At 31.2% G+C, this 56,015-nt stretch overlaps 3 protein-coding genes across 5 annotated transcripts; 2 read left to right on the forward strand and 1 right to left on the reverse strand.

Moving 5' to 3' along the window:
- Positions 1–7,802: 7,802 nt before the first annotated feature.
- LOC143062403 (uncharacterized) lies at positions 7,803–13,747 on the reverse strand. The gene is made up of 4 exons (XM_076234103.1): positions 13,632–13,747; positions 9,857–10,006; positions 8,719–8,886; positions 7,803–8,115 (listed from the first exon to the last, which is right to left on the reverse strand). Exons 1-4 carry the CDS (start codon positions 13,720–13,722, stop codon positions 7,943–7,945), a joined length of 582 nt encoding a protein of 193 aa, XP_076090218.1. The 5' UTR covers positions 13,723–13,747; the 3' UTR covers positions 7,803–7,942.
- A 9,376-nt stretch (positions 13,748–23,123) lies between these two features.
- Positions 23,124–43,253, forward strand: LOC143064424 (uncharacterized). 3 transcript variants are annotated; one of them, XM_076237240.1, is made up of 9 exons: positions 23,127–23,328; positions 28,774–28,803; positions 33,038–33,116; positions 34,923–34,976; positions 35,750–35,820; positions 36,340–36,398; positions 36,890–37,001; positions 39,034–39,090; positions 40,164–43,253. In XM_076237240.1, the coding sequence occupies exons 1-9, from the start codon at positions 23,224–23,226 to the stop codon at positions 40,305–40,307; spliced, it is 711 nt and encodes a 236-aa protein (XP_076093355.1). In that variant the 5' UTR covers positions 23,127–23,223; the 3' UTR covers positions 40,308–43,253. The 3 variants fall into 3 exon arrangements, with proteins under 3 accessions (XP_076093357.1, XP_076093355.1, XP_076093356.1); XM_076237242.1 differs by lacking the exon at positions 39,034–39,090 and having other exon boundaries at positions 23,124–23,328; XM_076237241.1 differs by lacking the exon at positions 28,774–28,803 and having other exon boundaries at positions 23,129–23,328.
- Positions 43,254–48,609: 5,356 nt separating this feature from the next.
- On the forward strand, positions 48,610–55,024 carry LOC143064425 (fascin-like). The gene is made up of 2 exons (XM_076237243.1): positions 48,610–49,544; positions 54,311–55,024. Exons 1-2 carry the CDS (start codon positions 48,663–48,665, stop codon positions 54,917–54,919), a joined length of 1,491 nt encoding a protein of 496 aa, XP_076093358.1. The 5' UTR covers positions 48,610–48,662; the 3' UTR covers positions 54,920–55,024.
- Positions 55,025–56,015: the final 991 nt, after the last annotated feature.

Raw genomic sequence — 56,015 nt, forward strand, 5'->3', positions numbered from 1 at the left:
ATGTATAGAAGGATCTGCTTACCCTTCCACAACATCAGAGATTACCCCCGGTTTTTGATGGTGTTCGTATGCTCAGTCTTTAGTTTTCCTATGTTCTGTTTTGTTTACAGTTGTTTGTATTGTGGTCTTTTTCTTTACTTGTTCAGTCAGGACTTACTAAATTGAATGCGCCTTTGGCATCTTCTGCCTATCTTATCCAACCCCTTCATGGAAAGTTTAGCCTAGTTAAAATTTGCTATTCTTTTAGGTTATTTTTGGTTGTAAAGCTCCTAATGTAGATTTGTCATTTTACATTAATGGCTTTTGAATTACGTATGAGCTTTCCTGATAAACGTAAATCCAAAGAGAAAAAAGACTATAAACGCATGATATTTATAAAATGATTCTTTTTTTTATATATATATACACATGTTCGGTTGTCATTTAAATTACTTTCACTGATTTTATGGCATTTCTGGTTGGTAATTTGTCCACCGAGGATATCAAACGTCAAGTAATCAATTTTGCTATTTGATAAACCTTTTTATTTTGAATGTTACTTGGGGTTCGGTATTTTTGTTGTTTCACTTTGTATTAGAATGTTCCATTACGTTCCAAAATGAAAATAATAAGATATATATTTAACAGTGCTAATAAAACAGCCATACGGAAAAGATTAAAGGGGTCGTAAACAGTTATTCAGAACCATACGACCTTCCACGATGAGTCAAACCCATGTATCATTGTAAATAAACTCATCATAGATACCAGGACTAAATTTTATATATACGCCAGACGCGCGTTTCGTCTACAAAAGACTCATCAGTGACGCTCGAATCCAAAAAAGTTACAAAAAGCCAAATAAAGTACGAAGTAAGCTATAATAGGTCACTGGAAACAGCGTGTGACACACTTTTCAAAGGAAGAAACAAATAGATTGATTACAGCTAGTAAAATTCAAACAAGAAAGAAAACAGACACTTTTTTTTTTTATAAATACCAAGATTCAAAGTAAAAATAACCGTGCGTCTTTGGCAATGCACGTTTTTGTCCATCCCTTTTGGTTATAAGGTTTCCGTTAAAAATTAGAATTAGGGTCCAACGCAGCAAATTGGTGTGTTACGCTTTGATTCATAATAAAAGTACATATTTACATATCAAATGTCAGATGTCAATATTTATCGCTGATCTGTTAAAACACATTATTTTTTTTGGAGCGAAAATTATCCACAACTATTTAGTTCAAGAGTTAACTGATGCAAATAAATAGTTTACAGTGAAATGAAAAAGGAGGAACCAAATTCTTAAGGTTTGATGTCACAGATTTGTACGCATTTATCGAAGTTAAGATTAGTTTTCATATTATTGAAAGAAAACGTTAAATTGGCATGTCATTGTTTTGGCCATTCAAAACTTTTCAATTCTTAAATCTTTGTTTAATGGGAGCTGTAATGCGTATAGTTTTTCTTTTTATTTTGATTTACTATGTAAGCAGTTCACCAAGTAAGTATTAATACCAAATCAAAAAATGTCGTATTGGATATAACTGTTAATATGAAAATATGAAAATAGCAATGAGTTTTGATAATAAAATTTTGGAAATGTAAGTTTTTAAGTTGTTAAGTGCTCAAGTTGCAATCGCATTCAAACTTCAATGCATGAACTCGAAAAAAAAACCAAGCAGTTTGACAAAATTGTTAGTATAAAAAGTGGCATACATTCAGACATTGGCTAATGGTATAGGGAGAGGGTTGAGATTTCACAAAATATGTTTAACCCCGCTGCATTTTTGCGCCTGTCCCAAGAAGCATTTGGCCGTTGTTAGTCTTGTATTTTTTTAAATTTTAGTTCATTAATATGTTTTGGAGTTTAGTGCCATTTTCACTGAACTAGTACACAATTGTATTGATGGGCCAGCTGAGAACCACCTTCGGGTGAGGGATTTTCTCGCTGGGTTGCAAAACCCATTTGTGGTCTTCGGCTGTTTATGAAACTGCATGTGTTTTATGACGGGAATACTAGTTAAAGAATTTTTGGCAGAAAATGCATGAGCAGAAAATATTCTCATAAATAAATATACACATGGAAAAAAGTATTGCAACACCAAATTGAAATTGAAATTAAAAAAACACTTTTCATTTTTTTGGGATACAATTTGGTAAAATAGAACTAGTTAAACATTATTTAAGTATCACCTGAGTTTAATAAAAAAAATATCGACTCGATAATTTTTTATCTGCACATGCAGCTACTGTACCCGTAAACAGCAAAACAGTTGTTTTTATCCTCATTGTTTTCAACCCTTTAAATAACCAAATTTTTAAAGTTATGTGATTGACATCTTATAATGGGTCCTGGACAACTCTTAACTGCAGCAAGATGGCAGATTATCAGCATAAGGGAAGCAGGGATGTCGCTGTAAAAACTGCACGTATTTTTGGTCATCACCATTTCTCTATAAGTCGTTTTGAGAATAAATCAGGCAATAAATGCTGTTAAAGACATTCCGAGATAATGAAGACCCCCTATACCATTTGCTAAGGAAAATCAAGCATAATGAAGGTTGGTCAGAAGGAAACCCATTGCATACAAGACAATCCTAAAAAGAGAGTGGTGGCCATACAGGAGCCTTTTAACAAAAACTGTTTGAGATCGACTCATCGCTACTGGTTATCGTTATATTTCGGAGACCTTTGCCAACGAACAGACACACAGTTTTCCGTATCCAATGTAGTGCAGAGCTCGCCAAAGTTGGACATTAGCATCGTGGAGGAAGATCCAATGTTCAAATGGAATTCGGTTCATCTTCCTTGGCACGATCGTAGCCCGGATTTCAACCATATCGAGCATATTTTGGACACTATTGGGCGGAAAGTGCGCAAAAGGACACCCCAGTTCAAACACATCATGAAATAAACAATGCCCGTCATCAGAAATGGTTGCTGCTACCTTAGCAACAAATTAGTCGATTTATGGCAGGAATCAGAAGACGTTTAGATGCGGTTATCCGTTTGAATGGTGGCTGCGCACAAAGTACTAATTCTTCGGTGTATAACGATCAACCATGATATGAACAGTCATCTAAGGATTAATTTTGAAATGTCTGACATTGTAAAGTTCGACCACAGTAAAAGTTGTAAAATGCATTTTTTTGCACAAAAAACACTCCATTTTGGTATTAAAATTGTGGTTATATAAATCATTTTTTTTTCAAACATTTTTTGTTCGTTTCAATGCCAATGTTATCATAAACTATGTTTCAATAATATTATACACATATTTTACTATATTTCATCCAAAAAAAGAGGCTGATTTTTCAAGTTTTAAAAAATCAAGGTGTTACAATACTTTTTTCCATGTGTATATAAGTTGTTATTGCATCACTTCCAAAAATATTTGTATTTATCAAATTAGTGTGTTAAATATATACCGCCACACAAAATTTGAAGAACATATCATCTGTTGTTTTGAATATACTGTTTGTCTTTTCATGCAAATTTTAATTGTATAAGAAGGGCGGGATTGTGGTTACGACGATTATACTTATATTTTCAATATTACTTTATTTTTCGAGCATCAAGTATTCGATATTAGTCATAATTTGATATAATACTAAATGAAATATTTGTTGCTTTATATGCATCTATGTAAATTTATAATTCCAGTTTACAAGAAAAGGATGTCGAGAGAAATGAAAGAAACTCACATCCTTCTTCAGCAGTTTTTTGGTGACAAACTTTGTCCCTCGGGACAGTATCCCCTACTTGGAAATATATGTTTAGAAGATAACAATTCAGATGAAATTGATTTAGGTAAGACAAATTATGTGCTGCAAAAGAATTAAAGACAAATTTCATTTTCATAAAGCTCACTTATCATTCAAACAATCTCCATTATAGTTTAAATGAACGTTAGATAGTATGATTCATAACAATTTTCGTGAAAAATTATTTGAACTTATGATTATAGCTTTTATGAAAAATACTCATATATACATTACATTTTGTTTGAATCGTTTGTTTGTATCAATGCAGTTTCTTCTTAATTTTTATATAAAACAATGTTTACCCTATTTCAAAATAAGGATAATCCAATGATTTGTTCTTATGCAAGAAATGAAGTAAGTAAATTCTAACAGATCTTTTAATTCCTGTATATATATAATTGGTAATTAAGTTTGATATGCCTTCATTATAGTGTAATATGTTTCACAGTAACTCTGAAACATGTTTTTATTTCTTGTATACATACATTAACACACACAATCACTTTGTCAACGCAACCAATATCATATTATAAACATGATATATTCCAAACGAAACCTTTTTTCTTTTACAGATAAATCCTTTTTACGTAGCAGCAGACTTCCACATGACCATCTACCAACCTTTGGACATTCTCAAGGACAAACTTGATTTATCTTGTGTTATGAATAATTTGCTGGAACACAACTCTGATCGGATGTAACATATGCGTTACTTTAAATATGTTTAAGCTCAATTTTTAAACACTGCCAATACACTAAGCTAATTTTTTTTCTACAAATAACAGGCCAGTTCAAAAAGCAAATCATTCAAAATATTTTTTTCAAACTAAAGTAGTATTCAAAAATAAATACCTTCACTATCTTGTTTTGAGTGTAACTGGAATAACTATAGAATGAATAAGTTTATAACATATCATGATGTTCTCAAAGCATAGCTTCACACTTTTATGGTAGTTCATATTTGCATGGTAGCTGATTCGGCCAATCAAAAAACTTAAAGGAAAAATGTGAACGTTTAGTTTAAATTGAATAATCTTAAAACAGGAAAGAGGCAAAGTTTTTAAGATCTCCTGGCCAACAGTTAAATACAATTTACACACACATACACAAATATTGTTCAAAGATATTGTAGATATCTCAATATCATCGAATATTTCAAGAGTGCTTCCACATAGTTAAAGATGGAAAACAAATGAACATCCTGACAAAAAAAATGACTATAAAATCCTTAATGTTATCTTTAATCTATTTTTTGGTGATGAGGTCATACATCTTGTACTGGGGTATAAGTCAGTTTGTACCGGCAGACAAATCAGCCAAAAATGTGGTGGTGGTAAAACGAAAATAGTCCGTGTGCTCTAGACACAAAGAGTCGTATAGTAAACAAACATATCTATATGTATTTGCTGCAACTCATTTAAAGGCTTCTTCTCTAATGAGAAAGGTAAATATCCTAGCTGGTATTTACTGAAGTTAGTTATCAAAGGTACCAGGAATATAATTTAATATGCGCGCGTTTCGACTGCATAAGAATCATCAGTGACGCTAAAACAAGTACAAAGTTGAAGGGCATTAAGGACCGAAAATTCCAAAAAGTTGTGCCAAATACGGCCAAGGTAATCTATGCTTGGGATGTGATTATCCTTAGTTTTCGAAAAATTAAAATTTTGTAAACAGGAAATTTATAAAAATGACCATATAATTGATATTAATATCAACACCGAAGTGCTGACTACTGGGCTGGTAATACCCTCGGGGACGAAACGTCCAACAGCAATGGCATCGACCCAGTGATGAAAATAGTTATCAAAGGTACCAGGGATATAATTTAATACGCAAGACTCGCGTTTCGTCTTCAAAAGACTCATCAGGTGTGATAAATTATTGAAGCTGTTTATTTTCTCCTTGATAATATCTATGTACGTTTCGGCAGAAAAGTTTATCGACAGTTTGTATGTATTCCTATAGGCACTAATTGCGGCCCTTTTATAGCAGACTTGTGTTTGTTCTGTTATGAATCTGAGTGTATGAAAAAACTCAGTAAAGACCCGTCTAAATTGCATTTAATTGATAAATTCAACAACACTTACCGTTATCTTGATGATTTTTTTTTCTAAATATACTGCCGAAATTTATCAAAAGGACCTTGCTTTAAATCAATCAAATGTAAACGGTAATAACGATAGATACTGTCCTTTTCTAGATTTAGATATTTAAGTTTTACACGGTAAACTCCACATTCAAATATACGACAAAAAAGACGATTTGTCGTTCATATTGTTAATTTTCGTTTTTTTTAATGGTGATGTTCCTTTTGCACCATAGTATGGTGATCTATGGTGTTTATATATAACCAAACTCGTTCCCTGTGCTCTTGTATGTTGTCACGTTTTGGATTTTAATGAAAGTAATCTATGTATTATTGATAAATTGTATCGTAATACAAACTACTTTAAACCGTTACTAAATTCTTCCATTGATATGAAGATTTGGTTTGAAGTTTTGTTGTCCCTGAATGTAGAAAACTATTTCAAACGGGATAGCACATCCTCATTTTTACAGAGATGTTGTTTATCGTATCCGGAAATTTAGAAACGATCCTGGTAAACTTATCAATCCTATAAATAACTTTTTCTAAAATGTTACCAATTCAACACTGTAATTAGATCTTTGAAAATTGTTTTTATTGGTATTAATATTGATTTTGTAAGAAAATTAAAAGCAAACGTAATATTATTTTTATATTCTTATGCACATTGATGAATCTGTATCTTAGCATTGTACAAGGTCATGTTTTTCTATGACTGTTTATGACGTTTCTACACTAAATTTATTGGATATTTAATGTGTAATGATTGCTAATTTAGTCTTAGATGCTGCACAAAGTCATGTTTTTCTATGACTGTTTATGACGTTTTAACACTAAATTCATTGGATGTTGAATGTGTAATGATTAATGATAAACTCATCCTAGATACCAGGACTAAATTTAGTATATACGCCAGACACGCGTTTCGTCTACAAAAGACTCATCAGTGACGCTCGAATCCAAAAAAGTTAAAAAGGCCAAATAATTTACGAAGTTCAAGAGCATTGAGGACTAAAATTCCTAAAAGTTTTGCCAAATACAATAATAATTTAGTCTTAGATGCATGACTTATCTTATAAGTTGTTATTGGCTTTAAGCTAGCTGTCAGTTGATGAGTTGAGCCTCTTTCGACAGGTTTTTATTGTTCATTCTTATGATATACTGTTACACCACTGTCCAAATTTAGGGAGAGGGTCAGGATCCCGCTTACATGGTTAACCTCGCCACATTCTTTATGTACTTGTCTGTCACCAGTCAGGAGCCGTACGGTGACCTATAGTTGTTAATTTCTGTGTCATTTAATCTTTTCTATATTTAAGACAAAGGTAGGATATCTTTTATTCAAATCGGTGGAAATATATGACAATTTATTGGTATGATGATTGGTTAGTTGGGTCTATTATATAAGAATGCAATGATCTTAATTTCAATCATACAAAAATGCAACTTATAATTCTAAAGTTGCGTATATATCGGAGTTTAAAACATGTATGCTATGTCAGGGTAGGTTCTCAAATATCTACATGCAGTTGTATATTTTTATTAAAATAATATATACTAGCAATTTTAATGGAAAAACAACTAAAATAATCTTAATATCAAACGAAAAACAACATATCGAACAACTAAAATATACTGGTATAACAGAAAGATCACATACAACTAAAATAATGGTATAACAGAAAGATCACATACAACTTAATACGGGTATAATAGAAATATCACATACAACTAAAATAGAAAAATATGTACACGTTAATATTATATATGGGAATTATTCTGATTGTCAATGATAAAATAAATACAAGAAGGTAAATTATTATTATTGGTGACTGTGGGTTTCCACTATGCTATCCTCCAGTAGATGATGATGCACATAATATATAATGTAAAAACAGTCATTATCGCCTTTTTTTTAAAAAGTATTTTGTTTGCAATCAAATGATTTGCTAGAGATATTCGTCAGATAGTTTAATTATTTCCGATGAGCATTTGTTTATATAAAATTTTACATTTTTTTTCTTACTTCACATTTAAATTATGAGATACATTAAATTCCATGATCATCAGCCTTCCGTTTTGAATCGGGGTTCAGTATTTTTGTGATTTTACTTTTTTCCATTGTGAAGACAGTCACAGGTGGAATATTTACCTTCACGTCCATATCTAATGCCACTTTTTTCACAGTTTTCACAACAAACTGGAACTCCATTGATATTTCCAACAACAGTTTTATCGCATGCTGAACATGCAAGTCCCTTCCAACAATCACCTTTTATTTCTAAAGAAAGAATAAAAATAAAGAAAATATTGTTTTGGCGTGCAAATGTTAAATCTGCTATCTATGATGGGATTTTTTCACAAGATTAGAATTTTTTTTTATTGATATTTGTTCAAATTTCTTTTTTTCTGTAACAATAGCAGCCATGTTTTAAGCGAATATGAGAATTAACCACAATTCTCAAAGATAACAATTGATATGTTGCAGCAATTTTAAAGCTATAAATATTTTTCTTTTTGTTAATATACACGTATGTTGTATTCTTTGTCATATAAGCAATGTTTTCAGAGATTCCTTGATTCTTATTGGTCCAGAAATTTCGAGATGAAAACATTTAAAACAAAATACGTCGGACGCCGGACCATAGATGAAAGAAGAAGAACACAAAGAGATGACAGAACCTCATACTGCCCTTTAGCTGAGCTGAGCTAAAACGGAAGAAAGGTAACTAGCATTTTAGAATGTCTCATTTGTTCATTCTTTTTATATCCCAAGTTAATACCAAGTTTGCCAAGAATTCGATTAAAATTTTGTAAATGCTTGCAAAGTGATAAGGTAAAGAGGACATAAAAGACTGAAGAATAACACCATGTGTAGTCTTACTGTCGTATATGCAGGCACAGTGTGGTATTGTCTTATCTCCATCCTCGTAATTTCCGGCAATGAAGTGCTCACTACAGCTCTTGCAACAGACTTTTTCATAGTTTTCTCCAACTAGAATATGTTTGAAATGATCACATCTATCACAAATATGTCCAATGCCACAATTTGCTGAAAATTAATATCATATGTATAAGTTTTTTTTCTATTTCTCTTAATTTTTCTCAAATCTTATAAATTCTAGTATTTGTATCAGTTGCATTTAAAATATTCATTCATAAGTACAATTGAATTAAGTAAGTTAATGTATGTGGTGTGAAATGCGAAAAATAGTGGCGCTTCATGCAACTGAGAATGTCACTTGTTTTCATTTCGTATACATTTTCATAAAAGAAGCATTCACTTCTATATTGACTGTATACAATTTTGGTCGTATTAAACCTTGTTGTTGTGACGGGGTTATCATAATGTGGTTCCATAGAATGTTGTCTATAACATAGTAAAAGAATGCAGGTTCGCGTAATATTGACGCCACCACAGGGACGGATAATTTTTAAAAGGGTTCCAATCCAAGAGAAAGAGGGTGTTCTAAATATATGTCCGATTCAAATCATCAAAAAGGGGATTCCAATCCCTGGCCCCTGGATCCGCCACTTTACCATTAATGATTTTCCCTAAACTGAATATTTTATTCAAACAGTTAATGAGTAGCATTATAACGAGAACAACCATTCAACAATATCGTCAAAGTCTCACATTCCACCTTTATCTAACAATTGTATTCAAATAAATGTTATATTTTAAGACAATATAAAATTATTACTCTATATATCCATTATATATCATAAAAAAAGATGAAAGCGATGTATAACCATGTACATTTTTTCTGAAATTTTTTAACATAAGAGCCATTTTCAAAAGGGCTTTCAATCTTTTATTAATCTCATAGGATCAAAGCTCCATTGTGTATCCAACAATATTTCATCTTATTTGCAAATATTTTTTTGGCAGAAAAGTTTAGCCCTAAATGGGATTTTGAATTGATGGGAATGTAAAAAACTCAGTGTTGAAGAATGTTTAAAATATAATAGGTAGGGTTAACTCTGAAATGCAACCGTATTTAAATAATGTCTATAATTACTTCTTTCATCTGATTCTTCATTAGTATCACCATTATCTTGTTTGTCCTTAGAATATTTGTTAGCAGCTTCAGAATATTGGTAATCCAGATAAGCTTTCCTCCAAGCAGAATCTTGGTAATCCCGATAAGCATAATAAGCTTTCCAATCAGCTGAGAAAGGTAAATGATAATACATGTTATAAACAGAAACAATAAATGGAATGGAAAGATATATATGCTGTTATATTTCCTTACAGGATATCACTAAAATGTCCACCATTTATCAAAGGTATGATGTAAGAGAGCAAATATTTCAAATCAGATCAAATGTTTTATCATACCCCACGCAACGAAGTTGCAAAGGGTATAATGTTTTTGACCCGGCCGTCCGTGTGTATGTCCGTCAGTCTGTCTTTCCTGTTCTCCTCTGAAACCACACAACAAAATTTCATGAAACTTTGTAGATATTAAGGACATACTATGTACATGTGCATAAGTGTTCCCCTCACGCTGTTTTGAAACAAACTTAATATGATCCTCATTAAATTCGATCCCAAAATAGGCACTTGTATATTCTAAAATACATTTTTTGACAGAAATTACAAAAAAACAATTATCCGGTTTCACTATGAAACACTGAATTCAGATTGACATTGTACACTATTTTTTAAATATAGAATTACAATCCTTTCAAAATCCAGCGTCCGCCCCTAAGGTAAGAGTATTTTTGAACTGTCCAGTACATCTGAGGTAGTTAATGCACACCTTTGCTGTACATTATCCAGATTATAGAACAGTAAGAACAAGGAGATATTACCATAGTCTTCGCGGAAATCATCATCATCGTCTTCGTTTAAATCCTCACCTTGGTCGTCGGGAAATAAATTACTTTATCCTGCAATTGGGTGTTCTACTATACAGATACAGCCCTACAGATATCGCTATGCTGTATGTATACTATACAGATATCGCTTAAAAGCTCCGCCCACTGCTGGACTGAGTATTGTATGAACCTGCGTGACCTCAGAATGTGTATTGCAATCGCATTCCAATGACGTATCAATTGCAAATTAACGATTACTTTTATGCGTTCTGTATGTTTTCTTTAGAGCAATAAGAGTCACACCAATTTTCTGATAACATACACACATGAACAGCAGTCTTTTCTAAGATGACAACTATCGATTTCAAAACTTGAATGTGTATGATTGTGTTACAAAAACAATCATGTCAATTTCAGCATGCATGTTTAGTGAATGCCAAGTCTGAAGCGTAGGACAACTCGTACACTCCTGTTTCAAATTGGACAATGTTTTGTTATTTGTTTTTACTGTTGAAATTAGTTGTTATGTTAAAATAGATAATTATTCACTTTGAGCGAGGTAGTATTGTTGACCATTCGAGATTCTTTTTTTGCGAACCCGTCTTCAGCTGAATATGTGATTACTGAATCGTAATACTACACGGGCCTCAAGGGATTTCAAAAATCGAAAATAAATGCAAAACATGTGGGTTTGTTTTGTCTTTTAAAACACAAATAGTATACAGAATTAATTGCAGGATAAAGACAATAACTGTTTAGTGTCTTTAAATATCAGCTGTATTTGTACTCGGCTCGAAACAGGTGTAATAGCTAGCTAAAAGCTCGCATACACCTTGTTTCCTAGCCTCGTACAAATACAGCTGATATTTAAAGACACTGAACAGTTATTGTCTATATATATGTGTCGTCCATGTTCGTATACTTTCCCTTTGTGTATTTCCAACTTTTATCTAATTAGGAAAATATTCTATATTTTATATCACATATTTGTAACAAAAACACTGGGTTTTTCATATGCAATAACCGCACATTTTCCATAACCATACATTGTAATTGTTAATGTCTGTGTCATTTTGGTCTCTTGTGGACAGTTGTCTCATTGGCAGTCATACCAAATTTTCTTTTTTATATTGTGTATTTCTACCGTGCCTTACAAAAATATTATGATCTATTAATATTGTATCATAATGTATTTTTTTCTATGAAGATCAGACATACTTGAGCAGGATTGCTACGGATGATTCCGACAACAAACGTAGTCGTATTATACACCATTGTGTAGATATTTAAAATCAATTTAGATTTTCGACATAACAAATTTTAGTGGGGTCGACAACCGATAAATCGGCATATAACGAAATTTTGCGACAGACTGGCATTTTTCAAAAATGCGAGTTAAGTACCTTGTGTTATATTAAGTTATATAGGGGGTGGGGGATACTGAGACAAGTGCCTGTGAATCAGGCCTCAGCATTCACAAAACTTGATAATCTGTTGGATAGAGTATCGTTCTACATTTGATACAAATATTTGATAAAGGAAAAAAGAAACAACTGAAGTTACTTCTAGCAGTCTACATATACATGTATATTGAATCATAAATGATTTATTTGCAAGCATTCAGATATTGAGGTCAACTGAGTTAACAGTACGTCAGTGCTTTGATTTAACATTGAAAGATAATTTATTTCCAAATTATTTTAGGTATTTGTCAATTGTAGCAATATAGATATTAGGTACATGGATACTTTAGTTTTGTAACAGTTATCAAGTTTTGATAATTAGGTTTTTCGGTTTAATAATTATAGCTTGACTTTAAGCTAACATATAACAAATGCAAGAACATTTATAATAAAATCACGATAATACTTCTGCTTATTTTTGAAGGCGGCATCTCTTAAACTGTGAAAAAGACAACAGCAAAAGTATTAATAATATACATAATAATGAAGATTGTAATAATAATAATAATAATAATAATAATAATTAAACTGTCAATTGTTCTTGAACAATTGAGAGGTCTTTCCTTTTGTAATGTAAAATACATGTTCAAATAGACGTAGAATGTATTGAAAAGCTTTAAAACACACTGAAAAACCTTTAAATAAGGTTAAAAACACCAAATTCGCTATATGGGACATGACCTTGACCTTTGACCTTTTGACCTTTGTCAAGGTCATTAGTCCCCAATGTCATTGCCGAAGACCCCATGGGTCTAGGACCTTTGGTTATATAGTAAAAGATGATTTTGTCTTTCCAGAAACCTAAAACAGGTGTTATGCCCCTTAAAAAAAGGTCAAATCTCTTCGGTCAAAATGTAACAAAGTTGTGCCGTAATGACCCAAACATTTTCCACTATTTAAAACTTCTGTAAGTATAATGGTTTTTGAGTTGTTCTGATAACAAGGTGTTAGGTCAAAGGTCAAGGTCAACATACACATTTGACCTTGAGGTATTTTTGAAAGTCTCATGAATTGTTGATGAATGGTGAAGATCCTAGGTCTCTACGATTTACGGTTTCTGAGTTTTGGTGGTCCACCGACACCGGTTAATTTTCAAAGGGGCATAACCCTACCAATGAGTCGTTGAATCTTTTCGAATCAAATGTAACGAAGAACCAGGGTCTGGTCCTGAACAAATTTCACCCTTCGTTTTTTTTCTATCTATTACGGTTACGGTGTTGGAACGATAACAAGGTTTTTTGGTTTCGGAGGGATTACTCCGAACCGACAAAATATTTCGACTAACAGGGTGAGTTCCGGATAGGTATTCATGACACCGATACAAAGTGAGAACATGAAAGCGACACGTCTTACGGTTTAGGCTGCTAACTTCGTCAAAGTTTGGCGGAAAAAGAATAATAATAAACAGAAGAAATACAGTAAGGTCTTTCCTTATAGAAAAAGGAAAGACCTTAATAATAATAAAAAACAAAAAACCAAAAAAAAACCAATATCATCAAAAATGAAGTACCTTCTGACCCTGACCACTTCTTATGTTCTCCAAGACTCACAGAAATTAATGACAATTGCACCATGAATACTATTGTGAAGGCTCGCATCATTTTCGTGCATGTGGTATAAGTTGTTATTTCAAAACTCAATAATACATATATAACTTCATATATGATTAGATTTACGCAACAACAGATCCGGCGGAAAGTCCATTAAATGTTATTTTAAAGAATGACTTATTCAAGTTATTGATATCAATAATCACTGTTCAATTGACATATGTTTTGTTATCTAATACTAATAGTAAAACGATTAATTACGCTTACGTGTAAATATTTAAGTTTAAATATATACTTGTATATGAAATTATAGAATTTTCCTAATATTAAGCACTGCATAACTTTATATTCTGACAAATTTTATATTTAAAAATATAAAATTATTTTGGTCCGCCTTTTTGTAGTGTGTCAGTTAATTTATACCTTTAGGGCGGTTTCTGGTATTGAAATGGGCGTTGTTTGTTGAAATTATAAAAAATATATCACAGAGTGTAGCGAGACTAAAAACAATATTGACGATTTTATGTTTAAACACGATACTAACTATCCAAGGGTGAACGACTTATTCGCTTTCCTATCGGCCGAATCCGCCATCCGCCTTAATATTACTACAAAGTTGAACTTTGTACAAACATCGTAGTTTCAATTTTTTTTTTATCTCAGCTGGGGCATAAAATATTTCATCATATTTTAGGTTCAACGTAAATCTTAAATCAGTGTTTTAAAGTCAGAAACATAGTTGAAACAATTTTTTGTAATTTTTGCCAAAAAAGATCTATTTAAGAATATCCCAATAACAGAAATCTGATTTGGATTAGTTTAAGACTCAAACTTTTTGAATATCTATTCCTAAGAAGTGATTTTTTAAATTAAATTTAATTAGGATCGATGATATTTAAATTTGTTTCAAAACAGAGGGGATTGGCTGCAAGATCAATCCGACTTCGTTTAGATGGACGTGTCTTAAAAATTAATACATTAGATAAAAAGAAATTTGTGGGGTTGGGGGAGTAAAAGATTGGAAAGCGAAACGCATTTTCTATTTATTTAACATTTTAAATTTTAAATTAGGTAATATAACATCTTCCTCGGTTCGTCTTTCTCTGAGCATAATGAGGGAAAGATTTTCAAAGCAATTCATCCACACTCAATAACCCTTTCAGTTATGATTTTATTCATACACCGATTTGAAAGTACACAATTTGTCAAAATCTTAATCGTCACTAATTGAATAAAAATTTGGAATAAATTTAACAGAAACGATAAAAAAAATCTACCGTTAAATCGCAATTTTAGAATAAGTCTTAATATTTAAAAAAAAATATAGTAATTTAAAACTTACCAAAGTCGTATTCCCCATTTCTTTAGCCCTACAAGAAACTTAAGTCTTTCCTAGGATCCGTGGATTGCGGTATATCGTCAACAATTCTAAAACGTTCACGTACATTGACTGCGTCATGTGTAAAAACAGTTATTGGCCAATCAAATCGGTATATACGATTTAATCTGCACGCTGGATGACCCTCTAACTCCTACCAGGGCCGTAACTAGGGTTTGAATTCAGGGGAGGCAGGGGTTTGGAGGCCGCCGATTGAGGCCCTCAAGATTAGGGGGTTGGGGCACAGCCCCGGCCGATTTTTTTCTCTCAGTAAAATGGCTATTTTTCATTACTTTAGGAAAAATCAGTATTGCTTGAAACTTGAAGCAATTTTTATGCAAAAACAAGCTGAGGTTGCTGTTCAGGGTGAGTGAAGGCTCCATCCTGAAGGCCGTACTTTGGCCAATATTCATGCAATAACCCTATATTATTACTTCAAAAAAAAAAAAAAAATGGTGTAGAAAATTCAGGGGAGGCAGTTGCCTCCCCTGCCTCATAGGTAGTTACGGCCCTGACTACGTCGTTCGGGTTAATTAGGGTCACCACAGCCGTGCAAATTAAATCGTATATACCGGCTTGCTTGTTCAATAACTATAACTTAATTGAGCATACAAAATATCTAAATTTGGAAAACGTATAATTTTTCAGTCATTGTGGTGCTATCTTGTTGTTTGCTACGCCGAAGTGCGATTGATTACATGCTCAATGCAATATTCTCTATATTTTCTTCTTTAGTTACAGAAAACCACCAACCTTTGAATATTACATTCTGGCGCATGTCTGATTGAAGTTGCTTTTTAAAATTAATTTCAATTTTTCTTAATTTCTAAACTTTACAATTTTTTTTGAACTTTTAATTGTTACATTTTTTTTTAAAATTAGGATAAAAACAATAGGTACATATTTCCAGTCTTTGATTGTTTGGCTGAAGAATGAGAATTTCAAACTGCCTTTATTGCATTGGAGCTGTCTGAATGTTAATTGATGAGTAGATCTTGTTTTGGACTGACTTTTTATGAGAATATCCTGAGATGGTATTGCAATTTCGTTATTTATTACTTTGTGGAACATTTGTAATCTAGTTTTAACCATTAACCCTTCGTTCTTGTAAGGTTTGCCAGTTCTGATTTTGAAGCATATCAGGTACACTGCTGGTGTTGTGAAATCTGTTGCAAGTATATCGTGCAGCTCTTTTTTGCACTTGTTCCAGTGTGTATATATTTTCTGGTCCCAAACTGTACAGCAGTATTCACGTTTTGGTCTTGCTATTGTTTGATATGCTCATTCCTTCACTAATTTTGAACTAATTTTTACATTGCGTCTGACGAATGATAAAGATTGAGTTGCTTTTGCTGCTGCATGATTGTTGTATATGTTTGTTCCATTTGAGATCTGAAGAGATTTTAAAGCCTAGATATTTAGCTGATTGTACTTGTTCTAGGATATGACCGTGCATGTTGTAATAAAAGTGTATTTGTTTTTTCTTTGTTGAGACTCTTAAGATGTTACATTTGTTATGGTGAAATGACATGAGCCAGTCTTGTTCCCATTTTATAGCTGCTTCTGTGTCTTCTTGAAGCTTAAGACAATCGTTTTGGCAGGTAATAGGCCGGTAGATAATGCTGTCGTCTGCAAAGAGTCTTATTTGACTGTGTTTACGGTAGGCAGCTAAGTCATTAAAATGTAAATAAGAAAGAGTATTGGTCCTAGTACAGTGCCCTGAGGAACGCCTGCTGTTACTGGAATTTTTTCAGATGTTGTTTTTTTCGAGAAGGACTGTTTGAGTTCTGTTAGATAAAAATGATTGAATTCAGTTTATTGCCTGATCGGAGATGCCGTAGTGTTTTAATTTGAAAAGTAAGCGTTTATGTGGCACTTTGTGGAATGCTTTGGTAAAATCCGTGATTACTAAGTCATTTTGTATATTTTTATCGTTGTTTTGAGCTATTTGGAGTATAAAAGATATTACTTGAGATTTGCATGATCTATTTGCTCTAAATCCGTGTTGTAGTTCATATAGTATGTTATTTGATTCAAGGTGTTTCATAATATTGCTAGCTAGTATACGTTCATGTAATTTACATGAGATACAGGTAAGTGAGATTGGTCTATAATTACCAGGATGATGTTTGTCTCCTTTTTTAAATACTAGTGTAACGTTTGCATGGTTCCAGTCTGATGGTACTTTGCCTGTCTCAAGAGATTTGTCGAAAATGATTGTAAGTATGTCTGAGGTTATTTCGATGTTTTCATTCAATAGTTTGCAGAGATGGGTCCGATTACTTTCAATGTAATTGATTAAATTACAATTACTTTGTCATTTGTACGATTAAATTAAATTAATGATTACATCATTTCTGAAAGTATCTGATTAAATTAATAATTACATTGGCAAAGTAATTATGATTACATCTGATTACAATGAATTTAAAAACAAAACATTTTGAATGATGTGGATGAATAAACGTTTAATCAGGGTGTCATTCGGTTTGTCGAGAGAATTGATCGTGAAAGAATATATAACGGCGGTCAAGTATTGAGAGACGATCGTGAAAGTTCTGGTAACGGATCGTGAAAGACATTTAATCGAGAAGACGTATGAAAGGTCAATACATATTCTAATTTTATAAATTACACAGACAAATTTACAACAAAATAAAACTGTCTGTCAAAATGGTTCAACATTATGATCAGTATGTGAGAATATCCAGTTTTAATAGTACATAGTTATTACAAAACAACAAAAGGCAGATTGCGAATACGAATAAGGGCATTCTATTTGAATTAATCAAATGGTTCTCATAGTTATTTTGTATAAACATAATCTGAAACTTGGTAGATAAAGAACTATTTACACAAAAATTGATTTTTCTGATAGTGAAAGATCTTGTACCGCATTTTTGAAGATCGTGAAAAGGATCGTGAAAGATCTGATGCTACGAAGACGTTCAAATTATTCTTCAATTATATCATAATTAATATCTGTTATTGGTATTGAGAAAAGCTATATAGGTCAACATCCTCAATAGGTTTAAGGTTTTCAAAGTATTAATATTTTCAGAAAATGAAATGTAAAATAGTTGGATGATTGTAGGATGAAGCTTTTTATTGTCATGTGAAGTACTCACTTATCACGAGTTATAGGATACCCACATTTTGTATATTGGATCCTATAAACTACATGTCCGTCAGACAGTATTCACCTGACCCCGAATTTGCCTTATTTCATGGATGAAGATTCGTTTTTGTGGTCAAGTCCGTATCGCGGATTCGTTAAGCTTTAGGATAACTGTCTGTTGTTATGATTGTGAGGTGTACATTTTCGACTTCTGCAAGGTTTCAAATAACATCGAACTCATTATCATGCATCATTCGGCAATGCTCGATTTATGTTGTCTAGCCTTTTGGATATATACCTGTATGCTATAGCGCTATGGTATTTCGTGTATGGTGGGCATGTCTGTCTGCATGTTTCATATCTGACCATGATGACGTCAATTGTATTTGATATATTGAATGATAGTAAGATGTCTATGTCTGGCTGTCGGTCAGGGTTCATATACTTTTGACCTTATGTTTCGAATTAATTGGCCAAGCATAACTTTTACATTTGTCAGTTTCTAAGGCACTGTAAAGATTGGAACACATTTGTTTGGTCTACGGGATATTTGTAGAGATCTGTATGTCATGGCTCATCTAACCTTGCACTCTTTTTATGGACCATTGACAATCATAATTTAAAAAAAGAAGATGTGGTATGATTGCCAAAGAGACAACTATCCACAAGAGACCAAAATGATACAGAAATTAACAATTATAGGTAACCGTACGGCCTTCAACAATGAGCAAAGCCAATACCGCATAGTCAGCTATAAAAGGCCCCGATATGACAATGTAAAACAATTCAAACGAGAAAACTAACGGGTTTATTTGTATAAAAAAAAATGAACGAAAAACAAATATGTAACACATTAACAAACGACAACCACTGAATTACAGGCTCCTGACTTTGGACAGGCACATACATAAATAATGTGGCAGGATTAGACATGTCCCAACATTCCCCCTAACCTGAGATAGTGGTATAACAGTACAATGTACAACATAAGAACGAACTATAAAAATCAATTGAAAAGGCTTTTACTCATCAGATGGACAAAAATACATTAAGCGCATTTGACACTTCTAGTAAAACCCTTGATATTATAGACGTTCCAAAAATTAACTATCATAAGTAAAGCAGACGAGACATTACATCATTTGCGCTCTGGTATTCTATAGTCTGTAGTATATAGTTAAATCAATCCACATCTGCGTTGTATATACAGAACTTAAGAAAGTACTGTTGCACAAAATGTTGGTTATCGTTCAATCTCAAATTAGTCATGAAAGATGTTGTTTTGCTGTAATTTTTTGTTTGATGGATATCATTTTGGTTTAAACGTTGCATATCCATATTATTGGCTAAATAGTGTCGGTCTGACTGAATTGCACTTGACCGATTCTCAGAGATGAATCTTTCAAACTTATTTAGAGACGTTTTTAGTTGTTGTTATTTTAACTTTCGAGGTAAAGTGTTGAATAAAAAAAAAAAAGCTTTAATGTTCATCCTTCTCAAAATAATTACAGGCTTCAACCAGTTGCAGGTTTATCAAATGGTAAAAGAAATACTGATTTCTGATTACTAGTAATAAGTCTGGTCACGCATTATCTTTCACGATCAAAATAATGCGTTGCCTGATCTTTCACGATCAAGTTTGATGGATATTCAACAAATTCAAGGTTTTCATAAACAAATTAGTGCTTTTAAGAGAGGAGCATACCTTAATTTTACTGTACTATCAGATACACCAAAGATTAAATTTCAAATATATCATTATAAACTGAAATATGACCATTATAGGTACAAAAAGCGTGTTATGTGTAATTAATTTCATAGACATGCATTGCGCCTTTTGTGTTTTTTCATAAAGTACTGCATATTTTTTCAATCTTACTTCACAGTTATTTTGAGGAAGTTAAATCATTTTGACAGACATATTTTTTTGTTCGGATTTGTTCCGCGTTTTGAAAATTAAGCGATTTTTTTCCAAAGATTCTGACCTAGAATTTTCATTAAATGTCTTTCACGATCCGTTACCAGAGCTTTCACGATCGTCTCTCAATACTTGACCGCCGTTAGATATTCTTTCACGACTATTTCACTCGATAAACCGAATGATACCCGTGTTAATATTTCTATAGCATTTTTGAGAACGTATTTTATTTGGTTCAATTATAAAATGATAACTTCAAATTAAACGTCATCTATTTAAATAAACACCAAATTTCACTACATATACATTGTATATACATTACACTTTATCACCAATGATCTCTAAAATTATTTTGAATTAAATTTAATAAAGATATATCATAATCAAGAGTTTTTTTGTTTGTCTTCTGACCTCTTTCATAATTTATATGTATTCCAAGTTGCAGTTTATGGAAGTTTTGATATGGATGAAATAAAGTTACATTTGTACCAGTTAAAACTATGTTAAATTTTAATAGAAATGTTTAATCAAATTGTAAACAATATGTATTAAAGTACTAAAAACCATTGCATTTTACATGTCCAGTCCAAATACAAAAAAAAGTTTAAACAACATATTTGTCCAACTTTTAATTTAGTTTGTGCTAATTAGATAAACTTTCATGTCTGATTTATCTTTTATCATATATATTTCCCTACAGCTATACTCAATTGGTAATTGCAATAAAAACAAACCTTAATTAGTCTCCTACCTGTCAATTCAAAGTTGACAAAATCACAAAAATTAACAAAAGATTATAATTCAGGGTTAAAGAAAAGTATTACCTGAATATATAACAGTTATTATCAAATATTAACATGAAGATCATTATAAAACGATGAATATACATGTATGTACAATATCTTTTACCAAGATAAAAGGTATATAATTAATTGTATTATATGTCTCTGCTTAGGCTAATGATGACTTTTCAATACTGTAACAGTTTATTTTTTACTGAAGTAGACAAGCTTAAAGTAACCAAACCATTTTAGTATGTTAAAAATTTATCAAATATGAACAAAGAGGTTCATTTAATGACCAAAAACACAATTTTAGATTTTTTTCATTGTAATCAGAATGTAATCAAAAAATAATCATGATTACAGGGTATTTTGAAAAGTAATTGATTAAATTAAATTACATGTAATCAGATTTTTGGCTGATTAATGATTACACTGATTACTTGAAAAATTGTAATCAATTACAGCTGATTAACGATTACAATTAAAATTACCCCAAGTCTGGTAGTTTGCCACCGATAGTATCTGGTTCTGTAGCTTTATTGATGTTTATGTTTTTTATGAGTTGTATACACCTTCCCGACTGATGTTAATTAGTTCCATTTTAGGGTATGTACTAGCTTCTTTCGTTGGTATTTCTGTGTTAGTTTCTGATGTGAAAGCAGATTGAAATTGCTGGTTTAATATGTTTGCTTTTTCAGAAGGGTTTGTATGGAGGGTGCCTTCGCTTCTTAAAGATGCAATGTCGGTGTTTTTTTTTCTTTGGCTTTTTATATAGGAGTACAGCTTTTTAGGTTGTTTGTTGAAGCAATACTGGTCTGGTTCTTTAATATATCGATGTCAAAAATCATATTTTCGATGTATGCCCAGTATGCCTTTCTCATCTCTTAATTTTTTAAGTTTGGTCTTTATTTCTTTGTCTTTATTTTTGTAATTTGAGTCATGACTTTTCTTTTTATAGAGTGATTGTTTTTCTTTCTTATGAGTCTGTTTAAGTCTCTATTTACCCATGGTAATTTTGATTTTTTTCAAATTACTTTAGTTGGAACATTTTTGTTGATAGTCTCTGTTGTTTTTGTTTTAAAAGTGGTCCATAAATCAATCGATTGTCATATTTGTCTTGTTTGCTTTTAGATAATCATATATAAGGATGAGGTCTTTCTTTATGTTGTTCCAGTTTGCTTTTTTGTATATTCGTACTTTAGGTGGTTGTTGTTGTGTTCTTGGTATATATAGTAAAGTTGATTTCACAAAAGACAATATCATGGTCGCTTCCTCCTATTGGTGGGAGGGTCTCAACTCTCAGTTCATAGATGGATTGATCATGCACATTAGATCTAAAGTTCTATCATGTCTGGTATTCTTGTCAATTACTTGTGCTAGATTATCATCATCCAGAATATTAGGCAGTTGTTGGTGTAGTGCTGGATCAGGTTTGTTCGGTAATACCAAGTGTTTTTCCCAGTTTATGTGGCCGAGATTGAAGTCACCACTCAGCCAGATGTTTGCATTTGTTTTCTTGCATGCAGTATTAAGAGAGATACGCATGTTTTCTAATGATTCGCCTTGATCTAAAGGTGGTCTGTAGTACGCACCTAAGTATAGAGTTTTACTATTTGGGGATCGGTTATTTTTGCCCAAATTATTTCACAATCCGTGTCAAATTCATTTACTTGTGATGATATGTATTTATTTGATACTACTAGTAGTACTCCTCCATATCCGTCTTTTCTGTTTTTGAGTCATATTCACATGTCGTTGTAGATTTCAGATTGTTTGACAGAAGTAGCTTTTCATTCTTTTTCAAGGAAAACTTAAAGGGTATGACATGTTTAATTTTAAACAATTCTTGAACCGACGATTAGGAGAAGTTTCCAATATGTATAAAATCATTATTGAGGTATGTCGTGGAAGCCGCTTAAAATTCAATAACGAAAGTTCCCTCTTACCAGCCCTAAGGTTAAATATACCGAAATTCTTTGTGCATTAGAAATGTAGAAATACAGTCTTTTTCATTAAAAAAACATATATTCAGAAAGATTTACTGTAAAGACGAGAGTAGTACTATATAAGCCAGAGGTAGATTTATGCAATTTAATGGAGACAAACATTGGATTATTAGTTAAGGAGCCCCCCATTTCCTCAAACAAAAGCCCATTTTTCAAAAACCTGGATCCGCTTGTCCTTTCCGTAACTTACAGAAATAACCGGAAATAATACACATCTACTCGAAAAACTGTGCGAATTTAGGATTTTAAACGCACAAAGGACATTGACATTGACAACAAAAAGCTATTTGACGCTGTCATGCTAATATATATAATAACAAGCAGATTACTTTACAGAATTTAGAATTATGGCCGAAGATTTTAATGTTTTGAAAGACCTACAGAGTCACCTTCGAACTGCACAAGTTCCACTAGAACAGATGTCAACTCTGACCCAGCAGGGGGATGACAAGGTATCGCACATTTCGTTTATGTCCAGTTAATAATTTTTTTATCTTTTGAGAGTCTGTGTCCGAAGCTATTTATTTCAATTTTCACTGAATTAATTTCTCAAGACACAGAATCCGAAAATTAATTTCTTGTTATTTATCAGATTTTTGGTTGCTTTTTAACTGCTGGAGTGCTGCTATAGATGACACAGACTTCTATTTTATATCGTCAAATCATTTATTTTCATATGTCACATGAATTCCTACGTATACTATGCTAGTCCGAGATTATCATGGCTATATCGTGTTTCTATCCCGTACGGGATTGAAGAAAAATGCCGATTTGCAACATATATATAAAACTCCGCTATTTTTTTTAGATGAATAAAGGAAAGATTTTATTTTATATCTTCATAAAAAAATGTCATAAGATGTGTTTTATTCTGATCCTCATTCTCTCCCGTAATATACGACGATTTCAATAAAGAAGTGTCTTTTTATATTAAATACAGGATAGAATGAGGATCACTATATACGACGATTTCAATAAAGAAGTGTCTTTTTATATTAAATACAGGATAGAATGAGGATCAGTTTATAGAAGACGATTTCAATAAAGAAGTGTCTTTTTATATTAAATACGGGATAGAATGAGGATCAGTATATAGAAGACGATTTCAATAAAGAAGTGTCTTTTTATATTAAATACGGGATAGAATGAGGATCAGTATATAGAAGATGATTTCAATAAAGAAGTGTCTTTTTATATTAAATATGGGATAGAATGAGGATCAGTATATACGACGAAATACGGGATAGAATGAGGATCAGTATATAGAAGACGATTTCAATAAAGAAGTGTCTTTTTATATTAAATACGGGATAGAATGAGGATCAGTATATAGAAGACAATTTCAATAAAGAAGTGTCTTTTTATATTAAATACGGGATAGAATGAGGATCAGTATATACAACGATTTCAATAAAGAAGTGTCTTTTTATATTAAATACGGGATAGAATGAGGATCAGTATATAGAAGACGATTTCAATAAAGAAGTGTCTTTTTATATTAAATACGGGATAGAATGAGGATCAGTATATAGAAGACGATTTCAATAAAGAAGTGTCTTTTTTATATTAAATACGGGATAGAATGAGGATCAGTATATAGAAGACGATTTCAATAAAGACTATTTCAATAAAGACGATTTCAATAAAGAAGTGTCTTTTTATATTAAAAATGTGTCATTTTATATCAAATACGGGATAGAATGAGGATCAGTATATAGAAGACAATTTCTATAAAAAAATGTGTCTTTTATGTAAGAAAAGTGTATTTTATTATGGAATAGAAAAGAATAATTAATTAATCTATATAAAAGTTTAAGAAAGGGTTTTCTTTGGGGAGATGTTATAAAAAAAGGGGTAAAGATATTTTGGGGGGAAAAGAAATATGAAAATTCAATTTGTGATGCCAAATACGGGATAGTTTAAACTATCCCGTATTAGTATACTAGTATGAATAAATCCAATCAATATGGTATAATCTATATATCGGTTTATTTCGTAACAAAGTTTATTTATAATACTCTAATTACGAAATAAACGATATTTATTATTTAATTTTTGTCTTTAAAAGATATTTTTGTATTCATGTTTAACTGATTCTCATTTTATGCCGTATTATGCATACAAATTCAATAAATATGGTACAATCTATATATTGGTTTATTTCGTAATAAAAGTTATAACTCTAATGACGAAATAAACGATATTAGTAATTTGACCTTAATTAGTAATTAATGAAGTTTATTTCGTTTAATAATGTAAGAAATACAGGTAAATATTGGCAGTGCAATCTTTCCTTTATTCATAATTTCACGCTAGACGATATACAACATAAAATATATATGCCATTTCATTCTTTCCCGTAAATGGAAATGACGGGATAGAATAAGGATATAGCCATTATCGGCTATATCGTGTTTCTATCCCGTACGGGATTGAAGAAAAATGCCGATTTGCAACATATATATAAAACTCCGCTATTTTTTTTAGATGAATAAAGGAAAGATTTTATTTTATATCTTCATAAAAAAATGTCATAAGATGTGTTTTATTCTGATCCTCATTCTCTCCCGTAATATACGACGATTTCAATAAAGAAGTGTCTTTTTATATTAAATACAGGATAGAATGAGGATCACTATATACGACGATTTCAATAAAGAAGTGTCTTTTTATATTAAATACAGGATAGAATGAGGATCAGTTTATAGAAGACGATTTCAATAAAGAAGTGTCTTTTTATATTAAATACGGGATAGAATGAGGATCAGTATATAGAAGACGATTTCAATAAAGAAGTGTCTTTTTATATTAAATACGGGATAGAATGAGGATCAGTATATAGAAGACGATTTCAATAAAGAAGTGTCTTTTTATATTAAATATGGGATAGAATGAGGATCAGTATATACGACGAAATACGGGATAGAATGAGGATCAGTATATAGAAGACGATTTCAATAAAGAAGTGTCTTTTTATATTAAATACGGGATAGAATGAGGATCAGTATATAGAAGACAATTTCAATAAAGAAGTGTCTTTTTATATTAAATACGGGATAGAATGAGGATCAGTATATACAACGATTTCAATAAAGAAGTGTCTTTTTATATTAAATACGGGATAGAATGAGGATCAGTATATAGAAGACGATTTCAATAAAGAAGTGTCTTTTTATATTAAATACGGGATAGAATGAGGATCAGTATATAGAAGACGATTTCAATAAAGAAGTGTCTTTTTTATATTAAATACGGGATAGAATGAGGATCAGTATATAGAAGACGATTTCAATAAAGACTATTTCAATAAAGACGATTTCAATAAAGAAGTGTCTTTTTATATTAAAAATGTGTCATTTTATATCAAATACGGGATAGAATGAGGATCAGTATATAGAAGACAATTTCTATAAAAAAATGTGTCTTTTATGTAAGAAAAGTGTATTTTATTATGGAATAGAAAAGAATAATTAATTAATCTATATAAAAGTTTAAGAAAGGGTTTTCTTTGGGGAGATGTTATAAAAAAAGGGGTAAAGATATTTTGGGGGGAAAAGAAATATGAAAATTCAATTTGTGATGCCAAATACGGGATAGTTTAAACTATCCCGTATTAGTATACTAGTATGAATAAATCCAATCAATATGGTATAATCTATATATCGGTTTATTTCGTAACAAAGTTTATTTATAATACTCTAATTACGAAATAAACGATATTTATTATTTAATTTTTGTCTTTAAAAGATATTTTTGTATTCATGTTTAACTGATTCTCATTTTATGCCGTATTATGCATACAAATTCAATAAATATGGTACAATCTATATATTGGTTTATTTCGTAATAAAAGTTATAACTCTAATGACGAAATAAACGATATTAGTAATTTGACCTTAATTAGTAATTAATGAAGTTTATTTCGTTTAATAATGTAAGAAATACAGGTAAATATTGGCAGTGCAATCTTTCCTTTATTCATAATTTCACGCTAGACGATATACAACATAAAATATATATGCCATTTCATTCTTTCCCGTAAATGGAAATGACGGGATAGAATAAGGATATAGCCATTATCATGATAATGTTTTAAATTATGATCTTCATAAAGATAAAATTCTGTTTGTCAAATATTAAAGACATGACAGTCTTTGGACATCACAAAGGTTCCTGAATTTTTTATTTCTTTTTAGTACACTTTATAAAAAATAATTATTAAGATAAAATTATTTACACCTGATAATTTTGTTTAATATTGTTGGTCATGTCAACTTCAATTTCAGTACACAAGTCCATAAAGATGAGAAATTTAGATTCTTGTTACACATTCAATGATTGTACATGTATATATATAGTTTTATTTTGTATGCATACATGTACTTGTAAAGAAGGGAGACAAGAATTAAACTTACAACTATATATTGAGCATCCACTATAATTATTAAGTCTCTCAAACAAAGTCTAGAGACTTATTGGTTTTGCTCAGTTCTTATTATTTTTATTATTATTATTCTTCTTCTTTTTCTTCTGCCACTTCTCAAAAACCACTTGTCAGAATTAATATAAACTAGGTTTTTATAGAATGTTTGACTAACATGTTTAGGGGAGCTATCAATCTTTGGCTTGTGCATTGGGGTCCATTAAGCTAAGGGGTATTTTGAGGGTCACAAAGAAGGGAGGGGTTTACTATAGAACCCTATGGGATATAACTTTTTAAAATTTTCAAATGACTATAACTTGAACAGTGTTAGTGATAGACACACACCGTCTTCAGAAATGATTAAAGGACAAAAAACAAATCAGATGAAATATAGGGTGAGTTCCGTGGGGTCATCTCCACCCCATTCAATTTGAGAATGTGCAGTTATCTTGTAAACGGTCATGATCCCAATCAGTAAACCATAGAAATTCTTGTATGGGACAATAACTAAAAGCAGATGAAGGATAAGGTGAGTCCCTGGGGGTCCCCACCCCCTTCAATTTGAGAATGTGCTACAATCTTATAAACGGCCGAGATCCCCACCCCATAACCATATATATTCTTGTATGGGATAATAAAACAAATCAAATGAAATACAAATACAGGGTGAGTCCCTGGGGGGTCATCACCCCCCCCCCCCCTCCCCCGCGCCCCTTTTCAATTTGAGAATGTGCTATAATCTTTTAAATGGTCGAGATCCCCAACCCATAACCATATATATTCTTGTTTGGGACAATAAAACAAATCAAATGAGACAAAAGGGAAATCCCTGGGGGTTATCCCCACCCCCTCTTGTTTAAAAACTGGTAAACGATCAAGATCCCCACCCCTAAACCATATACATATATGTTCTTGTTTTTGACAAAAAAACACATCAAATGAAATAAAGGGAGAGTCCATGGGGGTCACCCCACCCCTCATGTTTGAAAACTTGAAAATGGTCGAGATCCCCACCCCTAAACCATATATATTCTTCTATGGGACAATAAAACAAATCAAGCAAAATATAGGTGAAGTCTCTTGGGTCACCCCACCCCCTCCTGTTTGAAAACTTGTTAACAGTCTAGATCCCCACCCCTAAATCATATATATTCTAGCATGGGATAATGAGACAAATCAAATGTAAATTAGGTGAAGTCCCTGGGGTCACCTCCCCCTTTTCCTCCTGTTTGAAAACTTGTAAATGAACCGTTGAGATACCCACCCTTAAACCAAATATATTCTTTATATGGGACAATAAATCAAATAAAATATGGGACCATGGGAATGGCAATTTATGGGAGCTTTGTTTGGGAGACTTTGTAACAGCTACTTCTTGTTAATATTGTAATACAAACTGTATGTTTTGAAATTTGAATGCTCTATTCTTTAAGTTTAAAATACTAAATTATTTATTATTTATATTGCTAACCAGCACTGGGTATTGAACAGTAAAGATTTCAAGGTTTGGTTAAATTTGTAATGGGCACGTTTTATATGTAGTCTAAAGTATGAAATTATGGGGTATCAAAGGGAGTATTTGTATCAAGAAGCTTTTGCTACATAATGTATTATTATAATGGAGTTATGCAAATATCAATTAATACATCTTTTTGTTATTTTTGTTTTGGTTAACAGCCATTAATACATGTAATAGCAATTGGTTTGTTATTTTGATTTTAACCCTTTTGACATCCCATGGTATTGTACAAGAACTCATTTGTACTTTTTTAGCAGAGGTTTGATTCATTCATATAAAGCTATTCCACAAATATATATAAATTCATATTTAGGGTGATTTAAATATTCTGTTGTATATTTTGTCCCTTCTGGATGCAATGTGCAAAATATAAATTTTATTGAAGTTGCAAAACAGATATTTAATAAGTAATTTTAGTATCTGTCCTCTAAAATTGACCATTTAAGCAGTAAAACAATCTGAAATAAATGCTGAAAAAAATATAAAAATGGTTCAGTTTTAGAAGCTGTCCAACTTGATTGATGCCTTTTTACTAACAATGTACTTTTACAAATAAATTGAATTGCGAATGGAAAGTTCATAAGTCAAGGTCACTATTGGTAATTTGCACTGTTTGCATAGTTAGACATCTCTTCACATTGTTCATGTAGTTGCATGTGAACTTACATGTAAGTGTTCCTCTTAGTCTTAGATCATCATGACTGTTGTTATTTAGGTCAAGGTCACTTTGACAAAGTGGTTTTAATATAATATTCCATGACAAAAACTAAATTGTGTAACATATACTCATAAGAGATAACTCATTTACAGCATAGAGAATTTATATGGTTCAATTTCAATTACAATTTATGATCTAAGGAAGATAACTCGGATTCAAATGAGATTTAAATGAGTTTAATTCAGGATAGCTAATACAATTTAATACACATTGCAAAACAAAATGAAAACACTTTTCCCTTCAATGCTCACAGGCATTTTGATTTTAATTTGGATTGATAATGGATTATGAGTATGGGTCCACCAAAATATAAAATAACAACTTTATTATTATATTTAAAAAAATGTCAATAGTTGTAAAAAAGTTTCTCTTTTCCATTTTTCTGAAACAATTGTTATTGTCTGTGGCCAAATATTTCAATTTGTTTAAGTCTGATTTTAAGATCAAGTTTAAAAATCTAAACCTCACAAAATGCAGAAATTGTAATTTTATATAGCATGTTCATTTACATTCTTTGTTTTATATTTTTTGAGATGAAGTGTATTTGACTTCAGTCAATGGGTACATATTACATGTATGTGTATGATTAAGCATCCAGGACATCTTTTTATTATACAGTATTATTTGCATTGTCTTTCTGTGAAAAGATCTTTTATCAAGTACAAATGAGTCTTGTGTGTGTGTGTGTCACAGTGTGTGTGATCAAATATTTGTCATCATCAAAGTGTACTAAAGAAGTGTTTCATAGCTTTAAAATTTGAAAAAAATTGCATTTTTATACGACCGCAAATTTTGAAAATATTTTCGTCTTATATTGCTATCACGTTGGCGTCGGCGTCGTCGTCGTCGTCGTCGTCGTCGTCGTCGTCCGGCGTCCGAATACTTTTAGTTTTCGCACTCTAACTTTAGTAAAAGTGAATGGAAATCTATGAAATTTTAACACAAGGTTTATGACCACAAAAGGAAGGTTGGTATTGATTTTGGGAGTTTTGGTCCCAACATTTTAGGAATTAGGGGCCAAAAAGGGCCCAAATAAGCATTTTCTTGGTTTTCGCACTATAACTTTAGTTTAAGTTAATAGAAATCTATGAAATTTTGACACAAGGTTTATGACCACAAAAGAACGGTTGGGATTGATTTTGGGAGTTTTGGTCTCAACAGTTTAGGAATTAGGGGCCAAAAAAGGGCCCAAATAAGCATTATTCTTGGTTTTCGCACAATAACATTAGTTTAAGTAAATAGAAATCAATGAAATTTAAACACAATGTTAATGACTACAAAAGGAAGGTTGGTATTGATTTTGGGAGTTTAGGTCCCAACAGTTTAGGAATTAGGGGCCAAAAAGGGACCCAAATAAGCATTTTTCTTGGTTTTCGCACCATAACGTTAGTATAAGTAAATAGAAATCTATGAAATTTAAACACAAGGTTTATGACCATAAAAGAAAGGTTGGGTTTGATTTTGGGAGTTTTGGTCCCAACATAATAAGGGGCCCAAAGGGTCCAAAATTAAACTTTTGTTTGATTTCATCAAAATTGAATAATTGGGGTTCTTTGATATGCTGAATCTAACTGTCATGACTGTGTATGTAGATTCTTAACTTTTGGTCCCGTTTTCAAATTGGTCTACATTAAGGTCCAAAGGGTCCAAAATTAAACTTAGTTTGATTTTGACAAAAAATGAATCAGTTAGGTTCTTTGATATGCTGAATCTAAAAATGTACTTAGATTCTTGATTATTGGCCCAGTTTTCAAGTTGGTCCAAATCGGGGTCCAAAATTAAACTTTGTTTGATTTCATCAAAAATTGAATAAATGGGGTTCTTTGATATACCAAATCTAACTGTGTATGTAGATTCTTCATTTTTGGTCCTGTTTTCAAATTGGTCTACACTAAAGTCCAAAGGGTCCAAAATTAAACTTAGTCTGATTTTAACAAAAATTGAAATCTTGAAGTTCTTTGATATGCTGAATTCAAAAATGTACTTAGATTTTTTATTATGGGCCCAGTTTTCAAGTTGGTCCAAATCAGGATCTAAAATTATTATATTAAGTATTGTGCAATAGCAAGTCTTTTCAATTGCACAGTATTGCGCAATGGCAAGAAATATCTAATTGCACAATATTGTGAAATATCAAAAAAAAATTTAATTAGAGTTATCTTTCTTTGTCCAGAATAGTAAGCAAGAAATATCTAATTGCAAAATATTGTGCAATAGCAAGATTTTTTTTTAATTGGAGTTATCTTTCTTTGTCCAGAATCAACTTAAATCTTTGTTATATACAATATACAATGTATATTCACTTTTTACTACCAACTGATAAATTAAAATAATCTTTACCATTCAGTGATAACAAGCAGTTTTTTTACATCTTAATATTTTATGATGTATTTAAATGAGTAGTTATTGTTGCAAACTCCATTAGAAATTTTAATTGAGATTAGTTTTGGAATAAGGGAAAGGGGGATGTGATTAAAAAAATTGGGTTCAATTTTTCTCATTTGAAATTTCATAAATAAAAAAGAAAATTTCTTCAAACATTTTTTTGAGAGGATTAATATTCAACAGCATAGTGAATTGCTCTAAGAGAAACAAAAATTTTAAGTTCATTAGAACACATTCATTCTGTGTCAGAAACCTATGCTGTGTCAACTATTTAATCACAATCCAAATTTAGAGCTGAATCCAGCTTGAATGTTGTGTCCATACTTGCCCTAACCGTTCAGGGTTCAACCTCTGCGGTCGTATAAAGCTACGCCCTGCGGAGCATCTGGTTTTTTAAATAAAATCTTATTTTTATTACTGTCTGATCAATTTTAGTTCTTTTAATTATCTGCTTGGTGTGAAATTATCACATTTTAATTATATTAAAAGAAAAAGCTAGAAACTATGAAATTGAGCTTCTGGAAGTGCTTTGCCTCTGGCTCTATGGAAATATATATGCTACTAGTATGTCAAAATATACCATTAAAAATTAAATTAAAAAAAAATATGATTTCATTGTGACATTTTCACATCCCCATGCTTTACCCTTCCTATATTGTTTGTACTATATTGTAACAATTTAAGGTTAACATTTGCACAAATTCTAAAAAATTAAATACTTAATTTTTTTCTTTTCTTTATTGGTCATAAATTGATTGTTTTAAGTACAATGTACATGCATGTGATGCTAAAATTCTTGATAATATTAGTCATAATCAGTATTTTAAAATACAAAAATGTATGTTTATTCTAGGAATGAAACTAGTTTGAATTTTAAAACAAGCAATATGGAACAGAATGAGCATATAACACAAAGTATACCCTAGATAATATTTCTAAATGGTTTTGTACGAAGATTTAAAATTTTATACAATGCACAAAACTGGATTTTGAAAATATTTGTAATTACTTTATTGCACTGTTGGTCTTTAGTTATTACTCTGATTCAAACATCTTTATATACATGTAACCACAGAAAAATCAATGCATAAAATAAGATTTCCATTTTGTTCTTAGCTTGTAGAAGATTTTTTAACAGAGAACATTAAAGTGGAGGGGAGTGACACTGAAGTGTTACAAAGCCAGTTATATATAGGTATAATATATATTACCAAAATCAGTTATATATAGGTATAATATAGGGTTATTGCATGAATATTGGGGAAAATTGTCCCGAGTAGAATTTTATATTGCACGAGCTTACAAGGGACAATATTCCCCAATATTCATGCAATAACCCTTTTATTGTACATGTATAGCAATATAATATTTGAAAGTAAAAATTGGTTTAAACTAAGATTTTGTTGTTGATGACATCATGAATTTTGAAGATTTATTGCACTAGTGCAATATTAGAATTTATTGCACGCTAACTTTTGGTTACTTTCTGTGGGAAATATTATATTGCTATGCAATAATATATATTACCAAAGCCAGTTATATATAGGTATAATATATATTACCAAAATCAGTTATATATAGGTATAATATATATTACCAAAATCAGTTATATATAGGTATAATATATATTACCAAAATCAGTTATATATAGGTATACATGTAATATATAAAATTTAAAAACCCTGTTATTCTGGATCTTCATAAGGAAATGCTTCTGCTTGAAATTCAGTATATATATTATACTGGAGACTTAATTCTAATATGAATTGCCATTCTTATCTGTGTTTTTTCTCATGGGTATTTTCACTCCAGTATGATACATATGTAGTGTATTGTATTGTATATTAGACAACATTTTGAACAAGTCAGATTTTTATACATGTAGGTACAAAAATATTGTGTGTATAATACCTTTATAACGGGTTATTTTTGCGCGTGTAAAATTTCAGGATTTTCATTGAACAAGGTATATGAAATATTTTGGCGAATTAAAAACTTTTATCGATACTTTTACATGTGTCGTTTTAAATTGGCGAAATTTAATTTGGCGGTTTTGTTCTACTCGTGAAAATAAGAGAAAATTTGCACCCCAGCAAAAACAACCTGCTATACGTTATTTGAATGGAAAGGATCTTCAAAAAATGCATACAGATTGAAAATGAAAAAAAACAAACATTTATTTTAACAAATGATTATAGAATAACTAATGGAAGAATTCAAATAAAGAAAAATATTCAACGAGTGACCGAACAACACATTAATTCACGAATGCGCGTAGCGCATGAGTTAATTATTAGTGTTGTTCGGTCACGAGTTGAATATTTTTCGATATTTGAATTCTTTAATTGGTTATTCTTTTTATTACATTGGCAAATGGCTTTTTTAACGAAATAATATAAAACATGTAAGGAACTATATCTTTTTTCTACGCATTCACAATTTGTTTTGATCCGCCGTTATCGATGTCTTGACAACGCTTATTGTTGTATGACGTCAGAGAGTGAAATAACCACGTTTATTTCACATGTGAAATTATCGGTTTTTATTTAACTGGGAAATCAATGTAATTCATTGCAACCAATGTAATAAGTAGTTTTAATTCAATCAAAATCTGTTATTTAAGCTGAATTTTCATCATTAAGAAAAACCTGAACATAAGATTTATATAACATTCTGGATGCTCTCTGAAATTTGAGGTGAATCAGTGAAAATTCATTCACTGTGCAGCTACCGATTAAGATAAAAAAAAATCATGAATACAGTTTATACAATGTAAGGAAAAAGCATGTACCTTAAAATTTTTGAAACAACACCTTTCACTTGTTGTTGAAGTCAATAACATTTATGTATAATGAAGAGACATTATCATTTGAGCAGAATGGTTAAGAAGCACAGAGGTTTAGTAGAATTATAATCCTCACTAACATGTCTTAGTCAGACTATTATAAATCTATTTAATGACTCAGTCTACCTCATTCATGTTACTATATATCTTTTACAGCTTGTTTCTGGGGTATGAAGGAAACTGTACAAGAAATCTTATCCAAAAGAATATGTAAGTACTACATTTGTACCTTATACAAAACTTTGTTTATGAAAGTGTAAAGAATTGACTTATATACAAAATCTCTATTATATACACTGATAAAATCAGTTGGATATCAGACCTTTATTTTCTACTTTGTCTCACCTTTTTAATGTCCCCACCACAGCAGAGGGGGCATTAAGTTTTATCCTTGTAATTAAGTACATCCCCAAATTAGTTGCCATTCTGTAAATTTAGTTTGCCTCAAACAAATGTTATGAAACTTACACACAATGCTTACAAACGCCAAACACACAAGTTCAAAATTGGGTGGCATCTCTTTCAGCATTCTAGAGTTATGTTTAATTGATATCTATGCCATTTACACTTAGCGTGGTGAATATCACTTTTCTTAAATATTATATGCTGTTTTATTCGAAATCCAAAAATAAAAAACCCTTGGCCTTCTAAAATAATACATAATAGTAAATACAAAAGATAAAGGAAGATGTGGTATGAGTGCCAATGAGACAACTCTCCATCCAAGTCACAACTTGTAAAACTAAACCGTTATAGTTCATAGGCTTTTAACACAGAGCCTTGGCCTACACTGAACAGCAAGCTATAAAGGGCCCCCAAAATGACAAGTTTAAAACCATTCAAACAGGAAAACTAACAATCTAATGCATTTAAAAAACAAGAATGTTATAATTTATTTCATTTTGAATAAAATTAACATAAGAGTTGGGTTTAATTGACCCCTATTTTATTATATACAAAATATAGCACATATATCATTTCAGCACCAAATAGTCAGAATAAAGGTACTCTGTGGACACCTCTACATGCAGCTTGTTTCCAGGAACATGGACCTGTAAGATAATAGATATATCATAAAAAGTTGTACCTGTGTCAGTTCACTAGATCAGCTGTATGAGTCGTGTGAACTGACAAAGGTGCAAAATCTTCAAGCATTTTCATTGTATTTTTTGGTATCAGAACATTACATACATTACCTGTTATAACCTATGTAACATGGTAATGCTAATCAATGGTACATACTATCGGTACTTTAGCAGTTGGTATATAGCTGAGATGTTATATTGTGATATGGGATATATGATAGGATATTTAAGAATTATTAGTGCAAGCACTGAACTTTTTCTTTGTATATTTATCCATAATTAGTGAAAAAAAATTGATATAAGAAGATGTGGTATGAGAGCCAATGAGACAACTCTCAAAAGCATGTTTCAGAATTTAGTTTCATAACATTGTCAAGAGAACCTGTAACACTCATATAAAGGACAATTTGTTTTCTGAACTTAGCTCATGTTTCATATATAATATATTGTATAACACTTATAGATTAAAACAAACTTTTTGTTTATAGATAGTCATGATACTATTAGAAGCTGGAGCACAACCAGAACTACCCGACTCTGAGGGAAGGTTAGTTACATTTATATAACAAGTCTGGCATAAACAGACATTCTTTTATTTTTTGTGTTATTTTCACTTTTCTTTAGCAGTGTGAGAAAAATATTTTTCCTCACTAGTAAGATATCTGTTCATGGCAAATAATTGGTGGAAACTTATTTGTGATGTAAAATTTTCTTGATTCTGTTGAAATTTCCTATTGCTACATTATGAAAAAAGCCAACCATACCTGATAATGTCACATAAATACAATGTAGTACATGACTTTCTTCAAATCTTTGTTTTTTCTTATTTTTTCACAGGCATTTTTTGTTTGTTATTTATTTAAATACATGTTTTAGGTTGAGCAATTAATTTTGTTTTCACCGAAATAGAAAGGTGAATAATTCGTTAACAATTGATTAAATTGATTTTGAATTACAAAACTTTTTCAAATAGGATGTCATTTAATTTTGAGTTATTTCCCTTATACCATAATCAAAATTAAGTTAATTTTATTTTAGGACAGCAAAAGATTTTGCCTCAGCTTCAGATAAAGTATGGCCACATTTTGCAGCATTAAATCTAAAAAGAACACACAAATGGGAGCTTGTTGAGAAAGGGGTCATTAAAAAGGTAACTTTACTCAGAACAAAACATTAGACAAATCATTTTGGTCATTACATATATATATATATATAAAAAAGAAAAAAAAATGTTATGTAACCATTGAAATCATATACTTCTTATTCTCTTTTTTCAAACTAAAATGCAAACAAACAATATAAAAAACAAGCAGTCTGTGAGTATTGCATGGCAATACATAGTCTCCTACCTCCTCATGGTAATGGAACCAAATTTCAACTTGATTTATAACTTGTCATGGTGTTAACTACATAAAATAGCAAACAAACCTACCACTAAATCCTTTAAGCAATTTACTAAAGAAAACGGAAAAATATCCAAAATGTCATTTATCTCAATACAATGTATTTTACAAATTTAAAAAAATGAGTTATTTCCCTTTGAACAGAAAAGTATATTATCAAAAATTTGATTGTAGGGAAATTTAAAGAATGAGTTATTTCTTTTTGAGCAGAAATCTAGTAATTAATATGTATTTTATCAAAAATTTAATTCTAGGAATCGCTTTAACTGAACAAGGCGAGAAGCTAAAATCGTGAAAATCCTCGTCGGTAGAGGATTAATAAAATAATGTTCTTTGGAATATTGAGTTGTTACACGCCCAACCCTGAAAGGTTATCCATATGTAAAAGTACTGTGATAAAAATACCTTGTTAAAAAAAAATTACTCCACAGAGTTTGGTCCCCATTATTTTGTTTGTATGTAGGATTTTTCATCCTCAGAACTACTGGATATTGGGTCTCCTGTTCTGGAATGATGACCTCCTCTATTTCATGAATTTTCCATGGGATTCAATTTTCCATAATGATGGATGTAAATTTTTCATAAAAAGAGTCAATATTCAAGGTTGAAAATTGACACTGTGGGTAAAAAAAACCAGTCGGTTTTGTTTTAACATATTTTATTGTTCAAAAAGTACAAAAAGGTTAAAGCTTTGGTCACACTTTACTTGATAGCACGAACCGACGCCTAACGAATGAAAATAAAAGTTGTCCGTTGACAAAATTGTTATCCGTTGAGAGTCCATTGATGTACTGACCAAATAAAACGGATGTGTAACAAATACATAACAGACACACACCCGATATGCAACGTAAGATAACGGAAACTTACAGGACAGAATAGATGTCAAACGTACATCCAATAGACAAGTACCGCATAAAACGGACACCTAACAGAAGTGTACCGGATAAAACGGATGAACAAGATATACTGAAAATTAAAGGCAATAACAATAATACATGTAAATTGCATAAATATTCAAAAAGTTTCTGTGTAACTGGTAATGGTTTGTTCTCAAAATGCCGTCAAAGGGCAGTGTCTGGCCTCAATAAGAGCTGCCTGATAGTGAAGACATGCCCTTACTCTAAGATTGATTATGAATAATAAGAATTTAAGAACCTCAAGAAATCTGACATACCAATAATTGGCATTTTTGACGTGAAATTTTCAATTGGCTTTTATCTGTTTCAGGTCGGTACATCATCCGTTTTATCCGTTATACGTCCAGTAGAAGTCCGCTTCACATTTGTTCAACATCTGTTTTATCCGTTAAGCGTCCAGTAGAAGTCCGTTGTGGTGAATTTGTCTACCAGACCTTCAACGGATGTATAATGGACAAGTAACGGATACAAAACCGAAATGAAACGGATTTTTTTTTTAAATTTCAAATTTTTGATAGTTTCAAGAAGATATCTTTAATCACACTGTATTGAACAATAGATTTGTAAGATCTTGACATTTGTTTTGTGACAAAAACCTATATTATGTCAAACATTTGGTCACAATCCAAATTCAGACAGTATCAAGCTTGAATATTGTGTCCAAATTTGCCCCAACTGTTCAGGGTTCAACTTCTGCAATCGTATCAGGCTGCTCTCAGTGAAGCATTTTATTCAAGTTGGTAACATCTTCACCAGTGGGTGACATAAATGTGTTGGATTGTGGTTTAAATATATAATTTACATATAGAATTAGCAATTTTATGAATATGGTTATAAATATGAATTGTTTAATATGTAGATTTCCAGTAATCAGTTAAATAGCCCAGCCAGACGAAGTGGTCATGGAATAAAGCTGGTATGTAGCTGTATAATATAACTTCCTGGTCATTTACAAAATGTATTCATTCTTTGTTTCCTCCCTTTATGGTGGGTATACAAGTTGATTTTATAGAAATAAGAAAGTATTTAATAGTCTGGTTTCAGAGGTTAGAAAAGATTTTTTTTTATTATATTTTATTTTATAGAAATTTATGAGTGAAAACAGCAAAAATAAGTCATGCTTAACAAGATTTTACACTGAAATAAAATATATTTATTATATTATTTTATTTATTTTTAGCATGATTAATTTAGTTGAACAAAATGTAACATGGGTAAAATTTGATTACAAAACCTCTTTACTTTTTTTAGAAATTTAAATGTACTATGTGTTTCTTGTATGGATTGCTGTAATTGTTATAAGTTAGAGAATTTGCCTGTTTAAAATCAACTGGAATACAGAACATTGATTGTATGAAATTGAACCAATATAAATTGTTGAAATTGTGTATATAGATAATTTTAATCAGATAGATAGTATGAGTTTCTTAAAGGTAAAGATTGCAAGAATTGTAATCAAAATCCTATGGTACTGAAATGATATCTAAATCTTCAAAGGTTTATTGCAACTTTTTGTGATACACAAAATACAGTGCATTGATCATAACATTCTATACATCCTATCCATGAGCATTAGAAATTTATCAATGAAATATATGCTCAGATATATATAAGTTACAAAATTATGTTATACTTGTCAAGAAAATTAAATAACTTGTGCATGGTGTGTCTGTGATTATCTTCTGTTCTAAAAATATCAATGTTGTCATTGCTACAGAAATCTTAAAAATTGAAGTTATCTCCCTTTGTCGATAATTTTAGTTGAATCAACTTAAATCATTTCAATATTTAATTTTACTTTCCGCTTATAAATGAAAACAATATTTACCCTTCAGTACTTACAAACGCATCGATTATTTACAAATTTGATTTGTAGAGTGTTGTTTTTTTAAATTTTTTCAATGATTTTATAGGTTTCTCTTCGACTAATGAGTTTTGAATTTTTTTTTTGGTAACTTCTGTTATTATTAAATATTTTGTGTATTTCAGGCTGCTAACAGTCGACCAGAATCAGCCTATGCTTACAACAGTGACCCTTTCATCCATGCTGCAGTAACAGGGGACGTTTTAGCTGACCAAGAGGAAAAAATGTCTGGTCACCAAATACAACCTCAGTTCTCATTATGGAGATGATACATTTTCTAGTCACAAATTTGTTTAATGTTATCCATTGTCACATTCATCAAAACCAGGGTATGCATAGCAAGGACTACCATGTCAATAAATCATTCAACAAAAGTTCAGACCACCATAACAGTGATTTAGCCTTTGTTATTTAAAGCATGTTTGTATGGTAAAAGTCAGTACACTAGGTATATCCTTGATAAAACCAGGGCTAAATTTAGTATATATCAAATATGGACTGCATGTGTTAGAGAGTCATTTGAAACAACCAAGGTGGTTCTAGCCCATGACTTCTTTCTTACAAATTTTTGGTTAACAGCCATTTTAGTCATTTAGAAGTCAGTTGATTATCTGCAATGGAAATTGTTTTGTTAGTAATGATTTTTATGCCCCATTTATTATGCCCCATTTATGGGCATCATGTTTTCTGATCTGTGCATCCGTTTGTCTGTCTGTTCATCCATCCATTCATCTGTCCCTTTATCTGTCTGTCCCACTTCAGGTTAAAGTTTTGGGTCAAGGTAGTTTTTGATGAAGTTGAAGTCCAATCAACTTGAAACTTAGTACACATGTTCCCTATGATATGATCTTTCTAATTTTAATGCCAAATGAGAGATTTTCCCCCATTTTCCTGGTCCACTGAACATAGAAAATGATAGTGCGGATGGGGCATTCGTGTACTGGAGACACATTCTTGTTGTCTCTTGAAAAATTGAATTCTACAATTGTTTTTTTTACTTAAACATCTTTTCGTTTCTTTGATTTGATTTTTTTATATATAGATATGCTTCTACAAGTGTGTTAACATCTGGTATAAACAAAATAAAATGTTAAATTTTCTTCTAAGTTGGCACAATTAAGGTAAATTCTGACAAATAATAAAGGGAAAATTTCCTATTTGAAAATTAAGATGTAGCATAAATCAGGGTGTTTTTTTATATATTTCTTTGGGTTTAGTTTATTGAAGTTTCATTCCTGAGTAACATAAGAAAGACTCATCATCTGGAATGACCAATCAGTAAGGCTCTTTCATAAAAAACTTTATTAAAAGTTGGAGATGTCTTTAATTTAAATAATAGGAACACTTTCATAGATCTTAAATAATGATTGAATGGCAGAAATCAAAAGACAATATTCTTTAAATATTTGATGCTTACGTATAAGCAGATGTGAAGGTTAATCTGAATGTTAGCAGACAAGACAACAAGACAATGCATTATTATTTATGACTTAGAGAGGAAAAACAAATTGTAACTCTTGCCTTGGACTTTTTCCTTGGCATTTATCATTGCATGGTTAATTTGTTTATATAAACAAAAAACAGATTGTACAGAGATTTTAAAGCAGCTTAGATTATTATTTAAAAAAAAAGAAGGCCCGTTTGAGGTTTTCTATCATTTGGTAAACCAAGGCGTTGTATAGTAAGACTATACAAATACTTGGATAAACAAAACATAAAGTGCTGACTGTGTTCTTGAAGATTGAAGTGCATTTATATCATTATAGCTATTGAAATAGGTACATTCATAAAAGAATATTTTCATATCTTGATTTTACAGGTAGTGTGATAAGTTGTAAAATAATGGAAATATGATTTACTGTGAACTTACAACTTTCCATTACTTTGAAACTTATTTGTTACCAAAATAGTTCACAAAAATGACGTTCCAAAGTAGAAACCTATCATTTGTTTTATGTTAATTGCCTACTTTTTTTATTGTGAGGTTTAACATTGTATTTTATTTCAAAATGTATTTTATGTTTTAAAAACCAAGGATTTGTATAGTTAAATCTTACTATACAAATCCTTATAAAAGCTAAAGACTCATTTACACTATGTTGTGCAATCCAAGATATTTCCTTGTGTTGAAAATATTATTAGCATTGGAATAAAACCTCTGAACCCTTATCCTATAAGTACTTATTAACAATTTTCTTTCGAATTTTATACTCCATTGCAAGTATCTAATGAGATGTTTTAAAAAATAGGAGGTACATGCAATAAATATTACATGTCCAGAATTTTTATTTTTCATATTTTGCAATAAAGTTCTTTGATATTTTATGTGCATATATTTTTACAATGTTTGAACTGCCATATTTGACTTTTAATGAATGTCTGGTGAATAATGAATTATTACTTACAGTATAAAGTTGGATGAGTGAAGAATGTAAAGTTTAAAATAATTTTTATATCAGTATTCAATTCATTTGTCATACAGCTATATACAATAATCCCCATGTTTACAGTTTGAATCAATCAATTCAGACTTATTAATATATAAAAAGTTGCCATATACAGCAGATAACAAGTATTAATAGTTATTATATTTCTCAAAATAGATGTATGAATGTGCTTTATTTATTGTTTCAATAGAGAATGACATGTTGTAAGTGAAAATATAAATATTGACTGTTTGTTGTTTTTTTAAATTAATGTTAAGTGGCAAATATTTGCACCATAACAAATAACAGTAAATCTGATAGGTATGGTTTGCAAAGTGTGTTTAAATGAACTGTAGATTTGATGATTTAGACAACCTACAGAAAAAGAAAAAAAATACTTGATTGTGTCCCAGTTTACATGTATAATAAAACTTTTTTCAAGCCATCTTCCTTTACAAATTTGAGAATACTGTTGAAACAGAGACTGGAATATTTGATATAAATCTTTCAAGTTATTTTTTTCCCCAAAAAAGTTTAAGATCTAGGAAACATTTCATTCCCTATCATTTTGTTTGTACTTTTTGTTTGTGTGAATAAAAGAAAGATTGCATTTGAAACTTATCTAAATAATTTGTTTTGATGCCATTTATACAATTTGAATATCACAGATGTATAAGTTGTTTGTTATTAATGGTGTAAAAACCCAATAACTGTGATTATTTGTTAACTGTTTGCATATTATATTTTGTTTTTATTGTTTGGAGTATTAATAAAAGGAATTTGATCCAAGCTAATTGTTGATAATTTACTATCTATTTATACATTTATGTGCATGTTGAAAATAGTTCTTTTAATTTAGCAGGAATTTTACATAGATAACACAACAAACAGAATCAAGCAATATCGATTGTTGTATGGTCACTCTTTTTATCCATTTCTGATGGAGCTCCACTACCATGGTTATACCATGGAAGTATCATATGGTCAATATAATACTTACATGGTCATGCATAATAATAAAAATTATTATTGGGATACCTATATAATCACTTAGGATTGGCTGCTTTTGTCTCTCTCACCATCATTTGTAAATAACATATATATGCAGATATTAGTAATGTATAAATTTTGTTAGTAATTTACACATTATAATGACATAATAAAATAAAAATATATACCATAACAGAAATAACAATTTAAATATATTTACTATACTTTAAATAACAAAACATACAGATATATATTTAAAAAAATATGTTTGAAGTAGAAAAAGAAAGAATAAATACACAAAATTATAGTGAATTCTGCATTATAGACCGGATATTGAAGAGAACTGACAATTAGAGAGAAAAAAAAATAAATAAAAAAAGTTTTGCCTAGATGAATTTTAATTTAAAACATCCTATCCTATTTCTGTCAAATTTAAACATAAAGGTTTGCTTCTATATGTTTGTACATTTATTTATTTAACTGTCAAATAATATAGTGAAAGTATTCCACATTTCATCGAAAATTTCCAGTTTCTTGTTTTTTACAGCAATGTGTTTTTCAATACAGTAAAGATCCTGTATTTTCTTTTGCACTCCAAATAATGTAAGCCTTCTCTTAAAATATTTACAACCAAAAATATAATGTCTGATATGCAGAAAAATCAGGTTGGTCACATTTCTACTAAATGCTTTTGAGATATCTCCAAAAATACAATTTTGAATAGTAAAGGGAATACTTATACCATTTGAAAGAAACCAATGTTTAGTTTCATTTAAAAATATTTGTACAATCTCACAATTCCAAGTGTAACTATTTGTGTAAAGCTTATTATTTCAGAGGGTAGAAGAACTGGAGACTTCATACAATGTATACAAAGTTTTGGTCAGTCATATCTCAATTAACCATTGACCTAACCTTTATTGTACTGTGAATGCTTAAAAAATGTTCAGTTTTTTGTTCAGTAAATTTCTCACTTATTAGTAAGAGGATACTTATATTTTTAATACGGGTTCCTTTCAATGCTCATCTGACCTTGACCTTATTTTATGGATCAAGCATCAAGGTTCAAGTTACATAATAAGATACATGTACAACAATAAACTATATTTGGTGTATTGAATGGTGGAAAGGTGCAATTGTCTGTATGGCCGATTTTGTCTAACCTTGACCTTTTATATAGTTAATTGGTCAGTCGTAAGTCCTTCTTGTTAATTCTGTTTCTTAGATAATGATACTATAAGCAATAGGTCATCTTCGGTGTATAGATTGTAAGATGTATATGTCACTCTGGCATGAATCGTCTGACCTTGACCTCTTTTTCGTCATTCATTGGTCCTCGTGAACTATAAACAATATATATGCCAACTACATTTGTGGAATAATTGATTGATTGAAATGTGTAAATGTCTGTCTGGATTCGTTTATATAACCTTGACCTTGTCATGGATCATCGAAAATGTTAATTTTATTTAATACTTGTAGATAACTTTTCTCAAAGATTTTCCACTCAAAGTCAAATCCGGTCAGTTAAGCGGTTGAGACATCTCAGGTTGTGGAATTTTAAATATATATTCTGTGTATTTCAATGTTTGCGCAAAATTACAAAAGAAATCCTCAGACAGGGTGACTAAAAGTTGAGCATGTTAAACGAAAACCATTTTTGGGTGGATATTATGTTAAAGAAAAAATTATCTATTATAATAACATTTCTTAAACGTTTCTTAAACGGTTTGAAATTATTGCTTCTTCCCGTTTTGAATTTGAAAAGATGAATAAACACCAATGGTTGTCAAGAATATTTGTACCTCAACACTGTTACGTCAGATTTGTTTATAGTTGTCAAGCGGAATCTGTGTTATTCAACTTCCTGATATTTTCTCGCTATGATATTACTTGCGCTAACTAAAAAGTGAAAGAAGAAAAATCCTCTTTTTCCGTGGTTTTGCTTATTTTTGGTGTCAATTTTAAGCGACTTATCATTAGCGAAAACGTTAATTATATTAAAAAGGAGAAGATTTACCGCTACAACCCGTCATGCACATCAATTGCTTCTATATAACTACTATTTTACAACCCGTTGAGCTGGCATTGTAGAAATACACCAATACCTTCTATATAACTATTACTTTTACGACCAACTGTTTCAATAATTTGTCTAGCTACTTAATGTTTCTGTGTCTAATTAAATTCTGAAATAATGGAAAAGGTCTTTCAACGAAATCTTAGTGGTTAAATTTTGCCACGTGATGTCTGTACAATTCCCCGCCATCTGTCAAATATTCAGTCTGCTTGGAGAGGACCTTTCACACATATGCCGACCTATTCTTATCTATTATCTTAACTAATGCTACCGGTGTTTACTGTGAATGAATGATATCTCGCATGTAAATAATATAAATATTAAAAAAATTAAAGATTTTTTTTTTATTCTCTCGGCACACTATGGTATTATTTTAGTTCAACTACATATAAAGACCCTTCATTAGATCAGATCATGGGAGGGCATATTACCAAATCTAACAAATAATAATACTTCCATGCATAGGTCAATTGCGTTTTGTCTGTTTGTTTGTAATACAAATGTATATAAAACACGCAGGCGCCAAAATTATATATTACTGGCTGTCCTCCAAGAATTAGATAGTATGAATATCATATTCACCAAAGAACATTATATCAAAACAAATAAAATAGTTTAAAAAGTTTACTTATTGTAAATTAAGATATAATTTAATGTATATTATCCAGAAACATTTTAGTGTCGTGTGCATCGAACTCTATATGATATGTTTAATTATAAAACTGACATGCAGCCTTGAAATTAAGTCATTGACGTGAAAAGATAATTTGCCAGTTGTCCAAAATGATGGTTTAATTTATTTGTCAAAAGTAGGAACCTATAAATTGCATACCCCGTTCTAAAGAAAAATGATATGGTCACAGATTAAGAAACAATAAGTTAATGCAATTACTTGCATAAGAAATTTGATAAAACAAATTAGCGTTTTGAAAACTATCTTCCTTTTCAGAAGCCCGACGTCAATGCACGTGCATCGAGGATTCTTATTGGTTATAGAATCACTTCCGTAATTCACGCAAACCTAATCTACATAACTAACGAAGTTTAATCATCATTGATTGGCTTTGGAGTGTGGCCTGAAGTAAACAAGATTTAAACAATTCGTTTTTCTTTTATTAACTTTGATATTTTGCTTGCATCCTTTCTAGTCGTCATAGAAAAAAAAGTTCCAAGATAATCAGTCATCTACGAATTACAAAATATCTGTATTATCAACTTCCGTATTCAACCATACTTGGCGTACAAAGCACTAGAAAGAGCCACAGAATTTTTTTTTAAAGTAATTGTTTATTTAAAATTCAATCTGAGGTCAATTCTTTACTTGTCAGATTCCTCAAACCCTTTTCTGTCTGTACTTGGATATGTTACCCCTGGCATAAAAAACCCATTACAAATTGTGTATCGCACCTTTTTCAAAACTGATATATAAAGGCAGCTCAAATAAATATAAAAAAAGCCAAACAAACATAAACATAAGCAACCTTGTCGAAATTGAATTTGTAAATTATTAATACTGTCGAAAGTTCGGGAGAAAACTCCACAGAATTTCAACACATCAACACAAAAAAAATCTCTTGTTAGAATTTTGATTATGGATTAAAAAGAAAGAATTGCAAGTCATACACAGTTATAAATATAAAATAAACATATAAAATAAACATATGATAAAGAAATCAGTACTGCTAAATGCACCGTATTTGTTATCATATCAATACTAGACAGACAATCATCAGACGGACAATAAATCACCAAGTAACACATACTTATTAAGTAGGTGTGAATCATTTATTCTTACACAATTATTACTTATTGAAATATCAAGATAAACACCCCGCTGTGACTGTCTCGTTCATCAGTGACATATTTTCGGAGGTAGAAGAGTTTTTCATACGAAATATATTTTTTTTCACCTCTTTCTACTTCTAGGCAGGTTTATGAATTTCGCGCGGCCAAGTCAGATTATTTCATTGTCAATCTTGTACAACAACACAATTATTTCCTATTTTGTACGCATTTTATGGGTCACAATGTATATGTTCTTTCCTTTCTTAGGCAGTCTTATTTATTTTGAGTTTTTACAGGATTTTAAATTCCAAGATCTCCCTATCTCCTAAAAAAATCAAATCATCGTCCCCTGGTACTAAAACGGCACAATGTGTTTTACTTGAGTTCATAGGTACTGCATTTTGCAATGTGACAAACACTAAATTGACTCTCTGGTTACATCTGTTATCACAAAATGTCGAAATATCAACTTGTAAATTAGACCCTATTAATATTTCAGAATTTTAGGGTGAAATACCCCACTGAATTTCAACACAAAAAAATATCTGGTTTGAATATTAATTATAAATAAAGAACTTAGATATAATTGCTTTTTATTATCGTCTGGAATTCTATACCATTGTTCAATTACACTTTAAATCTTTACGTGAAAGCAACACAATGTTCACAATTGATATATATTGCAAAAACATGGCAATATCAAAACTATGAAAAAGTTTGAAAAGAGATGAGACAATATCACAGTATTTGTTTCACTTCTATGGGAAGCAATCTGAATGGTGTTGAAACCTAGTGGAATCTTATGACACTTCTGAAACCCCTTTGCCCATGCGTTTACAATCCTTATTTGAATGAGCCAGATATACCAATAACTGCAGTAACTCCATGCTTTTTACTGTGATATGATTTATATAGCAGAAATTTAACAAACTACTGAGTGCTCCAATGACTTAAATCAACTTAGTGTATATATCACACATGCTTTACCAAAAGTCAAAAATAATGGCAAACAACATTTCTAATACAAAGAATATTACTTTTTCATCGCCTCACAATTGAAATAAAAAATCTTTAAAAAGATGGACATTTTAAAAGTACATGTTTTTCATCCTCTCAATTAAAGACAGACTCTGTTGCACAGTACGTTTTTTCCTTTCATATCGACCAGTTAATTTTTTTATTGATTTAAAAACATTCAGGGAGAGAATTGTCACTTTTGAGAATTGTACAAAACTGCCGTCAACGTAACAATATGTAAATGTTTCATCGGCTGTACTGATAGTGACGACGTCGTCGCCATAGACGCGGCAAGAGTTTGAGTATAGCTTGACAAGGACACATAGATGTCAACAAACAGATTTTCATGGCCAGCAGGTTTGCAAAACTCTGCTTTTAACTTTATAACATCGGAAGATTTTGGATATGAACTAACCATCTTAGGCACTGGCCTGAACAGAAAACAGATTTGGACCCTGGAATTAAATCATGACGAAACCGTCTACATGAAAAATCGATTTGAACGCTATCTGACAGTTGATAAGTTTGGAGCCGTAAAATGTGAATCAGAGGAACTTATTGATGACGGGAAATTTAATATAGAATTCTCCCCTGATGGATCTGGTAGATGGGCTTTTAAAAGTGAAAAGTATGGGACATACTTAGGTGGAAATGATCAAAAAGTGGTATGCTTATCCAGAAAAGTTTCTGAAAATGAACTATGGTATGTTCCAATGGCTAGACACCCACAAATCGTTTTAGGCAACAAAAGACGGAAGCGTTATTTTGGTCTAGTTGGAAATGAAGTTATATGCCAAGATAGAATTCCATGGGGACAACATTCAATATTTACTTTAGAATATCATTTGGGTAAATATTTAATAAAAACGAGCGATAATAGATATCTACGTAAAGATGGTACTTTAACAGAATCAAAGGAACCGGGAACATACTTTACACTGGAACTGAGAGTCAACTCAGAACCAAAGCTTGAGGGAATTGCATTTCGGGATGACGAAGGAAAATACTTAGGCGGTGTTGGTATTGGTAGCCAGTCTGTAACTCTCAAAACCGACAGAAAAACAATAACAGACGAGGAAATCTTTCAACTTGAAGAAAGCAACCCCCAAGTTGTATTCGTGGCACCAAATGAAAACAACGTATCGATTCAAACCGGTTTCGGACTGTCTGCCAGTACAGATCAGGAAAGTAAAAAGGAAATATTTCAGGTATGATTAATGTTTACACTATATAAAACAGACCTCCTCCCCTAAACAAAATCCCTCCATTTCTCATTTAATTATCACATTAAGACTCAAATGCATGAAGTGTATAAAAATAAGATGTGGTATGATTACTCCACAAGATACCGATTGGCGTTGACAGTAACAACTATATGACTGTACAGTCTTCAACAATGAGCAAACTGTTCGTAATCTTCAACATAAATGAAGCTGAAACTGTATATCAGAAGAAGAAGAAGAAGAAAAACAACACCATATTTGAACGTTGCAGATTACTAGTAGTTGCCGTATAAGCAATCACGTTTTTCTTGTTGATAAACGAAAAAAAAAGCGAAGGAATAACTTTTTTGTTGAAGTTCTAATCCTCATAAAATTGAAGTTATCATTCAACAAAATGTATCAAAAACTCTGATCCCATTAAAAGTTAAAGACGGTTATATTTGTTTCAATAATATGTTTATCCATCAAAATTGATGAGTTTCGTCTATAATGATCTTAAATAAAGTCTGGAGTTCTGTAAAAGAAAATATAGTCAAGACAATACCACATGTTTATCAGAAAAAAATATTATCTTTAGAGCAGTATATGTACGTTGGATAAGTCTTTTTCTAATCGTGCATTGTTCGTCTATGTTATAACTCTTTTTTTATTAACATTTTTTAAAAGTTTTAAAAGCATTATTAATTTTAAATCGGCTTTTTCGATGGAAATCAAGCCATTGGTTGTTGAATTTTGTGCATGTCGGCAGGGCAGTCAGGTTGTGCGGGTGTTTGGTTATGTTTCCCTGTAATAAGTTGAGTTGTACTTTTCTATTTTTAATATGATGTTACTAAATTCAAAATAGAGGTAAATATAAAACAAGAAGGTGTGGTATGATGGTCAACGAGACAACTCCTCACAAGTGACCAAATTGACACAAAAATTAACAACTATATATCATCGTACGGCCTTCAACAACGAACAAAGCCCATACCACAAAGTCAGTTATATAAGTCCCCGAAATTACAAATGTAAATCAAAAGAAAACTAACGGCCTAATAAATGTACAAAAACGTGGAAAAAAAAAATATGTATCACAGCAACAAACGTCAACCACTGAATTACTGAGTACAGATCTGAGAGTATTCGCAGTTACTGATAGATACAAGTTCAAAGCCAATACAGCTTATAAAAAAATTATGCATCTAGGACTAAATTATCAATCCAAAATCCAATAAATTTAGTGTAAAGACGACATATAAACAGTCATAGAAAAACACGATCTTGAGCAATGACAAAATACAGGTCTCGACAGATTGTAGATCCATGAAAGTGCATATGTATATATGTATATAACCATAATATTTAGTTTGCTTTTAATCTACTGATGACAAAATAAATATCAAAACCAATGAAAACTATATTCGAAGTTGTTATTGACACTTTCACTTGTGATTGATTTAAAATGGTTACTATATATCGTTTCCGCGCAGTAACTTATAATTAATATGTTGTAACTGATGACAAAATTACGTCAATTCCGAAACTTACGATTTTCATATTGATATTTGCCATTCATAAGTTACGGTCCTTATGATTGATTGGGAAATGGCACGTTGTTTTCGTGCAATAAATGAGGAACTTTCCAACCAATGCTTTCCATATTTTCAAATATTGCCTGATAACAAAACTTAGGTCGTAATTGTCTTTCAGGAGTTATGAGGCTTGTATAGGGTATATTGGGATACGGGATATTTGCCATTTCAATTTTAGGGATATGGGATATTTGTCCTTAAAGTAAATGGGATATGGGATATTGATGCATTTATAAGGATATTGAATTTTTAACATGAAAAGAAATAAGTGGAATTTAAAAGTTCAGTACAGAAATATTTACATCTCACTTGATAAAATTGCCCAAAAAAGTTTAATATTAAAGGTCATTTTAGTGCTTTGTTGATTTATTTGAGTTTATTGTTGTTTTATTTTAAAATTATCCTAACCCAAGCGAAAAGTATTGATCTATTTTCGATATTTATATGCTCATATGTACTGATAATATTAAAAGTATTTGTTTTGCTTTCCATACTTCGTTCCTTATTGTTAATTTTCCTTTTTTGGATGGTGATGTTCCTTTGGCACTATCTTATGGTGTTTGTATATCACAACTCCTCCGCTATGCCCTAGTCTGTTGTAACGTTTTGGATTTTAATGAACGAAATCTATGTATTCCTGGTAAATTATTAAGTCAGGGATTTCGTTACCACAAATCACTTAAAATATTTACTAAATTCTAGATTTGGTTTTGAAGTTTGGTTCTACCTGTAGAAAACTTATTTCAAACGGGATAGCACATCCTCATTTTTACGGAGATGTTGTTTACCGTGCCATTGGATGCTGGATGTGTAATGATTGATAATTTAGTCTCAGATGCATTACTTTTTATTAGTTGTAATTGGCTTTGAACTAGCTGTCAGTAACTGCGAGTACTCTCAGATCTGTACTTAGTGTCTTTTTGTTGATGGGATGTACAAGTACTCGGTCACGTCCACTCTCTGTTTTTGTTAGATGTATTTCTATTTGTATCCATCTGATGAGTTAAGCCTTTTTCAACTGATTTGCACAGTTCGTTCTTATGTTGTACTGTTACATCACTGTCCCAGGTTAAGGGGAGGGTTGGGATCCCGCTAACATGTTTAACCTCGCCACATTCTGTATGTATGTGCCTGTCCAAAGTCAGAATTCTTTAATTCAGTGGTTGTCGTTTGTTGCTGTGTTACATATTTATTTTTGTTCATTTTTTTATACATAAATTAGGCCGTTAGTTTTCTCGTTTGAATTGTTCTACATTTGTCATTTCAGAACCTTTTATAGCTAACTATGCGGTATGAGCTTTACTTATTGTTGAAGGTCGTACGGTGACCTATAGTTGTTAATTTCTGTGTCACATGGTCTCTTGTGAAGAGTTGTCTCATTGGCAATCATACCACATCTTTTTTTTATAGTATATGCTCATATGCATTGATAATTTTCTTGAAATAATCATAGATTTTTGTTAGATGTACAAAATGTATCCATCTGATGAGTTTAGGCAGCAACCATTTGATTTTCTGGGTGGGGGCTATGGTTATTTTTTCTGGACAAATTTTTTTTTTCGCCTACGGCGAAAAACAATCTATTTTTTTCGGACAAGTCGAAAACAATTTTTTTCTTTCAATTTTAGCATTACATATAGTGGCAGCTGAGGGTGAAACAAACAATTTTTTTTTCTCAGAATCAAAAACAAATTATTTTTTTCTCCAAAAACTGGAAACAAACTTTTTTTTTCCAAAAAAAACCATAGCCCCCCCCCCCCCAAAAAAAAAAATCAAATGGTTGCTGCCTTAGCCTTATTGTTGTCAATGTTTTTATTTGTTTTGATGCTTTATATGATTACAGGATATTTTCTAGTGTTTTACCTCTTATTTTTTACGTGGCGAGGATCTTCAGAGGTCTCCACGTTTCACAGATTGCTCTGATGTGCAACGGCTGTTTTGCCAGACAAGCTGGGGCCGAGGGACGTCAGAGCACGTCCCATATCAAAAAGTAGATATTTCGCGGTATAAACTATGTTAATAACGAATAATTACTAAATAATCAATGTAAATTAATATATGTTCTTTCTATTACTGGTGTTGTGAGGAAGGAAATTAAAAAAAAAGTAACAAAAATATTGGGATCTATGTAATTCATAAAGTTCAAGATCACAGAGTCAAATGTTGTGTTATTTCTTTGCAAAACAAGGGCTGTGCAAATTTTGCCTGCTGTAAAAATATTGCAACAGTTAAGTGTAATGTAGGTACATTAGCAGAAAGCTTTCTTGTGTTTATTTTGAGTTATTAAACTTGCATGCTAAATATCCACTTTTTGATATGGACGTGCTCTGACGTCCCACAGTCTCAGCTTGTCTGGCAAAACAGCCGTTGGATGTCAGAGCAATCTCGGACAAGAGACAGGTTTGAGTCCTTCTGTTCTTTCCAACATAGGTTAACGTGTAGGATGAAGTTTCTTATCAATGAAAGAAGAATGCTATCAAAATGAAATTTTACAGTCATAAGCATCACGGTTTGAACAATTAAAAAAAAAGTCTGAAATTAGACCCCTTACACTAAATTTGTCGTTTAAGATCACATAAAAAGATATTGTTATACAAGGCTCTAAGATGGAACACTTCATCTTTTGGACACATATATTCTTATTTAACACAGGAAGTATGCACTGTAAATTTCATTTAACACCATGAACACAGTTTGTTTTCCAAGTCAAAATTGTTGACGTTGTGATGATGAGGAAAAAAATGGGCTTGGGAATGAATTCATAATGATTTTTTGGGATATTTCAAAATAGTTTTAGGGATATGGGATATTTGTAAAAATTATTTATTGGGATATTAGGGGTAAACATTATAGGGATACGGGATATTGGGATAAAAACTTAATGGGATATGGGATATTGATACCCCCCCTAAACAAGCCTCAGTTATGACACTTTATTACGATATTAATATAATCTTGTAAGCCTCTTGTTGTTTCATACCGTGGTAATCTAATACCAATAGTACAAATGAATGGACATATTTCTTTTGGGTTCGGTCGTTTATATGTGTTGCGATCGTACGAACACGAAGTAAAAGTGATTATTATCGCAGTAATATATTTTTGCTTTTGTTGATAAATTGACCGAAAAAAATGATGTGATGTAATTGTGTTGATGTAAACTTCCATTATTTTCAGATTGAATTCGACAATGATACCAATAAGTGGTACATCATCACATCGGAATACAAATTCTGGTCTGTTAGCCCGAGCAATAAAATAGAAGCAACTTCTACAAGCCGCAACCCAGATTGTTTATTCCAGTTCGAATGGCTCTGTGGAACTGTTGCAGTAATAGCCGCAAATGGCAAATACGTTGGCATACAACCAAATGGTCAAATGACTGCTAAAAGTGATGGCATCGGTGCAAAAGAAATATTTCGAATCAAACTCATCAATCGACAAATGTTGATTGTAAAAGGTGACTATGGATATGTAGGGAAGAAGTCGTCGTCTTCGAAGGAACCAGTCTACTCGTGTAACAAATCAATGTACGACGTATTGGAGCTGGAACATGGTGACAAAGGAGTTTATTACATCAAAGGCGATAATGGCAAATACTGGAATCTAAAAAACACAACGATCTCTCCAACTGGCACTGACCCGGAACCATTTATACTGGAATTTATGGGTCATTGTCTTTTGGCTATCCTTGCACCAAACACAAAATATATAAATGGTGAGAAAAGTGGTGGGTTTGAAGCTACCACTCAGGTAATACAGAAATCGTGCTTGTGGCGATTCTAGGCAATACAAAACTTTCGTTTTCCATTCTATTATCAGTTTGTATTAAAGGAATCAGAAACGTATTGTAATGTTTCTTGCATAAATTGTTTATTTTTTTTTTTTAAATGTGTTGTTTTTTGTTTATCTTTTATCAGTTAGTAAATAGATGATAGCACTAAGATTTAAGTCAACAGTTTAAAGTTTTGGTTTCAATAAATACTCATGCAGATACATGTTAGCTTTATTGGAATATAAAAGTATCCAGCTGGGTTTTTTAGATACAGAATTAGCATGGTCTTTTACAGAGAGACAAATAGTACAACAGAATTCAATGTATGTCCCTGTCAATTCAAAATTCAAAATGAAAATTAATAGTTTGCAGATTGAATTCTGTAAAATTTCACAGAATCATTTTCTAAACTATAACAAACTGAACTTGATACTCTAAATTTAAAATCGATGGTGATCTTTTATCTAGCAGAATAAAACTTTAATATTTATGAATTGGTGCTTTTTTTTTTATAAATAATGAACATAATATAATTTTTTCATTTTTTTGCGAACTTTCCCTTTTAATATAATTATACTTACACAGTATATTGTCACCTTTGAAATATTCAAATATATAATTCATTCAATTGAATGTTAATAATTTCTCTTTATCTAAAATATTTATATCAACAGTGTTTAGTTATTGATAAGGAAGTGTTACTTAGCAAAACTAATCACAGAAAACAATATCCTATGAAGATAAATCTGTGTCACCGTGGAATGACTTAATATATGTATCTTAATGTTGTCACATAGATAAAAAAATGTAATTATAAATTTCTGATATAGTGACCGAATGATATGGCATTTTGTTTTCCCGTTCGTAAATCCGATCAAAAGCAGCGAACATTTCATACTAGTGATGGTTTACTGACTTCTCTCATCCACTATATATAATATTATTTTTAGATCACCTGGGTCAATGGACAAAGTGAGCTTTTCTAATCACTCGTCGTCACGGTAGTCCGTCGTCTCCGTCATCGTCTGTTAACTTTTACAAAAATCTTCTCCTCTGAAACCACTAGGCCAAATTTAACCAAACTGGGCCACGATCATCATTATGGTA

Source organism: Mytilus galloprovincialis, chromosome 2 (assembly GCF_965363235.1).
Source record: "Mytilus galloprovincialis chromosome 2, xbMytGall1.hap1.1, whole genome shotgun sequence".
Classification (NCBI taxonomy): domain Eukaryota; kingdom Metazoa; phylum Mollusca; class Bivalvia; order Mytilida; family Mytilidae; genus Mytilus; species Mytilus galloprovincialis.

Bases quoted from the DNA above. Each gene is read 5' to 3' on its own strand.
- LOC143062403 (XM_076234103.1), bottom strand. From the start codon at position 13,722: ATGATGCGAGCCTTCACAATAGTATTCATGGTGCAATTGTCATTAATT. The intron at 8,887-9,856 runs GTAATTATAGAC...ATTAATTTTCAG, and splicing joins TGAAGAATCAGATGAAAGAA to CAAATTGTGGCATTGGACAT. The intron at 8,116-8,718 runs GTAAGACTACAC...TTCTTTCTTTAG, and splicing joins CTGTGCCTGCATATACGACA to AAATAAAAGGTGATTGTTGG.
- LOC143064424 (XM_076237240.1), top strand. From the start codon at position 23,224: ATGGCCGAAGATTTTAATGTTTTGAAAGACCTACAGAGTCACCTTCGA. The intron at 23,329-28,773 runs GTATCGCACATT...ATTGCTAACCAG, and splicing joins CCCAGCAGGGGGATGACAAG to CACTGGGTATTGAACAGTAA. The intron at 28,804-33,037 runs GTTTGGTTAAAT...TTTTGTTCTTAG, and splicing joins TGAACAGTAAAGATTTCAAG to CTTGTAGAAGATTTTTTAAC.
- LOC143064425 (XM_076237243.1), top strand. From the start codon at position 48,663: ATGTCAACAAACAGATTTTCATGGCCAGCAGGTTTGCAAAACTCTGCT. The intron at 49,545-54,310 runs GTATGATTAATG...CATTATTTTCAG, and splicing joins GTAAAAAGGAAATATTTCAG to ATTGAATTCGACAATGATAC.